Source organism: Natrix helvetica, assembly GCF_964273705.1.
Source record: "Natrix helvetica genome assembly, chromosome: 3".
NCBI lineage: Eukaryota > Metazoa > Chordata > Lepidosauria > Squamata > Natricidae > Natrix > Natrix helvetica.
The window spans coordinates 156,055,982-156,122,309 of NC_138549.1; the positions used below are offsets into that span (position 1 = coordinate 156,055,982).

Sequence of the window (66,328 nt, forward strand, 5' to 3'; positions counted from 1 at the left end):
AGAATATTTCATCATAGAATAACAGAGTTGGAAGGGACCTTGGAGGTCTTCTAGTCCAACCCCCTGCTTAGGCAGGAAATCCTACACCAGAAGTAGGTTGCTCCTGGTTCAGCCCAGATTGGGCGAACCAGTAATGGCGGTGGCGGGAAGCTTCCACCTGCTCTACACCACTTCAGACAAATGGCTATCCAACATCTTCTTAAAGACTTCCAGTGTTGGAGCATTCATAACTTTTGGAGGCAAGCTGTTCCACTGATTAATTGTTCTAACTGCCAGGAAATTTCTCCTTAGTTCTAAGTTGCTTCTCCCCTTGATTATTTTCCACCCATTGCTTCTTGTTCTACTCTCAGGTGCCTTGGAGAATAGAAAATTTACATCCACCCCCTCTTCTCCTGCTTTTTCTGGATGAGCCAAGTGTTTGCAAAGCCTGGAGTTTGAGCAAGCTGAGGCTCTGAGTTTACATTCACATGCAAAGTTCAGCCCTTGTTACACATGTCTAAATGTTTCTGCACTGCTTGGGTTCTCCATGCAGAGTGTGTGTGTGTGTGTGTGTGAGAGAGAGAGAGAGAGAGAGAGAGAGAGAGAGTGAGTTTTTGGCTTAGGCAATTTAGCTACCAGTCCTTATGAATCAGACTCAACCGATTAGATAACACCCTTAGCCTTTATCCTTGAAATTTGCTTGTCCCCATTGTCATTTCTTCTATTGCAGCTGTTTGAAGACATTGTGGCTATTTAACTTCCATCCAAGGTGCTTAAGCCTAATAGTTTTTAGGCACTTTGCAACTGTCCTTAGATAGTGCTGAAAAAAAGAGAGAAATGCTACATCGGCACCAGTCCATCTAAGGATAATATAAACCTGCCTCACTCATGCACTGGAAGATGGAAAAAAGGTCAATGCTCTAGAGATATAGCAGAGGAAAATGAGACATGTTGCCAGGGTGTTTCTAACCACTTTTAGTTTCAAGATGAGAAAGGCCTGTAAGTAAAAATGCTGCCAGGTTTTAGCCATGATGGTTACAGCGTTAGAACAGAAAAACATTATTTATGCATTTTTAAAAAATAGAACAGAGTAATTCATTTTAGATGGGAACAAAAATAAAGTACTTCACTCTTTATTTTGTGCAACTAAATAACCAACATCCAGTTCGGTCTGGTGGTTAAGGCACCAGGCTAGAAGGAAGGAGGCTATGAGTTCTTGAAGTGATTGGACATCCATTTGTCTGAAATGGTACAGAGTTTCCTGCTTAAGTGGGGGGTTGTTGTTGTTTAGTTGCAAAGTCGTGTCCGACACATCACAACCCCAACGTTCCTCCAGGCCTTCCTGTCCTCTACCATCCTCTGGAGTCCATTTAAGCTCACACCTACTGCTTCGGCGACTCCATCCAACCACCTCATTCTCTGTTGTCCCATTCTTCTTTTGCCCTCAGTTGTACCCAGCATTAGGTTCTTCTCCAGTGAGTTCTTCCTTCTCATTAGGTGGCCAAAGTATTTGAGTTTCCTCTTCAGGATCTGGCCTTCTAAAGAGCACTCAGGGTTGATTTTCTCTAGGACTGAATGGTTTGATCGCCTTGCAGTCCAAGGGACTTGCAGGAGTCTTCTCCAGCACCATAGTTCAAGGGCCTCAATTCTTTGGTGCTCAGCCTTTCTTATGGTCCAACTTTCAGAGCCATACATTCCAACTGGGAAGACCATAGCCTTGACTATATGCACTTTGGTTGTCAGGGTGATGTCTCGGCTTTTTAGTATGCTATCTGGGGTTGGATTAGAAGACCTCAAAGATCCCTTCCAACTCTGTTATTCTATTATTAGGTATTATTTCATACCTATGACTTGGGCCAATCACTCTCTCTCAACCCAATCCACCTCATAGAATTATTGCTGTGGAGAAATAGGAGGCAGGAGTAATTATGTTTACTGCCTTGAGCTACTGTATATATTTAAAAAGTGGGATAAAAATTAATTATAATACCATTGAGTTTTGAAGCTGCTAAGTTGCAACTGTGCAACTGAATAGATACAATAAGATACAATAAAAAAATTTTATTGTATCTTGTTATATTTTGTATGAACTGTACACCGCCCCGAGTCCCTTTCGGGAGAGGGGGCGGTCTAGAAGCATTAAATTAAATTAAATTAAATTAAATAGATGGTGTTTACTCAGAAATACAGCTGTGATATGCCATCATTAGCTTGTCATTTTTTATCTTTATTTCAGGAGAAAATACAGAAATATGGATCAGTTTTGCTTTAGTGATGAGAACAAATAAGATTAGAAAAACACCCAGAACTAAACTATTTGCATTCCCCCCCTCCCCATGAAGATTTCTTTCAATATACTAGCAATTGGTTATGTACTATGTAATTAACTCAACTAGTCATAAGATAAAGACACTCATACTGGCTATAAAAAAATAACATATTTATTATGGCAATTCTTTATCATAAACTGGAAATGATGTGTATGTCAGTATCTACATTCTTTTCAATTTATAATGATCATTTATCTCATTGAAGCATGAAGTTTAATCATACTTCATTCTTATTTAATGAGTAACTCTATATTTCTGAAAGGTTCAGGAGTGAAGTCCGTGGCCCTCAAACCTACAATTATGCACACAGATTATTGTCCTGGCTCTTGAGGAAGCCAAATTATATTCATATTAATTTATATTCATCTTGCTATTTGAAATGCTTGAAATTCCACAACAATGATTCAGAACCATCCTGGTAAAAGTGGATATAAATCTTATGAACAGACACATTCAGACCACCAAAGGCTAATCCAGTCCAGCATTATATTTCTTCTTTTCTACTAAACAGATTTGAAGAACACTGTAAATAAAACTCTCCCGTGAGTGTTTTAGGTACTGAAAATCCTAAACCAGTGGTACAGCTAGTATGCCTACTTGTTATTTATTTCCTCATTCCCCCTATCACTTTGTCTAATCTCCTTTTATTGCTAACTAATTCTATACTTTAACAGCATCAAGAATATGGATAAAATGAAAAGGTTGTCTGCATTTCTAATCTGTTTATGTAAACAGAAAAGAAGCTAAGATCATTTTTCAAAAACAGGGGCTTTTTCCTTGAAACATAATAAACAATTCATTTCTTCCTTCCTTTTCAGTCAATTGGCTTGGATTAAAGGAATAAAACCCCATGGGCTCTGATTATTCTTGTGATCTAAAATAGACTGCAAAAATAATTCATATCACAGCTGAGGTGAGGATAATATGAGGAAAAAAACTAGACACACCAGTTTCTTTCCTTCACCTCTGGACACTTATTCAGTATGGGAAGGGAATTTATCCGTGCATGCCATCATTGGATTTCTGGATTTCGTATCAATCGCATAAGATATGTGTGTGTGTGTGTGTGTGTGTGTGTGTGTGTGTGTGTGTGTGTACATAGTATGTATGTATGTATGTATATATATTTTAGCAGCACAAATACAACATATATATATATATATATATATATATATATATATATATATATATATATATATATATATATATATATATATATATATATATATATATATATATGTTGTATTTGTGCTGCTAAAATATATATACATACATACATACATACATACATACATACATACATACATACATACATATATATATATATATGTGCTGGTTTTGTTGTATTTGGGTCTTTTCCCATGTAAGATTGAGATTGTCTTTGCAACGTTTCGGCAAGATCTCACTTGTCATCTTCAAGCTTGGGCTTTTAAGTGAAACGTTGCAAAGACAATCTCAATCTTACACGGGAAAAGACCCGAATACAACAAAACCAGCATACCTACACCCGTGAAAATCTACGAAAACAAATATATATATATATATATATATATATATATATATATATATATATATATATATATATATATATATATATATATATATATATATATACATACACACATACATACATACATACATACACACACACACACACACACACACACACACACATATGTTAAAATAGTAGCGGTGTGCCAGTTTCTCAGGACACCTAAAATTATCTTAGAAAAGAATTAAATTCAGAGATAACTTGACACTATTTTAATACGTATATTATATATAGTATAATATAGTATGTTACTAGAATAAAAGACTAGAGTTGTCCAGAATCAAGACTTCGATTTAATATTTTAGTAATATAAATTTTAATTTTATAAAATGATTTTTTATAAATCTTTATAAAAATATCTTTGAACGGCTGCTTATGGAGAAATGGGCAAAATAATACTTCAGGACATGGGTGAAATCAACTTACCTTTGCTACCAGTTCGGTAGCAATGTGAGTATGCATGTGCCACCTCTGCACATACACCACTTCTGCACATGCACCACCTCCGTGCATGAGCAGGACCTTCTGTACATGTGCAGCGCATCAAAAACAGACGTGATAATGTCCGGGTGGGTGGGTGGGTGGAGCCTGCTACCGAACGTGCCTGCAAAGGTAAGCGAACAGCGAGGGCGAGAATCCGCTGTGCCAAGCGATTTAGATTAGCTAGAAAGCAAGAAATCCTGCTTTCTAGCTAATATAAATCATGTGTCACAGCTGAAATGCCTGAAATAGTAGCATTTTTTTTTGTACTACCTGTTCAGGGGAACCGATAGCATTTTTACTACCAGTTTGGGCAAACCGGTCCAAACCAGTAACATTTCACCCCTGCTTCAGGAGTCGCAGACTAAATCTCAGGGGCATCGCAGGCTGTCTGTCCATCTGTGATGTCACATACAGCTAAACATGGAATAATTGTTATATATTATAGTAAGATAGACTTTGGTTGAGGAATTGGATAAAACTAGTGTTTTACCAAGGAAGTGGTGGGTCCTTCTTCTCTTTACTTTACTTTACTTTTATTTAGACTTTTATACCGCCCCCTCTCCCCAAAGGGACTCGGGGCGGTGTACAGTCAGATAAAACACATCAATAGATAGAAAATACAAACATAAATACAAACATAAAAGAGGAGGCAATAAGAAACTGTACAAAAAGCAAAGCAGTTAAAAACAATATTTAAATAACCCTAAAAATACCCAATTAAAATATCTGCCAGGAGGTAGAATAAACTATGAATGGGCCAGGCCGGCTAAACGGAACAGGTGAGTCTTCAGTTTTTGTCGGAAGGAGCGGAAGTCGGTGGTGGTTCTGATATCGGGGGGGAGGTCATTCCAGAGGGTTGGGCCCTCACAGAGAAGGCTCTACTCCTAGGCGCCGCCCGTTGGCATTGCTTAGTGGACGGCACTCGGAGGAGTCCTTCCCTGTAAGAGCGAATCGGTCGCAGGGAAGTGTGTGGTAGGATGCGATCCCGCAAGTACCTAGGTCCTGAGCCATGGAGCGCTTTAAAGATGGTAATTAACACCTTGAAACGCACCCGAAAGACCACAGGCAGCCAGTGCAGCTCGCGCAGGAGCGGTGTTATGTGGGAGTACCTAGTACTCCCCATAATAGCCCGCGCGGCTGCGTTCTGGACTAGCTGCAGTCTTCGAGCGCGTCCCAAGGGAAGCCCCATGTAGAGGGCATTGCAGTAGTCCAGCCGAGACGTCACCAGTGCATGAGTGACCGTGCGTAGGGCATCCCAGTCCAGTAGGGGGCGCAATTGGCACACCAGGCGAACCTGGTGGAACGCCCCCCTTGCCACGGCTGCCACATGGTCATCCATTGACAGCCGGGCATCTAGGAGGACGCCCAAATTGCACGCCCGTTCCACAGGGGGCAATTGCTCGCCCCCTATGGTCAGTGATGGAATCAACTGACTGAACCGGGGTGCCGGTAGCCACAGCCACTCAGTCTTGGAGGGGTTGAGCCTGAGTCTGTTGTCCCGCATCCAGACCCCGACGGCTTCCAAACACCGGGTCATCACCTCGACAGCCTCGTTGGGGTGGTCTGGGGTGGAAATGTACAGCTGCGTAACATCAGCGTACAGATGATACTCCACCCCAAAACCACGGATGATCTCCCCCAGCGGGTTCACATATGCGTTGAACAGAAGGGGCGAGAGGACCGACCCCTGAGGCACCCCACAAGTGAGTGGCCTTAGGGTCGACCTCTGCCCCCCTGCCAATACACATTGCATCCGGTCGGAGAGGTAGGAGCCGAACCATCGCAGAACGGTGCCTCCAACTCCCATCCCCCCCAGCCGGCGCAATAGGATACCATGCTCGATGGTATCAAAAGCCGCCGAGAGATCTAATAGGACCAGGATAGAGGAACAACCCCTATCTCTGGCCCTCCAGAGATCATCGACCAACGCGACCAAGGCCGTCTCCGTGCTATGTCCAGGCCGAAAGCCGGACTGGCGTGGGTCTAGATATTCGGATTCCTCAAGGTGTCGTGGAAACTGCTGTGCCACCACATTCTCTACAACCTTCGCTAAAAAGGGAAGGTTGGAGACTGGACGATAATTAGCTAGCTCCGACGGGTCAAGGGAAGGCTTCTTGAGTAAGGGCCTCACCACCGCCTCTTTCAAGGCGGCAGGTAAGGACCCCTCGCTCAAAGAGGCGTTCACCAAGCCCAGTAGCCAGCCTCGTGTCACTTCCCAGGATGCCAGTACCAACCAGGAGGGACACGGGTCCATTAAACATGTGGTCGGTCGCAGCCGTCCACGCAACCTATCCAAATCCTCGGGGGCAACAGAATCAAACTCCTCCCAGAATGGTCTCACAAGACTCACTGTTGACGGCTCCTCTGGTCCACTGAAGGGGGCCCATCCGCTCCGGATCTGAGCGATTTTGTCCTGCAGATATTCCCCAAACTCCTCTGCTCTGCCCTGTAAAGGGGCTTCCCGCGTCCTCTGTGATAAGAGAGAGCGGGTCACCCGAAACAGGGCGGCAGGGCGGTTATCGGCGGACGCAATAAGAGTGGCACAATGTCTGCGTTTGGCCACTCTTAATGCCACAAGGTAAGTCCGTGAATAGGCTCTTACCTGTGTTTGGTCAGATTCGGAGCATTCTGAATGTCTTCAGAATGGAGAGCCAACTGTCAAGGATTTGCCAAGCAGAAAATTGGTATTCTTTTGACTATAATTGTTTTTACGTTCTTTTATATAAAATATTCCAAATTTAAAGCAAATTTAAAGCAAAACCACATAATGGCATTCCATTAGCTCTTCCCAATATCATCCAGTAACATTACATCTTTATAAAATGTTCTGTATAAAAATTGGTTATATTTAATAACAGAGTTTCTAAACCTCCTTCCGTAGTCACCATTTGCAATTTATATCAAATTTCCTCTTATCAAACCAATATATATATATATATGCATTATTATCATTATCAATTATTTAACTGTATCCATTATCACTTCATTTTATACATAATGCTCAAAATTTAACTAAATTTGACAATTTTTTATTATAAGCTTTCATTACATCAACCTGTGTCTTTCCAGTAATAGTGCAGTCTTATGTCTCTTGCCATTTGTGGCATTAGTATTCTGGTTATTTCCTTAGTAAGTTTTGTATGGACTTCTATTCGCAACTTATTGCATATTGCATAACTTGTATAAGCTTGAAACCCTCCATTTGCTTATCTATGGTTACCACTAGTGCTTCTTACAAATTTTTTCTCCTTAGTTACATCAATTCTTCTCTCTTTTCTTCTTCTATACTTTGAGATCTGGGGTAGAGCTCCAGTCCATCTATCTCCCCTTTCTATATTCCACTCTTTCCATTTCCAACCACGCTCAGTTCACTGTTAGTATCAACAATTTTCTTGTCTCTTTATTTTTTCCTTCAGTTTTTAGAACTCTGACCTCCACTTTCTTCATTTGGTGAACATCCTCAATTTTTCCATCAAATTTTGCTGTTCTAGGATCTATGTTCTCCAATCTCTTCTCAATTCTCTCTGTTACTTCTAATAATTTTTGAATTTCAAACATAATATTTTGCAACGTTAAAGTTTCTTTTTCATGTTGTACCATTCTTCCAACTTGTAAACACTGCCACTCTGGCATTCAAAACTTTTTATCAAATTTAAAGCAAGTTCATTTATAATCTTTCAAGACAAGGCTTTGTTTTCACTCCACTCCAGCTGCCAATGAAGCTCCCGAAAAGCACCTGTATAAACAACCCATGCTCTTCTCACTATCACTCTTTGTAAACAAGCTGAGGAACCTTGCAATGCAATGCAAAGTCAAATTATCAAAGAGAAAAAAGAATAGACAATATTTCCAAGCTTTCCAAGCCTCCAGCCTCCAAGTGGCAGTGTTACTTCTTTTCCCTCTGTTATTACAGCCCTCTTTGTATTCCTTTTATATCTTCTTTATATTCCAGGCTTAAAGAAAACAAAATTCTTAAATGGAGCAAAAAAAACCCATTCAATCCAGCATTATAAAAATAAGGAAAAATATTTTAATCCATAGGTATACAAAAAAGAATATAAAAAGTAGTAGAAGAAAAACTAATCCATTCAATTAAAAGAAAAGGAAACATTTGCAAAAGTTCCATCCATAAAAGAATTTTTTTAAAAAAAGATAACACACTGTCTAATGTAGATTAATTTCGGCGCTTGTTCTCTTCTGTTTTCAAATTTAATTTAGCTTTAATTTTTTTGGGGGTAGTCTCTTTTATAATAATAATATTTCCTCACCAGATGGACACACTTTCTCTTTCTGTTTTCCTCCCATTCCAGAGCTGTCCCAACTTCAGCAGCTTCAATGGCTGCGCTTCTGTCGCCGGCAAAAACAGATTCTCCTGGATCAATCAGGGACTTTGCCGTGTCCCTGAGATCAGCAGGACATACTCTTCCCTACCACTGTCTATTCAGGATGGTTTAGGTCCAAAAGGACCGTCCAGCGGCAAAAGTATCATCAGCTCCTCTCCCCTCTGGTTTAAAGTCTTGACTGAGACGAGAATAAGAGCCAGCAAACTTCAGTTAATCTACACTCTGCAAAGGGAGCTGCCTGTACCAGGAAGAAAACAGCTTAGTGACAAATTGTTTTCATAAACTTGCTGTTTCTCTTACATTTTTAGGATATTAAGGCTGAGAAGTTTAATTCAACAGAGGCTGAGAATCATCTAGAGAATGGTGATTGTTAAAGGCACCCTTTGTGGACTATACTCCTGCTATGTTAATTCTCCAGATTAATACAGTATTGAAACAGCGTCTGAAAAAGATAAGGTTGTTTGAAATATAAACAGGAGCTGTGAGAGACGGGGTACAATGAGTAAAACTTTGAGAGTACAATTGGTTCCATTTGGAGCTGTTTTGGAGTTGTCTTAATGTAAATAAGGGTGGCCCACGCTAACACATTAAAAGGGGCTATTTTAAAACGCTCAACCTGAAATATTTAGAGGCAACACCCAGTCATTTTTGAAATAAATATAATGGAAAATCCTCTCCAACCCACACCCAGCAGCATCTAAATAGTGGGCTGGAATTCTTCTGGGGAAATTCTAAATGAATCCAGGGTAGTATCAGTATTTGCTCTTCCATGACCAAAGGAAATATAAACATTAAAGCATTAAGGAAATTGCTGTTGGAACTGGAACAACTGTTAGGGTATATATATTCATGGGACACAAAAGAAAATTTGGAACACTTCCCTCAGCAAAGAATATAATTTAGTTGCCATTCAAGGGAGATAAAGGCTCTGAGTTTACACAACAAAACACCATTTTTCTTCAAACAAGTTTAATACATGGTCAGTAATGCCAAATACAATTAACTTTTACGGTATTTGCCTTTGCTTTTCCAGAAATTATTGTGGCATTTGTATATATCCCTCATAGGGAAACCACAGTAGCAATTTTAGTCAATGCTGTGAAGTAGAATAGAATAGAATAGAATAGAATAGAATAGAATAGAATAGAATAGAATAGAATAGAATAGAATAGAATAGAATAGAATAGCAGAGTTGGAAGGGACCTTGGAGGTCTTCTAGTCTAACCCCCTGCCTAGGCAGGACTCTCTACACCAGGGGTGTCCAAACTTGGGAACTTTAAGACTTGTGGACTTCAACTCCCAGAATTCCCCAGCCAGCCATGCTGGCTGGGGAATTCTGGGAGTTGAAGTCCACAAGTCTTAATGTTCCCAAGTTTGGACACCCCTGCTCTACACCATTTCAGATAAATGGTTATCCAACATTTTCCTAAAGACTTCCAGTGTTGGAGCATTCATAACTTTTGGAGGCAAGCTGTTCCACTGATTAATTGTTCTAACTGCCAGGAAATTTCTCCTTAGTTCTAAGTTGCTTCTCCCCTTGATTATTTTCCACCCATTGCTTCTTGTTCTACTCTCAGGTGCCTTGGAGAATAGAAAATTTACATCCACCCCCTCTTCTCCTGCTTTTTCTGGATGAGCCAAGTGTTTGCAAGGCCTGGAGTTTGAGCAAGCTGAGGCTCTGAGTTTACATTCACATGCAAAGTTCAGCCCTTGTTACACATGTCTAAATGTTTCTGCACTGCTTGGGTTCTCCATGCAGAGTGTGTGTGTGTGTGTGTGTGTGTGTGTGTGTGTGTGTGTGAGAGAGAGAGAGAGAGAGAGAGAGAGAGTTTTTGGCTTAGGCAATTTAGCTACCAGTCCTTATGAATCAGACTCAACCGATTAGATAACACCCTTAGCCTTTATCCTTGAAATTTGCTTGTCCCCATTGTCATTTCTTCTATTGCAGCTGTTTGAAGACATTGTGGCTATTTAACTTCCATCCAAGGTGCTTAAGCCTAATAGTTTTTAGGCACTTTGCAACTGTCCTTAGATAGTGCTGAAAAAAAGAGAGAAATGCTACATCGGCACTAGTCCATCTAAGGATAATATAAACCTGCCTCACTCATGCACTGGAAGATGGAAAAAAGGTCAATGCTCTAGAGATATAGCAGAGGAAAATGAGACATGTTGCCAGGGTGTTTCTAACCACTTTTAGTTTCAAGATGAGAAAGGCCTGTAAGTAAAAATGCTGCCAGGTTTTAGCCATGATGGTTACAGCGTTAGAACAGAAAAACATTATTTATGCATTTTTAAAAAATAAAACAGAGTAATTCATTTTAGATGGGAACAAAAATAAAGTACTTCACTCTTTACTTTGTGCAACTAAATAACCAACATCCAGTTCGGTCTGGTGGTTAAGGCACCAGGCTAGAAGGAAGGAGGCTATGAGTTCTAGAAGTGATTGGACATCCATTTGTCTGAAATGGTACAGAGTTTCCTGCTTAAGTGGGGGGTTGTTGTTGTTGTTTAGTTGCAAAGTCGTGTCCGACACATCACAACCCCAACGTTCCTCCAGGCCTTCCTGTCCTCTACCATCCTCTGGAGTCCATTTAAGCTCACACCTACTGCTTCGGCGACTCCATCCAACCACCTCATTCTCTGTTGTCCCATTCTTCTTTTGCCCTCAGTTGTACCCAGCATTAGGCTCTTCTCCAGTGAGTTCTTCCTTCTCATTAGGTGGCCAAAGTATTTGAGTTTCCTCTTCAGGATCTGGCCTTCTAAAGAGCACTCAGGGTTGATCTCCTCTAGGACTGAATGGTTTGATCGCCTTGCAGTCCAAGGGACTTGCAGGAGTCTTCTCCAGCACCATAGTTCAAGGGCCTCAATTCTTTGGTGCTCAGCCTTTCTTATGGTCCAACTTTCAGAGCCATACATTCCAACTGGGAAGACCATAGCCTTGACTATATGCACTTTGGTTGTCAGGGTGATGTCTCGGCTTTTTAGTATGCTATCTGGGGTTGGATTAGAAGACCTCAAAGATCCCTTCCAACTCTGTTATTCTATTATTAGGTATTATTTCATACCTATGACTTGGGCCAATCACTCTCTCTCAACCCAATCCACCTCATAGAATTATTGCTGTGGAGAAATAGGAGGCAGGAGTAATTATGTTTACTGCCTTGAGCTACTGTATATATTTAAAAAGTGGGATAAAAATTAATTATAATACCATTGAGTTTTGAAGCTGCTAAGTTGCAACTGTGCAACTGAATAGATGGTGTTTACTCAGAAATACAGCTGTGATATGCCATCATTAGCTTGTCATTTTTTATCTTTATTTCAGGAGAAAATACAGAAATATGGATCAGTTTTGCTTTAGTGATGAGAACAAATAAGATTAGAAAAACACCCAGAACTAAACGATTTGCATTCCCCCCCTCCCCATGAAGATTTCTTTCAATATACTAGCAATTGGTTATGTACTATGTAATTAACTCAACTAGTCATAAGATAAAGACACTCATACTGGCTATAAAAAAATAACATATTTATTATGGCAATTCTTTATCATAAACTGGAAATGATGTGTATGTCAGTATCTACATTCTTTTCAATTTATAATGATCATTTATCTCATTGAAGCATGAAGTTTAATCATACTTCATTCTTATTTAATGAGTAACTCTATATTTCTGAAAGGTTCAGGAGTGAAGTCCGTGGCCCTCAAACCTACAATTATGCACACAGATTATTGTCCTGGCTCTTGAGGAAGCCAAATTATATTCATATTAATTTATATTCATCTTGCTATTTGAAATGCTTGAAATTCCACAACAATGATTCAGAACCATCCTGGTAAAAGTGGATATAAATCTTATGAACAGACACATTCAGACCACCAAAGGCTAATCCAGTCCAGCATTATATTTCTTCTTTTCTACTAAACAGATTTGAAGAACACTGTAAATAAAACTCTCCCGTGAGTGTTTTAGGTACTGAAAATCCTAAACCAGTGGTACAGCTAGTATGCCTACTTGTTATTTATTTCCTCATTCCCCCTATCACTTTGTCTAATCTCCTTTTATTGCTAACTAATTCTATACTTTAACAGCATCAAGAATATGGATAAAATGAAAAGGTTGTCTGCATTTCTAATCTGTTTATGTAAACAGAAAAGAAGCTAAGATCATTTTTCAAAAACAGGGGCTTTTTCCTTGAAACATAATAAACAATTCATTTCTTCCTTCCTTTTCAGTCATTGGCTTGGATTAAAGGAATAAAACCCCATGGGCTCTGATTATTCTTGTGATCTAAAATAGACTGCAAAAATAATTCATATCACAGCTGAGGTGAGGATAATATGAGGAAAAAAACTAGACACACCAGTTTCTTTCCTTCACCTCTGGACACTTATTCAGTATGGGAAGGGAATTTATCCGTGCATGCCATCATTGGATTTCTGGATTTCGTATCAATCGCATAAGATATGTGTGTGTGTGTGTGTGTGTGTGTGTGTGTACATAGTATGTATGTATGTATGTATATATATTTTAGCAGCACAAATACAACATACATATATATATATATATATATATATATATATATATATATATATATATGTTGTATTTGTGCTGCTAAAATATATATACATACATACATACATACATACATACATACATACATACATACATACATACATACATATATATATATATATATATATATGCTGGTTTTGTTGTATTTGGGTCTTTTCCCGTGTAAGATTGAGATTGTCTTTGCAACGTTTCAGTGTTGGAGCATTCACAACTTCTGGAGGCACTGATTAATTATTCTAACTGTCAGTTCTAAGTTGCTTCTCTCCTTGATTAGTTTCTATCTCAGGTGCTTTGGAGTATAGTTTGACTCCCTCTTCTTTGTGGCAAGATATTGGAGATATTGAAACACTGCTTGAGTTCAAAATACCATAAGCGAGTTTCTAAAACAGATTAAATTATAATTCTGTTTATGATTTGTTGAATAGCACAGCATTTAAATTTATACACCACCCCATAGTACCTTACCTCTAGAGTCTAGGAGGTTTACAATATAGAAGCATTATTTGCATAGTTTCCCCAACAACCTGGGTCCTCATTTTGCCGACCTTAGAAAGATGGAAGGCTGAGTCGACTTTGAGCCCTGTCAGGATCAAACTCCTGACTATGGTCAGAGTTTGCCTGCAATACTGCACTTTAACCATTGCACCATTAGGGCATAATGCATAATAAATCATAATGAATGAATCAATCTAGTAGAATAACACATCAAACTAAATAAATACAATTATGGCTTAGTGGAGTGTTTCTCAAACTTCCAGCTATTATGAACCATTAAATAAATATTTATAAAACATAGGTAAAGGTAAAGGTTCCCCTCGCACATATGTGCTAGTTGTTCACAACTCTAGGGGGCGGTGCTCATCTCCGTTTCAAAGCTGAAGAGCTAGCACTGTCCGAAGACGTCTCCGCGGTCATGTGGCTGGCATGACTAAATGTCGAAGGTGCATGGAACACTGTTACCATCCCACCAAAGGTAGTTCCTATTTTTTCTATTCCGAACCACTGAACTGCTAACCTTCTGATGGACAAGCTCAGGGTCTTAGCCACTGGCACCCCTAATTAAACAATACAACTTTTCCACATTCTTTTAAGAGCATGGGAATTTCCCCTTTGGTGAATAGGATACTGGAATGATCATTGCATTTGTGAAAGCCTTCACTTCTTGATTTTAAAAGGCCCTTTTAACACCTTCCCAAAAAAGTATTCAAAATTGTTTATTTATCACTTCAATTATTTTACATACCCTGTACCATAATATTTCTCAGCACAACCTCACAAGTGAGGGATTGTCCTTCAGCAGAAGCTTCTTGAATGCCAAGAGTTGAGGGTGAATGAATCTCCAGGTTAATGAAACCCCGTGATTATTCGCCATCCCATTTCCTATTTGAATTTTTTTTCCTGGATTATTAATGTGAGATCACGGTTCCAATTAGCACTTAGATTATGCACACTTGCAATCAGCATTTGCACCTGAGATCAGTTCTCCCATATCAGCTTTCTGAATTTTAGTGCTCACGTTGCTATTTGTTCTATCCCTTGTACATGTCAATGGACCAGTTTTCAGCCACAATTTCATTGCTGTGAACCAGCTGATTGTTGGGTTACCTAGGAAAGCAGGAACTGTGGCAACACAAGTCTTACCAGCTGAGTATAATGGATACAGAAAGGCAGGGCTGAGACAATAAATATGCAGAGACTTAGAGCAGATCATCTGTTGAACTTATGGACCTCTGTTTTTTTAATGTCTAGACCTCAACCTTGGCAATTTTAAGATGATGGACTTCAACGCAGAATTCCCCAGAAAGCATGCTGGCTGAGGAGTTGAAGTCCACACATCTCAAAGATATCAAAGTTGAGAAACACTAAATCAATTTTAAAAAGTGGAACAGGTAGACAGGAGGCAGATTTAAACAATTACCTCTTTCACATGGCATACAATATGTATCTCAGCTCATTCTTCTCATGCTATTTTTCCTCAGGAACTCTTCATTTTTTTCTCTGTGGTTTTAAGATGATTTTGGGGGGGGGGGGACAGTTTCTATATGCCACAAAGTTTCTTTGCAAAAAGGGAAAATCGAGTTGAGAAGCTTTCTATTTGCACTGTTAAATTGACTAAAGAACTATGAAATTAAGAAATAGGATTCTCTGGCAAAATTGAGTCATGAGGCTGATATAAAACAAGGGAGGGGAGGATTTTCAATCTGTGTTTTTCCCAAGGGAATAGCAAGAAATATAATTAAACATACTCTTCAATAAACGCACAGGAGTGATCATTCAAAATTGTACTTGTTTGCAGAAATAACATTAAAGAAACCCAATTAACAAATCTGTTTTCATTTGGCTTATACAATACAGAGAACGTTAACCAAACTACAAGTCCTGGGTTCTCACAATTTAGCAGGTTCAAAAGTGGTTAAGGTAAAGGTAAACGTTTCCCTTGCACATGTGCGCTAGTCGTTCCTGATCTAGGGGGTGATACTCACCTACATTTCAAAGCTGAAGAGCCAGTGCTGTCTGAAGACATCTCCGTGGTCATGTGGCCGGCATGACTAAATGCAGAAGGCACACGAAACGCTGTTATCTTCCCACCAAAGGTGGTTCCTATTTTTCTACTTTACCTGTTTTCGAACTGCTAGGTTGGCAGAAGCTGGGACAAATAATGGGCACTCATTACGTTAGGTGGCTCTAGGGATTCAAACTGCCCAACTTTCTGATCGACAAGGTCAGCATCTTAGCCACTGAGCCACCCTGTCCTCCAAAAGCGGTTGCCTGATTATAATTCATCGTATCATGCAAACAAATGATATACATTTTCTCTTCTTCTATGCAGGTGCATCAGAGAAAAGAAACTAAAGCTATTTCCTCATTTTATGTTTCCTCAGTACCGGAGCATTTACAAATATCAACTTTGGTTTGATTGGACTTTCTTTAGCTAATAATAGAGGCAGGTTGGATTTCAACATGTTAATGGCAATTGCACCCACGTCATCTGATAGATTATGACTCATGCACACACCCAAAGATTGAACTATAACTAGGACTATTATTTTTATGAGGCAGTACTGTTTAATAAAATAATTGATCCAGTGCTTCATCTACCCATTATATGTTTTACATCAAGTTAAACATTATATTTAAATGCCCACTGTCTTAGAACATAGACCTCCCACTTATAAATATATTCATTTATAAAATCGTTTATACTCTGTTCTAGAAAAAAAAACCTCCATTGTTACAAAATACAGAGAGACAGAATAACAGAGGTATTATTTATTTTATTTTTATTTTATTATTTATTTATTTATTTATTTTATTAAATTTATAGACCGCCCCCTCTCCCCGAAGGGACTCGGGGAGGTGTACAGACACCACATTAAAACCTAATATAAAATAGATACACTTAAAAACCAATTAAACTATAAGGCTGTACAGGGTAATAAAAGTTAAAAATTAGCTTAAAACAACCCCAAAAATTTAAAAGTACAGAATTGAGGGACTAGATCGGGATTAGGCCAGGCCCGCTAAACTAAACAGGTGGGTCTTGAGCATCTTACGGAAGGAGCGGAGATCAGTGATTGTTCTGATGTCACGGGGGAGGTCATTCCAGAGGGTCGGGCCCATCACAGAGAAGGCCCTACTCCTGGGCGTCGCCCACTGGCACTGCCTCGTGGACGGCACCCGGAGGAGCCCCTCCCTGTGAGAGCGGATCGGTCGAAGGGATCTATGGGGCAGGATACGATCCCGCAAGTACCTTGGTCCTGTGCCATGGAGCGCTTTAAAGATGATAACCAATACCTTGAAACGCACCCGAAAACCCACAGGTAGCCAGTGTAGCCCGCGCAGGAGAGGTGTTACGTGGGAGTACCACGTGGGAGTTGGAAGGGACCTTGGAGGTCTTCTAGTAACCCTGCACCATTTCAGACAAATAGTTGTCCAATCTCTTCTTAAAAGCCTCCAGTATTGGAGCACCTACAACTCATTCTGCTGATCATTTTGATTGTCAGGGAATTTATTCTTAGGTCTAGGTTGGTTGTGTCTTTGATTACTTTCAATCCATTGCTTCTTGTTCTGCCTTCAGATGCTTTGGAGAATAGGCTGACCCCCTCTTCTTTGTGGCAGCCCCTTAGATTTTGGAACAGTGCTATCATGTCACCCCAATCACAGACAATCCAAATAAATACCAAACTATAAACAGCAAGAAGTATTAAAACAAGTCAATAAAACTGATCCACCAGGGGAGAAGAAGCAAATTCTCTTAGTTTCAGCTATGCTTCAGCCCTCATATACTCTCAAAACATGCACTTGTTCTGGAGCCCACACTAGCATTATTTTGTTAATGAAATAAAATGGAAATTTAAGTTAAATTTAAGTCACAATTACCAAGTCCCTTAATGGCACAATTAAAATTAGAAAGTTCCCCGGTTTCATGAAAATTTAATGTTGTTCTCCATTTGAAGAGCTTTCCAAGGATATCAGTTGTTTTATTAAAATATATATATTCAATAATCGCTACATGTACCAAAACTAACTTTTATAACCAAGGTTCACTTCCACAGACAGTACACAATGTCTAAACATCTGTGGCTTTGAAAAAAAAACCATGTAAAAAAATTCCTCTGACTTTAAAACTGGAAATACTACATAGGGCTAGACTGGATGGAAGGAGCTGATCTTTTAAAAATTATGATCTGAAGAGGATTGGATTTTTGGCAGAATTAAAAAAAACATTATAATCTAAAAGTCTACCCAGGTTTTTAGTCTGCAGCAATATAAGGTAGAGTTGTTCTCATAGCATTGGACTCTAGCAGTAATAAGTAAAAAAATGTATGAAAGAAACAAGCTTTAAAGACAGTGTAAGGAGTAAAGTTGTTTTAAGTACAACAAAGCCAACTTTCAAATGTTGTAGCTTATCCAGAGCACCTCCAGAATTGGTACATTAGCTCCGTTGAAATGGCATAGGGCAGGGGTGTCCAAACCTGGGAACTTTAAGACTTGTGGACTTCAACTCCCAGAATTCCCCAGCCAGCTGGCTGGGGAATTCTGGGAGTTGAAGTCCACAAGTCTTAAAGTTCCCAAGTTTGGACACCCCTGGCATAGGGTTTCCTGCCTGAGCAGGGAGTTGGACAAGAAGACCTCCAAAGGTCCAACTTTGTTATTTTGTTATTACTATTACTATTTTGTTATTTGTATTAGATTTAGTCGGGGGGGGGGGAATCAAAGTGTGAAGTGCCATATGTTAGCATTTCAAGATTTCACCCAAGATTTTCTTGACAGCTACACAAATATTTTTTAAGTTACTATTCAGATTTACATGGGAATATTTCGTCCAGACTCAATAAGGATGACGTGTGGGTAAGCAGATCTAAGAGAATGCTGTAAAAAAGAATTAACATGTGTTTGATATTTAGTATTTAGCTCTATGTATGTCTAATCAAAAGCAGGTTCTCTAAGCAACTGGCAAAGGACTATAATCTCCTTTCACGAATGCTTGTTTATGAAAAACAGTGTTGGAAGAAATGTCCTTCTGGGTTAAGTTCCAAGTGGGGAAAAAGACACTGGAAACATGGAGGCTGCTTGGAAAGATGGTTCAATAGTGGACAGGATCACATGGCTTGAGTTCCTGAACAGAAAAGGGAGATCACATGCTTCAAGCTGTTGGGTGATGAAGAAGAAAGGCCGAGATGCTGAAAGTCCCTGGTTTTATGCCCTCTCTGGCCTTTGATCTTGAGCTTGTATTCCAGTGGTGCGTTCCAGATCCCGTTCCAACCAGTATGGTTGGAATGGGCCCAGCAGCGTCCACACAGATGCGCACAGTGCATGCATGCATCTTACTGTCCAGCGATGCTTCGGCGAGCCTCCGTAATGCTCCAGCTGTCGCACAGGTGCTGTATGTGACGTGCGCATGCGTGGACGCGCCAAAGACTTTAAAGACAGGTAAGGAGCGCGGGTGGGCCCTCCGGAGCACCATACTAGAACGGCACCCAGTGCTCCGGGCAGGCTCTGGTATGCCTGTACCAGGGCGTACCACCTGCAACCCACCACTGTTGTATTCTGATTGGTTGGCAGACTCCCATGGGACCATGCAGGAGCAATTCTGTAGGCTGTGTTTTGAGTCCAAGTTTGGTTGAGCATTGCTTCTTCCCAGGTGCCCCGTGGTGAGATGGGTAAAGGGCTAATACTATCATGCCTTAACCCCATCACCCTGGAGCTGAACAGGGGAGATCTTTATAGACTGGCTCAGGCCATTTAATGGCCCATTGACAAAGTTAGGGGCAGCTGAGTTTCTGCCTCTCTTGAGTTTCTACTTCTCTTTGTAGGGAAAATATTCTTCCTTTTTAATGTTTCCTAAAATATTTCATTTCTCTAGGAGAGACATAGGTTTTAACTTCCAACAACAGGAAAAAAAAGCTTCCTTTTTTTACAAAAAAATCTGAGCACCTTTTTAATACTTCAAACTGATTTAAAGGCTGACCATGTTAAGTTTTGGCATTAGGATTAAAAGAAAGAAACCTCCCCATCTGAGTCTGAACAGCTCCATGAAAACATTCCTTTCTTTGGGGACAGTGCAAAAAAAAATCTGGGTTAAGTCTGACTCATGGATTTCCCCCCCCCCCACGCCCCCCAAGTTTGGGACTGTAATCACTATCTAAGCCTGTGATTTTTCTAGGATCAGAAGTCTTGTCCGTTTCACTTCTATATGAAACTAAAAGGTTTGTTGTTTTCCTCTGCCTTTCCCTCATTGTTGTGATGTAATCGAATGGTGTGATAAATACTTTTTCACCAGTTTGGATCCACCCATTCCACATAATGACTGTACCTTGCTGACTTCAAGAAAGCTTCTGGACACACCCTTCTTATCAGAAACTCCAACCATTTCAGGAATGTTAAGAGGAGAATTCAGCTTCCTTCGTAGAAACCTAATAAACACGTAGTAATAAAACTACACATGTAGGGTTGGTTTAATCACTCAGAGTTTGACAACTTAGTTTAGCTTGTCCAGTTTAGAAGCTGGACAAAACCTTCCCAGAAACTTGTGAAATTCTTCACATTGCAGTGTAATTTTGTAGTAGAAATAGGGGGGGATCTGAAACTGTGTCTTTTCTTATACATTCTGGAAGTCTGAAAATGAATGAAATTAAAAATGTAGTCCTTTTTTTGTTAAGTAACCAACATTTAGACAGCAGGGGATTTCCACAAAGCAAGAATCCTGAAATGGATAATCACAAAGCAATTGAACTGAAATATTTTGAACTCTACATCTCCTGTACATACATAATCCTAAATGCAAATAATTATTTATTATGAAATGCATTTCCTAAATGCATTTAAATGCAGGTATACTCAAAAATAGATCGTTTTGAATTCTATAAAGTAACTTAGTCCAAAGTCTGAATGCAAAGAATCATAGTTCTTTGTTTAAGGCATAATTTCTAATGTTACCCAACAATGTTGAGTAAATCTTTTATTCCATCCCTCCAGAAATTAATCTGTTTACTTCACAAAATACAAGTGACAATGGTACACACATTTGGCCATGTGAAAAAGAATGTTAACTATACAATTCATTGCACCTACTCAAACATTTATTCCTTTTATATGTCATGTTGCAATCTCCATTAGCCATGGTCCATCAACTGATAGTTTCATGACTATAGACCTCCACTCATCATTATGGTTTTGGTCAATTAAGGCTTTCATATAATGCTTTATAACAAGACAGTATACCGACTTGCCATTTACTCATAGTCATGCCACTTGCAATATCCTTTGCTAACAGGAAGCTATAGTAACAGTACTAGTCAGTCTGGGAACATGTCAATAGTATACAAGTTGAACAGCCAAAGTTCAGTTTTACCCCAAACACATTCACTCTATTCTATGCAAAAGTACTTCTAACCTAGAGATTATTTTGCAAGCCAACATAAATTTACCACATTCATTTCGTCTTGTTTTTAAGAAAGTGGTCTTCACTCCCCAAAATTATGCTGAAGTAAATCTGTTAGCCATTAAGTCTACATTCTCTTTTAGAGGGGTAATTCTTGTCTCCGCAGATGTGGCTATACTCACTCACCATGTTAAACCATCAACCAGGGTTAATAAACGATAATGACCAAACTAAAAGAAAGCAAAGACCATAATCTGACATATTTGCTTGGCCTTAGCTGCATGATACCTTATGATATTTTTTTTTAATTGTACCTTTTTAATAGCATAAATTGTGGAACATTATTTTTAATTATTATTTATTACATTTGGCAATACCATAAAATTAAATACCATATTGAATTATACTTCAGCGGATCTACAGAAATAAATAAATTTTAAGTTAGCTGTGACCAATTTAAATCCCACAGTTCAAAGGAAACTCAAATGTAAATCCCAGATTTCAAATAAATGAATGTAGCAAAATGGCACCAAATGTTTGAAAAAAAGTTGTTCTGGATGGCCTGGGGAGGTGAAGAAGTATTAAATAAGGTATTAAGTAGGAAGACCTGATGGCCGTATCAGTAGTAAAGGTTGCTAGCAAAGGAGATCACTCAGACAATGTGACAAGAAGCCTTATTGGACAACTCTTCTGTGATTCTGGGTAAGATTGTCAGATCCATCAGCAAATCAGATTATGGATCTGTGGCAACAAAAACACACAACCAATTAGCTGTTTGGCAATTCAAACTACTGGGCAGAAATTACCATTGCTCAGCTGATAAGGATTTAACATTTCTGCAAGAACACTCCCCTATGTTACTTGCATGTCTGTCTGACTTGGTTTCTTTTCTCCTACTTGAGTGTCTGGTCTTGGGTTGCCAGCCCTTAACGTTTTGAAAAGTGTGGGCACTTGGAAGGTGGGGCTTGGTGTCAGTGAAGAAGTGGTCCATTGGCTAGAGAGCCACTCTAAATCTTACAGCTATGATATTATAGCCTAACATTCTGGGAATGACAATGATGTTTTGCGCATTCAATGGTTTAACCTAGAGGGACTGCAATGTATACCATTTATTCCAAATTTCCATTGCTCCGGACCTCTGGTTGTTCTGAAGAATGGGTTATAGCCCTGTTCAAGACTGGTGATCATTACTGACTGTGGATTTTGATGGACTGTAATAAAGGGATGGTGTGAGCTGGAGTGTACTTGTTTCTTCTCTCCCTGGGAAGGGGCAGAAGGATAATAGGGACTTCCCACTTTCCCAAACTAGTCTGACTAGTTTGATTGGGCTTTTAGCTATCCCAGTGAAACAGAGAATTGCATGAATCACAAGGTGGAAGGCCAGCAAATTTTACAATGTCAGTTATGGTAAATACCCTTCTTGTTCCACACAATAAGGCATTTATATTAGCCTGAATCAAAGCTTTCCCTAAAATGTGATCATGGGAAAGAGTCATTTTTGTATTTGTTTGGATAATGAGATAAAATTCATTAAGGATGCTCTTTGGTTTAGATTCAACATCTTAAGTTTATTATGCCACCTTTCAGGAAAAAAAGTGAAAGCAAATCCAACCAGCTATTCTAGAACAGCTATTGAAATTAATTTATTAAAAAACCTAGGAATGTTGCAATATCTCAAATAGTATCTATTACTCTTAAAACTTCTGAGTATGTTTTATAGCCAATGATATCCAGATTCAATTTTACTTGTTCCTTGATAAAGCTTGTTTGTCTGTCATTTATTCTATCAAACTCAGTGTATTACTTTAGCATGGTAATCCTGAATACAAAGTAGCCTGATCTATTTATAGTTATGATTGTTTATTATTTTTAATTATATGTGCCTTTGTGTGTGTGTGCGCGTGCGCATGGGGGAGGTGTATAAATAAACAAGGAGTTTCTAAGCTAAAAGGCTCATAAGATATATTAGCTTCTATACACTTGATGTAACAGACTGGAATTTATTCATACTACAGTGACTTCATAAGAGTCCATGAAAGGAGGTTCTTCATTTTCATTTAATAAAGCTTTAATCTGGTATAATGCATTGCAGTAGAATGTAAGCTAAATACTGGACCCTGTAATTGATTCATTGAACCCTGTAATTGATTCATACCTATCACTTAGTTAAATGAATATATTTTACCCAGAAAAATGCTTTAAAAAAAAATAAAATGTACCATTGCATAATCATCAAGCACAGCTAGACACAGGGTTCCAAATCAAAAGGAATATTAATGAAATAAGATAAAAAAATGTTTATTATTAAAAATTAAATGATTAAAAAATTAAGATATAAAAGATATTTCTAGATTAGTGGGCATTTAAAATTTTCCTGGTCCTGATCATTTTTAGATACAACTGAAAAATTTTAAACCATACAATAGAATAAAAATCTATATAACCTAATTATTACATTATCTTGGTGTTAGCTATTTTAGTTCAAAGCCATTCTGGAATTAATGAATTTTAGGACTTTAATATCATTTTCATTTTAATCTCTTCATTTGTATGCCTTCTGCAATGCCCTGCTTAATTCACACACTTTGAAATCTCAAAAGCTTATATGCTTGCCAGCTATGATGCCTAGCATGCAAGATATTCAGAGATCTTCTTACAACTCTGTTTGTAAGAAAATGTTTTACTGTGTGCAAACAGCCAGTAATTTGTCCCTGTAATTCATAATGTATCCAGTGACGATTTTCCACAATCCTACTATAAATAAATAATCTCTAAATCTTCTATACGATCCCCCAGAATTTCTGTTCCTTTGCATCTAAACAATGCACAACTTATCTTCGTTTCACAGCACAATATCTAAATGACTTTTTGCGTTGATTTGGATCCTTTTTTCAAGCAAAAGCCACATTATGATTGTGTAAATCTTTCACACCCTTGGCGAAGCTTCTTCTCCGGTAACATTGTACTGCAAACTAGGGCATACAAAACCTTTGCCAGACCAATTTTCGAATACAGCTCATCTGCCTGGAATCCACACTGTATATCGGACATTAATACGATTCAGCAGGTCGAGAGGTATTTCATGAGAAGAGTCCTCCACTCCTCTGCTCACAACATAATCCCTTATGCTTGCAATTTTGGGCTTGGATAACCTAGAACTAAGCCACTACAGTCTGACCTAAGTAAGGTACGCAAAATTGTCTGCTACAACGTCCTACCTGTCAGTGACTTCTTCAACTTCAACCTCAATACATGGGCAAACAATTGATACAAACTCAAGGTGAACTATTCCAAACTCGATTGCAGAAAATACGACTTCAGCAACTGAGTGGTCAATGCCTGGAATGCTCTGATTCCATTGTTACATCCTCAAAACTCCACAGCTTCAACCTTAAACTGTCTACCGTGGACCTCACCCCATTCCTAAGAGGTCCATCAAGGGGGGCGTGCATAAGCACACCAGCGTGTCTACCGTCCCTGTCCTACTGTCAACATTTATTTGTACTCATTTCCTTTGTTCATGTACATGTTTATACTTATACCTGTTATCTTGTACATGTTCAACAAATTAAATAAATAAATAAATAAATAAAAATGAGGTCAAGCATGATGATAAATAGGGCCAATTGTGTTTATTCAACCCACCCCGTCCACACAACTATTGCACAGCTGAACACAACAGGGGTTCCAGATCCAGGAGTTTGCCTCCTAATGTCCAACCTGTCTGCCTTCTCTCCCTGAGCAGGATCGGGCTATTGGCCTCCTTAGGATCAAGGCTTCTGGGCTGACATTCCTTCAACTAAGAAGTTCCTAGGGAGTTGTTGGAGAATAAAACTAACGAGAAAAATCGTGTATTCCTTGCTGACCTTCAGAAGAAAAAGAAAAGGAAGGGCGTACAAAAAGAGGAATTATACAGAAAAGGCTCCTTGTTCAGAAACTTGCGCTTCCACTTGCAACCCCCACCTGCGGACAGAATTTCCCGATCTCTTTCCCCCAATTAATAGTTTCTGGCGTAAACCAAACGCGCATGCGCCCTCTTCTAATCCCTCTTTGGAATCCAGGCCAGCAGGTATTTCACCTTTCTGCCGGGCGCAAGCGCATTAGCCAGCCCCCGTGGCCCTGCTTTAGCAGGTGTATCGCCTCTTTTTCCTTTCTCCCGCAGAAGCAAGCGCGCAGGCGCGGTAAGGGCTCGCAGGTGCGGCGGCTCCCACCCCCCACCCCGTCCCGCCGATGGGCTGCGCGCGCGCATGCGTGCCTTTGCTCACTGTCTTACTTCCCCCATCCCACCCCATCCCGATTCCCCCTCCCTGGAGGTACAGGTGCCAACGCTAGGCAGCCTGGCCCGGCAGACAGACGCACGCACGCACGTCCGCACGCACGCACACCCCCTCTGCTTTAGCTCCCGGGCAGGCGAGCTCGCGTCGGCTATTCCGCAGAGCCAGGCGGGAGGCGGTGGCATTAGTGGAAGGCGGCTGAGCTCCGAGCCGCTCTCCCTCCCCTCCCCTCCCTCGCTTCGCCCAGCCGAGCCGACCTTCGAGTTCCCGCGCGGCATGAACCGGGGCCCACGAGGTGGAGGAGGCGGTAGTAGCGGGGGAAGCCGCGGCCTCGCCACTATGGAAGTGAAGAGCAAGGTGGGTGACGGAGTGGGAGCAGGAATGGGCTTCCTCGTATGGGGGTTCAGCGGCTGGGATTGGGGGGGGGGAGAATTCATTCCCACCCCCTAAAATTGTTTTTTTAATTGTAGTTAAAGGAAGGAAGAGAACATTGGAAAGGGAGGCGGCTGTCATGTTTCGGGGATCTAGGAAAGGTTTCCTTTAATTAAGGATTGGCTTTTATTACCTCTTTGTAGCGGGGGTGGGGGAGAAGGCAGAAGGGTGTTCCTGATCATGTAGAGAGGGCATTTCTATTGAGGGTTTAATAATCCCCCCGCCTACTTGCCCTCCCATTGTACCTGCTATAAGGTGTAAGGAAATACTTTCGATCCGAGGTGGTGAGCACAGTTCACCGCCAGCCTCGAATTACGACCTCTTTTTTTTAAAAAAAAAAATCAGATTAGGATTAGGATGTGATTATATCCTAAGAAGAAACAACGTTCTGTGTGTGTTACCTGCGTGATTTGATGATGCATTGCCCACCCGAAACAAACTTATGTTTCCATAACTAAAACCTACCCCCTTCTTATGCCATGTTAGCAGACCTTCATATAGGGTTAAGTGTTTGTTGGAAGGTGAGTAGGGACTAGGTAGGGTTTGGATCAGCAGGATCCAGTTCATTAAAAAAATGTACTTTAAATGATTAATTCCAACAATTGAATGTGGGAATTCATTAGAAGCTGACTTAATTCTTCTGAGTTAAGTATTAACCATTTTGTTTTGTACAGGAAAATGCTAGAATTGCCCCTTGTCTTTATAATGTGTGTGTGTGTGTGTGTGTGTGTGTGTACAGTAAGAAGTTTTAAAGGGAGTATGGATGATTATAGAACTAAGAGATGTTGGCCAATATTCATGATTGGTATAAACTAATAAGGTGTGGTTATGTGTAGGCATTACCTCTTTACCACAGTTTGCGTTCCCCTCTACGCACAGCATATTTGTTCCATGCTGTAATAACTAGTTTTGCCCAGAGAGAAGAATCTCAGAAATTGTATTAGAATTCTGTCCTTTTGCTATTTGCGGGGAGTGGGGGAAGTATTCTTATTTTTAATCAAGTATCTGTCTTACCTGAGGAAGCAATGATTAGTCACCCTTATCCATTCCCAGGCGTAGCTGTTAATCCACAGATTCTGCAGTGTGCCATGCAACCTTAGATGACATTTAAAAGATGTGATGTACTGCATTATTCAGAAGTTGTCCTGATTTTTTTTCTTGAGTTTAAATGTTTTTAATCTGGTTGCAGATCAGATCACATTTTAAAAACTTGTAGAATTTCTTATCAGAAAAGGGTATAAGGGATGCCATTTTGAGCCTTGTGTTTCCTTTAGCCATGTTAATTGAACTACAGACTTGACGTTAATGAGCAGGGACCTTAAGCATTTTTGAAATTGTGCACACCTAAGGTGCTTGAGTTCTGATATTAAAAGTAAACAAAATTGATGTAATAGTACAATTTTACAGTGGATTGTTTTTGAAAAAAGCATAGACTAATTTCCATTTTAGGGCATTTTTTGAATACTCCGAGGCCCTGTCATTTACTAACTATAAGCTAATTGTATCTATACAAAATAGCTACCCTGAGGTGATTTCTAAACTTCTATGTTCTTGAACACACCCAAGTACATTATACTTTTCTATAGATTAAGCTGCCTTGTATTATTTGTGTAGTCATGCCACAAATTGAAGTGGTGCGCTGTGATACACATGACATTTTGTGTAACAGGATGTGTCATACTATAGTCAGACTAGGAGAGAACATTTTATCATTCATTTACTTTTGTGTTAGCTATTAGTGGATCAGGTGAAGTGTTTTGGCATTGCTCTTAAGCACCGAGAGGAATAAACTATATTTTGACAGTAATTGCTGTGAGTTATAGTTTAAATCCCTTTATTGAAGGTAACTAAAATTTTAGATAAGCAACAAACATGATCCTTAAAACACATTTTACCTGGCATCCAGGATTTTAGATTTAATGTGAAATACAATCCACAATATTCTTGTTCTCTTCCCTATTTATATAGTTAGGTTTACCACTCCTTTAAAATATTAATCCATTACTAGCCTAGCTTCTCTGTATTGTATTTCCTATATTCTTTTTAACTTTCTTTTTACTAAGACAATTAATTTGCTTGCACTGATCATCATAACCCAATAATATGTAGATTTTATAGAATGGCTGCATTTCTAAACTGCTAGTTCCAAAGCTTTCTGAAAATGAAGGAATAACTGCAATTCTAAGTTGTATCTGAGTAACAATATTTCATGTGTATTACCACTTTTCATGTTTCTTTTGAACATGTACTGTTGCATAAAGAAAATATGGCATGAAATCAAACTTTCCTAAAGCTCTAATGTTTATTTCTTTAATTATGAATAACAAAAGCTAATGAGTATTAAATAATATTTATTTATCTTTTCCTAATAAATATACAACTGTTAATGACCTGTAGTGAATCTTTATGAAAATAGATAGGAAAATATTTATAGAATGATGTAAAAGGACCATAAACAGAGAACTAAACGGGGGGGGGGGGGGTGTTGCACATGCATACATTGAATTTTGTACAGTACATGAAGAATCCATGAAGAATTGGAAAAATTTGACTGGCACTAGTCAGGGAGAATATGTTCCATTCATGTTATATTCTTGTGTAGCAAGTACAATTATTTCATAACTGCATTTTCAACACTACTTGCATTTTGAGAAGATATCTAGCACTATAAATATTTTTATATTTACAAAGTTAAATTAGGAAATTGAACAATCCTGAAGGTGTGGGACAGACTTAAAACAACTTTTTATCCTGAACAAGAGTGGAGCCTAGAGATATCATATTTTCCCTTTCATCTTTCATCTGATCTTTTAACTATGGCATGATGATGTGGTCAGGAAAAGATTTTTTTTACATCTCTGTTACCCTTTTAAGTATACATCTGTTAATGATCTGTAACAAAGCTTAATAAAAAAAGATGGGAACATTGTTATAGAATAAAGTAAAAAAAAAACTTAAAACAGAAAAAGTATGTGTTTAATTATTTTATAAATATAAGAAATACACAAAAATATAAGACAGTATTGAAAGTGACAGCATGCAAGAAGAAAATGGATAAGCTAAAGGAGCAATCTTCCAAAGTATTCTAACAAAGATGGAAGAGTAATAATAAATGCAGACTCAGTTTTCTTTATTAAAAAAAATCAGATTTCCTGGCCTATGGAAAAAGTATCAAATCTCAAACAAATAAGTGAACAATGGAAAGCCAATATGTGTCAATGGTTATGGTGTCTGATCTAGTTTTTAATTCTTTATGAGCCATGGAAGCTCCTTGGATGACTTTGCACCAATCACTTTCTCTTAATCCACTTTTTATATCATACAAGTTTATTGCTGTTATAGGACAAAAATAGGTCTTTTCTGGTACTTTGATATAAGCACATACTGAATAAAAATACTAGTACTGAACAAGACTGGCTCAGATTGGATCATGGAAAAGTGAGGGAACGAAGCATAAATGTTGCAGAGTAAATATCTGGAAACAACCTATAATTCTACCAATATGATAGAAGTTACTCATGCAGGTTTTTAAAAAATGTAGATACACAAGTATGACAACACAACACATCTGTTTTGCTTGATTATTGTATAATATAAAGTTAATGGACTGTATAGGATTTTATTGATTGATTTAGAAAATATATATGCTCACAGCAACTCTAGACAGCTTTCAACAATAAAGATGTTTACAAAGATACAAGATAGTTTGAAATTAAGGCCATTTATTTAAATGTTTTACAAGCCAACATGGAGTATTGAGGTTGATCTCTTGCAAACTAATCACCCTCATAGGATTGTTGTGGTGAAAATAGAAGGCAAGAGGTATTCTGGGTTAAACAAAGCTGAGATATAAATCTAATAAGACACCACAGGGATGATTGTTTTTTATTTCTTTGATCAGTTCATCCATATGTGATAACTGTTTTCACAACTAGTTCTAACTTCATCATTGTATTGGAAGGAAGAGCCATTCACAGTTGCTAATGCCTTGATCATCTGAATTGCAATGTGGTCTACACCAAAAGCAGTTAGAAGCTGCAATTGACCCAATATGTCGTGATGCAGACATTTGTGGGTGCCCCTCAGTATGCCTGTATTGTACCATTGCTCTGCAAGCTACCCTGGTCCCCCCTCCCCCACCCAATAGGCTTCAAGGAGACAATTACTACCTATAAAGACCTTCATGGGGCAGGGTTATTTATGGGACCTCTTTCTCTGGCCTTCTCTGTCTATCTCATTAACTCTGGCAAGGTAGGCGGGCTCCAGGTCCCATCTATTAAGCAATACCATCTGGCAGGACCAGGAAGCTTGCTTCTCTGTCATTGTGGCTGGAACACTCTGCCCCTTAATAGTCACTTGCCCATAATCTTCCTGGCATTTTGTATATCTTTGTAAACCTGGATGTTCTCTTAGGTCCGGGTTTCTGGAAATCGATTGAGCCTATCTGTGTAATTTTGTTTAGTATAGCTGTTATGGGTAATCCTCAATTTACAACTACAATTCAGCCCCAAATTTCCATTGCCAAGCAAGTCAATTAAGTGAATTCTGTGCCATTTTATGACCTTTCTTGCTGCAATTGTTAAGTGAATCACTGCAATTAAGTTAGTAATGCGATTGATAAGTGAATCTAACTTCCTTATTTGCTTATCAAAAGTGATTACATGACCTCAGGACATTGCAGCCATCATAAATATACACACCAGTTGCCAAGTGTTCAAATTTTGATCACATGACCATGGGGATGCTGCAAGAGTCATGTGAAAAATTATCATAAGTCACTTTATTCGGTGCTGTTGTAACTTTAGTCACTAAATGAATGATTTGTCATTTGAGGACTACCTGTGCCATCATGTTGTTGAGCTCCATCATCGTTGATTGACAGAGTCTTTATTAAAAGCTCAACCAGAGCATAAAGGAGAGAAAGAAGCAGATATGACACTGATTCTACTTCATCGGTCAGAGAGTCAAAAACACTTATAATGAAGTGCTTTTGAACTCCCATCTAACTTCATCAAATCTAGCAAGAAGGAAGGAATTCTGTGAGTTGGAGAAGAAAAGAACTATGGAAAATATGTCCGTTTTAACCAAGGGAGGGCTGCAGTGGTTCCCAATGTGGGGGCCATGTCCCACAGGGGTCAATTTGATTTTTAATGGGGGCAATTTGAACCTTGCTTAAACCAAGTTAAGGGCCTTTTAGGCTTCCTCCACGTGAGTAGAGTTCACTTGTTCAGTAAAGTAAGAATTATAGGGGGAGGGGGAATCAGGATTTTGAAAATGCTTAGGTGGGGCATGGCCAAATAAAGGTTGGGAACCACTGCATTAGAGATTAAATCTCTCTCTTTAATCAGCATTAAAAATCTACTGTTTCAGACAAAGCAAAGTCCTCTTGAAGCATATAGGCGGCAAAATCATAGATCCCCATTAATGCTTGTGGTCTTTGACTATGTAAAATGGCCTTGTAAAATCGAGGTGGTCAGGAATGTTTTGAAGATTAAGGCAAAATCTCCGGCAGCAAGTCTGCATGTAAGCCTCTATAAAATTTAAGCCAAATTTGGGCCTCAGCGAAGTTGGAAATGTATCAGGTTTCTTAAAAATTTAGGCCAAGCAAGTTGAAATGTTATTTGAAATTCACATACACTTGAACCTCAGTTTAAAAACTGATCAAACATGCATATATAAAGATTTCCAACTGCTATAAATATTAATTCCTGTTACTTTACCTTATTATAATTTCTGTTAGATTTCGGTAGGTGGGAGCGTTTGGTTTGTATTTTGCTTGTTTTTCTGCATTTTGAAAACTTTGGTTTTAAAGGTTTAAGCATGTTGTCTTGGCATGTTTTTAAACCTTGTTTGGCTAGACAGAGAAGAAGTTGAAAAAATACCCTGGAAGAAGGTAATGACCAATTGCTTTAATGATGCTGTCAGTAAATCTGGAAAAGCATCTTTATCTTTAGGCTTTTTCTATTGATTGATTGATTGAACTTAAATGTAGAAAATACCATTTGAATCTTTTCTCTGCTGCTATTTCTGTCAAAGGCATTGTGAGATATACAGAGTGAAACATGGAATATCCACAGGTGCAACTATTGGAAAAGGAAACCTATATTTATAATTTCCTCTTCTACTTTCACGCCTGATATACAGGCTTAAATAATTGTGTAGGATTGTAGGTGACATGCATGAACCAAAAAAAATCCAACATCCTGTCCATTCAGGTGTAAAATGCTCTTACCACATTCCTTATTAAATAATAGCCTCCAAAGGTAGGAAGATAATGATTTAGAAGGATGTAGAGAAGTACTTTGGTATTTCCTTTCCAAATAAATTTCAGACTATGAAGTGAGTGAGCAAGAACATGGGGGGGGGGGGGCATTTTGTAACAGAAGAGGATGTAGAGTTCAATTACAGGGGAACCTGTAAAGGGGAACCGCTTAGGAGATTTACTGTGTAATCCTGTGCATACTTACTGAATAGCCAGATTGTGTTGGATAGAGAACTCATTTGTGGGTTCGTATTATTGGAAAGAGAAAAATACAAATGTATAGATGCATTTGTTTGCTGTGCCGTAATTACTGCTTTTCAAGTTACTGAATATCATGTGTCAAATCTTGTATGAATGTCAAGAGATCTTGGGGCTAGTGAGAAAGGGGAAGACCAGTGGCTTGACATTTATTTACTTAAGAAAATTTATATGACTGCCTAACTCATTCTCAGTGTCTTGGCAGCTTACAAAAATAAAAACCCAATATAAAAACAATATAAAGCAATAACCCTACTTCACCCCTTGTCTTCACCGCCTTGTGAAAGAGTGTCAAAATAGGGACCAAACACCACCTTCGTAGGGATGATGTTTCACAAGGAGGGAGCCACCATAGAAAAGGCCCTTCTTCTTGGTCCTGTTGGATTTACTTCCTCCCTGTGGAATATAATGTGGGGACAGTTGCCCTGTTTTGCCATGTTTAATTGGCAGTTCCACCATCTTATTTCAATGGGATTTTGGCCATAGTGTGTTTGTATATTACTTTTCCTTTAATGTGTGGTTCTGTTTTAAAGGGGTATGGGAACTTTGTTTTATTTTGTGCTTTATTTTCATTATTGTACACTGCCCAGAGTCATATAGTTAGGCCAGATTTTTTAAAATGTTAAATAAATTATATGCAGTTGCAATTTATTTTTTAGCTTCTCAGATTTTAGCTCAATCATTTGAAAAGTAAATACCTATAAATTGAAACTCACAAATCTCCCTGGAATGGAAAATTATTCAGCCCATACTTCTGATCTTGTAGGGTGATCTTGCATGAACAGTCATGGTAAGTGAAATCCTTGATGCTCTCTGAGCTTGGTTGTTTGCTTGCAGATGTTTCATGACAATGATATTTAGTGAAATAATGAAACATCTGCAAGCAAACAACCACACTTGACATCAAGGACTCCACAGTTCAACCCTTAGCTACATATATTCTATTCAGTGATGTGCGGTGAGAATTATGGCTGGTGAGGCTGGTGACGTCATCAGCGTGAGCCACGGTCCCCTTCATATTGACTCACGAAGGCGGGGAATGGGACCACATGTTCAGGAGGGAGGCTGAGGCTAGAGGAGCCTCCTGCACACGTCCCATTCCCGGACCACATGTGCAGAAGGCTCCTCAGCGCCTTTTCCCTTTTCCCTTTTTTTTAATTTTCATGATGAGAGCGGTGAGGCTCTGCCTCCCCTGACCGCACATCCCTGATTCTATTGGATCATGATAAGTGAGAATTCGCTATATACCATATGTGAAGTACTTTGGGATGTAGAGACCACCGAAGGATAAAAGAGGGAACATCAGTGAATGAGAATGGTACTGTAATGCAAAGCTAGATAGACATTCCATAAATGATTGGGAACAAGGACTTTCATTTTCTTATCTTGGGTGCAATCCCCACCATGTATTTGACAATTATAAAGTATTCTGATACATTTTCTATTGTCTGAGTGTTACTAATGTTTTCTGGTTCTTATAGTTTGGTGCAGAGTTCCGACGTTTTTCTTTGGAAAGATCAAAGCCTGGGAGATTTGAGGAATTCTATGGATTACTTCAGCATGTTCACAAAATACCCAATGTTGAGGTCTTAGTTGGATATACAGACATTCACGGAGATCTCCTACCAATTAATAATGATGACAACTACCACAAAGCGGTCTCTACTGCTAATCCTTTGCTTCGGATTTTTATTCAGAGAAAAGGTAAGCATTTCATTAGTATTGCAGTCTTCAATGGGTTTATGTCAAATGCGTGCTATTTTTTTATTTGTTTTTGCTGGAATTACACGTAGTAGTGCTGGCTTGAGAACTCCTGAATCATTTGAAATCCTGAATTACTTCTGTGCTTTCTTCTTGTTGCATGATCTAAAATTGTATAAAGTGCAATGGGTTCTATCTTGTTTTATTTTGTTTCGGTACACAAGATTAAATGGAATGGCGCTTTCCCTCCTCCCACAATTTTCACAGCACATGATTTGTCAACAGAAACACCTTTAATTTAATCCTTGGATCACTGCCTTATAACTTAAATATCATTCTTACTTCCCGTGCAGCATTTGAATTTTTTTTTGCTGAACTTTAGCATGTAAGTAATTGCAATAGCAATAGCACTTAGACTTACATACCGCTTCATAGTGCTTTTACAGCCTTCTCTAAGCAGTTTACAGAGTCAGCATTTTACCCCCAACAATCTAAAAACACTAATGCAATTACGTGGAAAAAAATGTAATTCGATTATCTTAGATGGCATATTAATAAATAGAGCCTTACTCTAAGTTTTAAAATTACTCATGGCTATCTAATTGTTTGTTTGTTTTTAAAAGCTCCATTGAGAAGCATCTTTTTTTTTATTAGGTTTTTATCCTGCCAGTATCACTTTTTCACAAGTAACTCAATGGGGTGAATGTACACAAGTAGTTCTACCTCCCCCTCTTTCCCCCCACAATTACCACCCTGGAGGTTGTAATTGTGGGTTGGGCTGAGAGGGAGGGACTAGCCCAAAGTCACGCAGCCGGCTTTCATGCCAGAGATAACATCTCTGCCCTTCTTCAGAACCAGTCAGCTGTGGTTGGAGCAAGAAGGAGCCTCTTGGCTACATATTCCTCCCTTTGTGTTTTCATTACTTTTACTGTTTCCCAAATGGGAGAAGCTGCAGTTTTTAAGTGCTGTTTACCAATCAAGTGCACTGCTTCCTCGGGCAAAGAAAAAACAAAAACCTGGCTGACTTTTTGTGTGAAATCAGACTTGCTCTTCTTTAGATAAAACATATTTTATTAGCCTAAAACAATTCTTTGAATTAGATTGCAATTCTTATTAATTGTTTTACTCGGGAAGAACGGAATGAGTCGCATGAAAGAGGAGAAGGAAATAAAGTTAGCTGATTAAGCCTGACGCTCAGAGGTGGTATTCAGCAGGTTCTGACCAGTTCCAGAGAACCGGTAGCAGAAATTTTGAGTAGTTCAGAGAACTGGTAAATACCACCTCTGACTGGCCCCGCCCTTATCTATTCTCTGCCTCCCGAGTCCCAGCTGATTGGGAGGCAATGGGGATTTTGCAGTGTCCTTCCCCTGCCACACCCACCAAGCCACGCCCACAGAACCGGTAGTTAAAAATTTGTAATCCCACCACTGCTGTTGCTTATATAAGCGATCAGCTGAAGGAGAACATCCTACAGGAAGTGAATCTCAGATTAGCAGGATAGCACAATTTGAGCTTGCATTACATGTGGAAGTACAGGTAGTCCTTGATTTACAACCACAACTCATCCCAACATTTCTGTTGCTAAGCGAGGCAGTTAAATGAGTTTTTCCCCATTTTAGGACCTTCCTTGCCACAGTTAAGTGAATCTAGTCCCCCTATTGATTTTGACACCAGAACACTGCAACATGGGAGGCCACAATGGTTGTAAGAGTGAAAAATGGTCATAAGTCACTTTTTAAAGTGCCACCATAACTTTGAACAGTCACTAAATGAATGGTTGTAAATCAAGGGCTGTCTGTAATAAACACTGAAGTAAATTATCTCAGGATAGATATGTGCATTCCAGGCTAAGCAATGAGAACTGCAGTTGCTCTGTATGAAATGATGGACAGATATAAACGATCTGGAACAAAGAGAGGAAACTCAAGAAAGAAGGAAGAAAGAACCAATTTCTATGACTCCATTGTACTTTTTTACATGGAGGACTAGAGAGATAAAAATCAGCAATAGAAGCTTTAAATGCATTTTGGGAACTGGGCAATGGTTCTTGGCAAATGTGCTGAGGAATGGGGGATTTTCTGATTCTGGACACATCGACAGAAAAAGCCTTGTTACCAGTGACCACTGCTTTGACTCCCTCCCCCCAGGATGGAAAAATGGGGGATGGATGGATGAATGGATGATAGATAGATGATAGATAGATAAATGATAGATAGATGATAGATAGATAGATAGATAGATAGATAGATAGATGATAGATAGATAGATAGATAGATAGATAGATAGATGATAGATAGATAGATGATAGATAGATAGATAGATAGATAGATAGATAGATAGATAGATAGATAGATAGATAGATAGATAGATGATGATAGATAGATGATAGATAGATGATAGATAGATAGATAGATGATAGATAGATAGATAGATAGATAGATAGATAGATAGATAGATGATAGATAGATGATAGATAGATAGATAGATAGATAGATAGATAGATAGATAGATAGATAGATAGATAGATAGATAGATAGATAGATGATAGATAGATGATAGATAGATGATAGATAGATAGATAGATGATAGATAGATAGATGATAGATAGATAGATAGATAGATAGATAGATAGATAGATAGATGATAGATAGATGATAGATAGATGATAGATAGATAGATAGATGATAGATAGATAGATAGATAGATAGATAGATAGATAGATGATAGATAGATAGATAGATAGATAGATAGATGATAGATAGATAGATGATAGATAGATAGATAGATAGATAGATAGATAGATAGATGATAGATAGATGATAGATAGATAGATAGATAGATAGATAGATAGATAGATAGATAGATAGATAGATAGATAGATAGATGATAGATGATAGATAGATGATAGATAGATGATAGATAGATTGATTGATTGATTGATTGATTGATTTGACAGGGCTTGAAATATATTTCTTTGATATAGCTAATAAAAATGAAAAATCCATTGGTATTTCAACTTTTCTGTGAGTCAGGTTTGACTGATGTTCTCTTGTTCAAAGTACCCTTGAGAGCAAACTTATTTGGCTACTGTGAAATGTGTATTAAACATAATGATGGGGACGCTGAATAGTGAATGGTAGCTGAACATTAGTAAACAATGGAATACACATTCCAGTGGCCAATTTCATGTATAGCCAGTGTATCAGGTCATTGTATTGTACTCTGGAAGCTAAATAGCTTGGATATGCCAAGATAGTGTCTATTTCTGTGTTTTACAGTCGCACAAAGAATCCATTCTGCTTCTGAGTGAAAGCAGAGAGGCCTGTCGGTTGCCCCAGTCATTCTCTTTCAGTGGCAAGTCATAATTATTGAACCCAGAGCCAAATAATCCAATTGTTTACACAGCCATATATTTAAGGCCACAGTCCTAACACAAGTAACTCCCATTGTATTGTATGCATACAAGTAAAGATGTTTGCAGTTCTGCTCTCTCCTGTTTTCTGATATCAAAGGTTTGCTCCTGGTATTTTTGTTGTGTTTTTTTAGTTTCCCCAGCATTTCTGTCCTATTTATTTCCCCAGTGTCAATTTGATAAGATTTAAGCTGAATCTCTTGAAGTAAGAGACTGATTCATAAGTCAAATTTAGCAACTGTGGCTAAAGTCTTTTAATAGTCATATGATTAGAGAAAATAATCCACTTTGTAAGGTTGGGATTATTTCTTACAATTAAACTCTGTGTACTGAAGAAGAAGGGAGGAAGGAGAGGAGGAAAGAAGAAGGTAGAGAAGATAGAAGGAGTAAGGTTGTTGCAAAATAAAATGGGGTGGCAAGAAAGTGACCCAAACTGTATTCTATATATTTGTAAGAAAATAATGATAAATGATTAATGATAATGATATAATTAATGGTAATTATAAGAGTGTATATTTGTGAATGAACTTGAAAGAGAAAATAAAAAACTTTTTAAAAAACATTAAAAATAAACAATGCACGACATTTGCCCAATAAGTTAAGGTTAAGCTTACCACCACCACTAAGGTTAAGAGGACTCCTGGAAACAACCCCAAACCAGGTTGAAGATCCATCCAGGCAGGGTAAGCAACTTAGTTAAGGAGGCTGTGGAAATAAAGCCACTGTGTGTCTCTGTATATGTGTGTGTACGATTGTATAGCAGCCGAGGTTGTCCAGCCTCCAGGATGTGATTCTTTTCAGACCCAAAATTTAGGAGCAGACAAGGTGTTGGCTGCCTCTATAAAAAAGATGTGGAGACTCTAGAAAAAGTGCAAAGAAGAGCAACCAAGAGGATTAGGTTTAGGTTTAGGTTTATTTGGATTTATATGCCGCCCTTCTCCAAAGGACTCAGGGCGGCGTACAACATTAAAAACACACATCACAAAAGTTAAAAAAAGATTAAACCCAATTCCAAAAAGACCAAACCGATTTTTTTTAAAAAAAGAAACAGGACATTTAAAATAAATTAACATTAACATTAACAGGCCAGGCCGGCTTGCTGGAAAAGCCAACTTTTTAGGGTGCGTCGGAAGGACCGGAGGTCAGGGATTATGCGGAGCTCCGGGAGCAGCTCATTCCAGAGGGAAGGCGCTCCCACAGAGAAGGCTCTCCCCCTGGGGGTCACCAGCTGACACTGCTTGGCCGACGGCACCCTGAGGAGGCCAACTCTGTGGGGTCGTACTGGATGGTGGGAGGCTACTGGTGGCAGTAGGTGGTCTCGCAGGTACTTTGGAACTGGTACCTGCGAGACCAACTAGGGGACTGGAAGCTCAAACATATGAAGAACAGTTGCAGGAACTGGGTATGTCTAGTTGAATGAAAAGAAGGACTTAAGGGTGATATGATAGCAGTCTTCCAATATCAATATCTACATTGCGATTCATAACAGTTATAAAAGTTATATAGAGTAGCAACGAAATTTTTTTAAGGTTGGGGGTCACCAGAACATGAGGAACTGTATTAAAGGGTCGCGGCATTAGGAAGGTTGAGGATCATATGTAGCAACCCTCTGGGTTTTAGCTCCTAACCTGTGGCTAGACTCATTATAATGTTAATTCTTTACCTCTCCCTAGCCTGCATTTTATCTGTGGGAAAGGTTTTGAAATAATTGTGTCCTCTTCTGTTCATTAACTGCTTGGTAATTCAATAATTTTATACAAATTCTAAAAATAGAGATTGGATGTAGTAAAGACCTCCTTTACAATTATGCTGTATAGAAATGTTTTCAATACACAAGTCTTGGTACACTGAAATTTATGATACAGAATTACTTTGAAATTAGGTTTAGACTAGCATTGTGTAGATTTGTGTGTATCGTTATATTATATGCAATGACTCAGCAGTTAGACATGCTGAGCTTGTCAGCTGGAAAGCTGCTTGGGTTTGAATCCCAGAAGCCATGTGAGAAAGCTAGCATTTCGAAAGCATGCAAATGTGAGTAGGTAATTAGGTACCACTTCGGTGGGAAGTTATCAATGTTCTGTGCATCTCAGCCAGTGGTGGGTTGCAGGCGGTATTCCCCGGTACGGGCGTACCGGAGCCTGCCCAGACCCACCTGCCGACCTGGGTTCCATACCTGTCTTTAAACCCTTTGGCACTTCCGCGCATGCACATGGAGCATACACCGCCTGCGCAACGCTCCACCGAGCAGCTGGAGTGTCACAGAAGCTTGTGGATGCGTCGCTGGATGGTAAGACGCATGTGCACAGCCGCGCACGTTCATGTGGAGGACACCGGGCCCCGTTGCAACCGTACCGGTTGCAACGGGATCCGGAACCCACCACTGATCTCAGCATATAGTCATGCTGGCCACATGGCCATAGATGTGTCTTTGACAATGCTGGGTCGCTCGGCTAACAAACAGAGATGAGCAACACCCCTTAGAGTAGGACACAACTAGACAGCGAAAACCTTTACCTTTACTTTCATGTTTTAATTGCAGTTCTTTAACCCAACTTGATGGGTTGCTTTTTGCTTTTATGTATCTGAATTCAGTCGCATAGTTTTCTGCACATTACATTTAGCTATGCTAAATGAGATTTGTTCAAAATTACGATCTCAGGAATCTTAGAAGATAACCAGGTCCTGTTCTGACCCATTCTGGAGTGCAGGACATACAATAATAGATTTGTGGTAAGGAAAAATAGATTTTCATTGAATGAAAAAAAAATCTAAAATAGAAGCAGTCCATAGTGGAACCAATTGCCCAGAGATGACAATCTCCCCCTTTAGGGATCGGATCAATCAGAGGCTAGAGGGCAATCTGTCTAGGATGGTTTAATTTGGATTTCAGCCCTAAGCAGGGGATTGGCCTAGGTCAGCGATGGCGAACCGTTTTTGGCTCGCGTGCCATAAGTAGGGGGAGCGCAGGGTGGTGGTGTGCGGGCGTGCAGCACCCATAATGCAATGCGCGACCCTCAGTGCGCATGCGCGCACTACAGGCGCGACCCCTCCATTTTTACATGCTTTTTTCACCCTCCCCAGGCTATAGATGCTTTATAGGAGCCTGGGGAGGGCAAAAACAGCCTCCCCCGCCCCCCCCGGACGCCCTCCGGAGGCATCAGGGAAGCCTCCGGACGGTCCCTGAAGCCTTCGAAGCGCTCAAAACAATCCTCCGAGCAAACCGGAAGTGACTAGGCCCTAGGTGGCTTCTTTCAACTATGGTTAAAGAATAGGTTTTTTTAAACAAAATATCCAGAGAGATTGGTCATAGTACAGTGAAAGAAGACATGCTTGCTGAAATGTTAAGAGTGAAAAAAAGTAGTTCAACTTGTACAATAGCCATTAAGAGAAGTAATCTGATAGTTTAGACTTTGTACTGAAAGCAGCGTTTTGCAATGATACTCCTCCGCATTTGCAACTTTTCTACTCCTTTGCAAAAGGCTGGGTTTTCTTATCAGGCTTAATTTTTGCTAAGGAATTTAGAATATGTGTCTCTTGATAAGGAGTACATCCAAAGTTATGCAAGAAATCTGGGTATGAATGTATATCCCGACCCCCACCACGTACATGCACTGCATCTCTGGAACCTGTAACTTCCTGGGAAATAGCGTGGAAAGGGCAGGAAATAGTAAACTCTGATAGCAGATATCAGCTCATTAGAAAAATGACCTCATTAAATGCAGATAAAGAAACTCTGTCTAGTTTTACTTACCAATTAAGCAAAGAATGTAATTTCTCAATTACGTGTTCATCCAAGAGATATAAATAGATGTATGTGCACTTTAAAAAAACTCTCACACAATCTTTGCTTTCAAACCTTGCATATATTAGCATAAGGTGATACACTTTAATAGCACTTTTCTTTTAATGTTTGCAAGTGTTTGCATTTACTGTTATGCTTGCAAAAAATGTGGAAAGGGTGGGGGGCTTTGCACGTCCTTACTTATTTGCATAACTACTGGCAGAATATTTATGAATTCCTGCCTGTAGTAGAAGCTTTGTAGAAATAGAATTTCATGATTGGATACAAAACATTGACTAGTATTTGGTGCATATTAAAGAATAGCAAGACTGGCTCCACAGCGAATTCATTTATGAGTGGATGCGTTAATAAGCCGATTACTGCTTGGTTAGCCAACTCAAGTATTAATACTGAACATGAACTCTAGATGTGTCCTCTAAAGAGAAACATGAGAAAGTGTTCTTACAATACAATAGCAGAGTTGGAAGAGACCTTGGAGGTCTTCTAGTCCAACCCCCTGCTTAGGCAGGAAACCCTATGCCAGTGATGGCAAACCTTTTTTGGCTCACGTGCCACAAGTGGAGGGAGCGCAGGGGGGTAGAGTGCGGGCGTGCCGCCCCCATAATGCAACGCACAACCCCCCCAGTGCGCATGCGTGCACAATGCGCGAACCCCCCATTTTTACATGCTTTTTTCACCCTCCCCAGGCTCCAAGGGCTTTATAGGAGCCTGGGGAGGGTGAAAAGAGCCTCCCCTGCCCCCCCCCCCGGAGGCTTCGGAGCGCTTAAAACCAGCCTCCAAGCAAACCGGAAGCAAACATTCCGAAGCCTCCGGAGGGCCTCCGGGGGGGCGGGAGAGGCTCCTTTTGCCCTCCCTGGGCTCCTATAAAGCCTCTGGAGCCTGGGGAAGGCGAAAAATAGCTTTTAAAAAGGTGAACTCAGCTGGCCAGCTGACAGGGCAGCGCCTCGCGTGTCCTGACAAATGGCTCCGCGTGCCACTTGTGGCACGCGTGCCATAGGTTCGCCATCACTGCCCTATACTGTTTCAGACAAATTCTTAGTTTGTTAATGGATTTGTTTTCTGGTGTTGTAAAAATGGAAACGTAGCAAGACCAGTGGTGAAATCTTTTTTTTTCCTCCACCAGTTGTGTGGGCATGGCTTGTGGAGGGGGGGAGGTCATGTGACTGGGTGGGCGTGGCCAACTTTTTTCCACTTTTTAAAGCATTTTTTTCCTGCTAGTTCAGGTGAACTGGCAGGAAAAAAATGCTTTAAAAAGTGGGAGGGAGAAAGCTTTCAAGGATCGTGCAGCTCACAGCTGAGCCGCACAATCCTCGGAAGGTTTTTTTTTTTTTTACTACCGGTTCGCAGAACAAAGGACAATCGTCCCTATCGGTTTGGCCGAACCAGTCCAAACCAGGAGAATTTCACCCCCGAGAAAGACTATTGAATGTGCAAAAATGGAAGGACACTCAATTCCTGCCATGGAAGAATGGTTGCAGAATTTGATGGAGTTGGCTGCAATGGCAAAAGTGACTACCTTGCTTAAAGAAAAGGACATAAGTACTTTTGTTTCCACATGGAAACCACTTCTGAACTTCGGGCTTGATGTGGAAAAGAGTGAAAGTTTGATTTTGGATTTTACAGATTAGATTGATAGATCTCTATAGAAATGTCTTGTTCATATTATTATGGACAATCAAAAGGCTGTGTGATCTGTTGTTAATGCCTTATTCTCCTGTAACAGAGACAGTCGGAAGTCAATGTTTCTTTTTCTTTCCTCACTTTTCTTCCCCCTTTCCCCTTCCCCCTCATCGTCCTCTTATTTACTTTTGTATTTTGTATTTTACAATGCTTTATGAATTAATAAAATGTGATGTGATTATGGGAGATATGGGTAACAACAACAACAACAACAATAATGGAAACGCTTGACGTCTACATAGAGCAGGGGTGTCCAAACTTGAGAACTTTAAGACTTGTGGACTTCAACTCCCAGAATTCCCCAGCTTCAATTCTGGGAATTGAAGTCCACAAGTCTTAAAGTTCTCAAGTTTGGACACCCCTGACATAGAGTAATGGCAAACTAGGCCGCAGATGATTTATTAGCCCTATTTGCTCAAATGCGGATTGCATGGGCGGAAGCTAATGCTAAAACAACCTTATAAGGTTTACTGTGACTTTCAAAATATTCAGACGAAATAACCATTTTTATCACTTTTCAAACAAAAAAGTTCCACAAGCAAGGGTGGAAGGGGGGGGTTTTACTTTATGCACAATGTATAATGGTACTATTCTTATTGGCAATTCATGCTTTCAGAGGAGTTGACAGGCGGTCAAGTACAAACAATACAGCATAAATTTATATTTTGCTGTAGATGTCTGATAATGGCTTTGGGGTGATTTAAATCAGTGTGGTTGGTGGATGCAAACCTTAAGTGATATCTGTGTTGCATATTCAGCATGCAGATTTTGGTTCACCTCAGTGAGTATGTTTCTTAAAAGCAGTTCATCTTTTATGTCCTGTAGGCAATTACTTGTGATAACTGCTTTTACTTCTGGTTTCTTACTGCTGCAAATTTAAACTGATTAGTTGTTGTCAGAACAATGGTTCCTCTGTACGGAAGAATACTCCTTAAAATAAATTATTCAAGGGTTATCACAAGGCTATACAGTCATGCATGCCACCCTGCTGAGTTTTTAATTATACCATATATATATATATATAGATAGATAGAGGGAGGGAGGGAGGGAGGGAGGGAGGGAGGGAGGGAGGGAGAGAGAGAGAGAGAGAGAGAGAGAGAGAGAGAGAGAGAGAGAGAGAGAGAGAGAGAGAGAGAGAGAGAGAGAGAGAGAGAGAGAGAGAGAGAGAGAGAATTGCATGCTCGGCTGTATTTTGTCACTGAGACCCAGAAATATAGTTATTTCATGATAAGCTAAAAAGCTTTCAATAATAGTGTATGACCAAGTTTGTTCTTGGTTAAGCAGCCTCATCTATCACTTAGCATATTGTCTCAATCCATTGAATTATGCTTAAACATCAATTAGTCCTCCAGAAAAATGATATAGGGTCAACCCCAGAGCAGAATTTTCCTTTCTGCTACTTTATTTTCCCTACTCTTTGAGAGACATATCACGAAAGAGGAATTGATAAGAAAACTAAGACTTGCCATCTGTAATTTTTGAGATGCTTAGAATATTACATGATCTGAAGAGGAAACCAGTTTTTGGGGTTATATGAACATTATTTTTTTTAAATAAAAAGTGTGTGTGAGAGTTGGTTTGCTCTGTCTCCGGACTACTGTGTGTTGCTGTTGTGCCATAAAACAGATACAGATAGCCCTCATTTAGTGAGGTCGTGGAGACCACTTATAATTATAATAGTGATTTAAAAGTAACTTTGTGACTAACTATAGTGATAAATGCCTTTCATACCTGTCAAAATAGAATTTTTATGTGTGTGTGTGTGTGTGTGTATGTATATATGTATATAAGTATATAAGTATATATATGTGTGTTTACACACACGCTATATATATTATGTTGCATTTGTGCTGATAGATAAATAAAGGGAGACTATTATAGATGTATTTCAAGCTATTTAGCTATCATCAGCTAGCCATACCCTTACGGGGAATTGAACCTGGGAATTGAACTCAATTCCCAGTAAGGGTATGGCTAGTTGATGAGAGCTAAATAGCTTGAAATACATCTATACTAGTCTCCCTTTATTTATCAGCACAAATGCAACACAAATGTAACAAAGGCAACATAAAAAAAATAGTATATCACAGAAGTGAGTACAGCCCCTCACATTTTGTAAATATTTAAGTACCGATACATCTTGTCATGTGAAGAAATGACACTTTGTGTTTGTGTGTGTGTGTGTGTAACAAGATATTTCTTATGTATTTTTTCATTATTTTTATATTAAAAGCTGAATAAGATTAACAAAACTCAAGAACTTTTTTAATTTAAATGTAGATAACTGTTGCTTTTGAAAAACCTGATATCTTATAAAATGAACTTTCAACTTGGATTGAAGCTGAACACTGAGAAAATTACACTTAACTTTAACCTCAGTTAAAAATTTGCTCACCTACTGCTATGTTGGAATAGCTTTCAAAACAGTTTGCATTTCATTTAGTAAATTTTAGCATTCTTTCCTCAAAATGGTACAGGTGAAACTCGAAAAATTAGAATATCATGCAAAAGTTCATTTATTTAAGTAATGCAACTTAAAATGCAACTAATATATGAGATAGACTCATTACATGCAAAGCAAGATAGTTCAAGCTATGATTTGTCAAGTCCAGGGTCAATGTAGCCGTCTACCAGGATATTTTGGAGCACTTCATGCTTCCTTCTGTAGATGAGCTTTATGGGGATGCTGACTTCATTTTCCAGCAGGACTTGGCACCTGCCCACACTGCCAAAAGCACCAAAACCTGGTTCAATGACTGTGGGATTACTGTGCTTGATTGGCCTGACCTGAACCCCATAGAGAATCTATGGGGCATTGCCAAGAGAAAGATGAGAGACATGAGATCGAACAATGCAGAAGAGCTGAAGGCTGCTATTGAAGCATCCTGGTCTTCCATAACACCTCAGCAGTGCCACAGGCTGATAGCTTCCATGCCACGCCGCATTGAGGCAGTAATTGCTGCAAAAGGGGCCCAAACCAAGTACTGAGTACATATGCATGCTTATACTTTTCAGAGGTCCGATATTGTTCTATGTATAATCCTTGTTTTATTGATTGCATGTAATATTCTAATTTTCTGAGATGGTGGATTTGGGGTTTTCATGAGCTATACGCCATAATCATCACAATTATGACAAATCACGGCTTGAACTATCTTGCTTTGCATGTAATGAGTCTTATCTCATATATTAGTTTCACCTTTTAAGTTGCATTACTGAAATAAATGAACTTTTGCACGATATTCTAATTTTTCAAGTTTCACCTGTATATATAATGTTCTCTGGATCAAATACCAAAGTGATCAAAAACTAAATGTTAGCTTTAGTGGATGTCCAGAAATATTTTAAATTGTACTGGGAGAATGGTAGCAGTATAAACATTGTAATTGAGATAACCTGTGACCCCAATTTTTAGGAGTTTAGCCATCTTAATCTATGTAATAAAAACAGGTTTTCATTCCACTGTGAAAAATGCAAAAGAAAGGTACTTTACTATAGTTTTAGTCCCCAAATTTGTAAAATAATTGATTTCTAAAATGGCTCCCATTAACAGGTAGAGGCCCTCCCTCCAAATTAAAAAAAGACACAAAAAATAGTGAAAAAGAAAGGAAAGAAATTATGTATGCCAGAGCAGATAAGTCATAAAGCAAGCATTTTTACCTGGTGATGATGATGATGATGATGATTCTTTTGCTGATATTCTTTCTTGAATAATGTTTGGTGGAGCTTGATCTCTTTGATCGAAAGCACCAGAATCGGCTGGTGTTTTGTTCTCTAATTTCAGAACAATATTTGGAAGCTGAATATTCTGTGTGGAATAAGCGATGTAGTTATTAAGCAAAACTTCATATGACAGCACCTCTTAGCGATGGCAATTTCAGTCATTAGGCAAGAATCTCCTGCTTCTCCTGCTCTGATGTGCTTGCTTTCACTTCAACTCCCCCACCCGCGTATCTTTACTCCCCCCCCCCAATCTTCTTGTTTGGACACCCTGTACTCCACCACATGCCCCTTCTTTCCCCACTATCACGCTTCACTGCCCACAGCTGACTTTGCTATCTTCTTCCTCCTGCTGTTGGCCCAAGATCTAAGCACTGGGTGAGGGTGCAGACCTGGGAAGCTCACGGTGAGAGCAAGAAGGCAGTGAACCTCGTCTGATGAACAGGTTTGCCAGGCCTGGCTGGGGAAGGGGCAAGGAAACAGTGAGGTTTAGTCCTCTCCATTCGCTTATTTTATGTCAGACTCAAGCAACCTGATCCACACATGTAGAATTCAAACCAACTGCTTTATTATATTCTGTCTATAATACAAGAATGTCCCCAGACTTCTTGGCTTCCTTTGGAAACAGAAAAGGTTCCATGGAACTTGGGGTCGTGGTGTCATCTCTAGACCTCTTGCAGCTATCCCATGATTCAAGGCTAATTTACCACCTGTCCTACCTGGGTTATTCCCAACATTTTGATAGATACTTACCCCTGACAAAGTACCTCAATGATATGTTCTCTTTTTAATCTATCTCTCCATCCATTTCCCCATCTTTGCTAAGCATTCTGTCAAACTACAGAAATTTCACTACTTATTCTACTTGTTAGGTATTTCTCACTTTTAGTTATTCATGGTATTTTTCCTTGATCCTTGAACGTTAATGTTCAGTTCTACAATTCCTGTTGCATTGTACAATGTCTGAGATTTGCTGCAAATCATTTGGTTTCTCAACCAATAACATGGGATCATATGTATATAAACGTAAACATATATTCGCAACCCCAACTAATTCACCTCCAATGTCACCATAAGTATTTCTAATATCAACCAGTCAAGAAACATCACACATCTTTATCTTATTCCCTGCTTCCTAAAGTTAAACTATTCCCCAAGTATTCCATTTGTTGTGGTCCCATTATGAAAAGTTCTTGAGGTGTTCAGCAACCAACCTTTAACTCCATATTTATGCAAAGTATTCAGCTTATCAAAAGCATTACTCAAAGCTACAAATGACAGTAACTTTAATTACATTTACACACTCCTTTATATTTTTAATTAATGCTTAGGTTTTTCAACAGAATTAGAAAGTACACATTTTGAATTTATTTATTTATTTTTATTTATTTCTTAGATTTTTAGACCGCCCCTCTCCCAGAAAGGGACTCGGGGCGGTGTACAGTCAATACAAATAAAATCGGTCATAATAATAAAATACATTTAAGATACATTTGGAGGGGGAGATAGGCTGTACTAAGAAATAAATATATTCTAATCCTAAAAACATCACAATTAAAACCCCAAACCCAATTAAAATAAAATAAATCCCCGGGAGGTAAAACTAAGAAAGTGCCAGGCCAGCTGATTGAAATAGGTGAGTCTTTAACTTTTGCCGGAAGGAACAGAGGTCGGTGGTAGTTCGAATGTCTGGGGGGAGGTCATTCCAGAGGGTTGGGCCCATCACAGAGAAGGATCTACTCCTAGGCGTCGCCCGCTGGCATTGCCTAGCAGACGGCACCAGGAGGAGCCCCTCCCTGTGTGAGCGGATAGGTCGCAGGGACGTGTGTGGTAGGATGCGATCCTGCAGATAACTAGGTCCTATGCCATGGAGCGCTTTAAAGATGGTGATCAATACCTTGAAACGCACCCGAAAGGCCACAGGTAGCCAGTGCAGCTCGCGCAGGAGAGGTGTTACGTGGGAGTAACGTGTACTTCCCATAATAACCCGTGCGGCTGCGTTCTGAACTAGCTGCAGTCTCCGGATGCGTCCCAAGGGAAGCCCCATGTAGAGGGCATTGCAGTAGTCCAGGCGAGACGTCACCAGCGCATGAGTGACCGTGCGCAGGGCACTCCGGTCCAGTAGGGGGCGCAATTGGCGCACCAGGCGGACCTGGTGGAATGCCCCCCTTGCCACGGCTGCCACATGGTCCTCCATTGACAGCCGGGCATCGAGGAGGACGCCCAAGTTGCGTGCCCGCTCCACAGGGGACAGTTGTTCGCCCCCTATGGCCAGCGATGGAGTCAGCTGGCTGAACCGAGGCGCCGGTACCCACAGCCACTCGGTCTTGGAGGGGTTGAGTTTGAGTCTGTTGTCCCCCATCCAGACCCCGACGGCTTCCAAACACCGGGACATCACTTCGACAGCCTCGTTGGGGTGGTTTGGGGTTGAAATGTACAGCTGAGTATCATCAGCGTAAAGATGGTACTCAACCCCAAAACCACGGATGATCTCACCCAGCGGCTTCACATATGCGTTGAACAGGAGAGGCGAGAGGACCGACCCCTGTGGCACCCCACAAGTGAGTGGCCTCAGGGACGACCTCTGCCCCCCTGTCAACACACATTGCTTCCGGTCGGAAAGGTAGGAGCCGAACCACCGCAAAACGGTGCCTCTGACTCCCATCCCCTCCAACCGGCGCAATAGGATACCATGGTCGATGGTATCAAAAGCCGCCGAGAGGTCTAATAGGACCAGGATAGAGGAACAGCCCCTATCTCTGGCCCTCCAGAGATCATCGACCAACGCGACCAAGGCTGTCTCAGTGCTGTGCCCGGGTCGGAAGCCAGACTGGCGTGGGTCTAGATAGTCGGATTCGTCTAGGTGTCGTGGAAATTGCTACGCCACCACATTCTCAACAACCTTCGCCAAGAAGGGGAGGTTGGAGACTGGACGATAATTAGCTAGCTCCATTGGGTCGAGCGAAGGTCTCTTGAGCAAGGGTCTCACCACCGCCTCTTTCAAGGCGGTTGGTAAGTATCCCTCACCCAATGAGGCGTTCACCAGGCCCAGGAGCCAGCCTCGTGTCACCTCCCAGGCTGCCAGTACCAGCCAGGAGGGGCACGGGTCCGTTACACATGTGGTGGGTCGCAGCCGTCCACGCAACCTGTCCAAATCCTCGGGGGCAACAGAGTCAAACTCCTCCCAGAATGGTCTCTCAAGACTCGCTGTTGGCGGCTCGTCTGGTCCACTGACGGAGGTCCACCCGCTCCGGATCTGATCGATTTTGTCCTGAAGATATTCCCCAAACTCCTCTGCTCTACCCTGTAAGGGTGTCTCCCGCGCCCCCTGCGATAAAAGGGAGCGGGTCACCCTAAACAGGGCGGCAGGGCGGTTATCCGCGGACGCAATAAGAGCAGCACAATGTCTACGTTTGGCCGCTCTTATTGCCACAAGGTAAGTCCACAAATAGGCTCTTACCTGTGTTCGGTCAGATTCGGAGCGTGAGGACCTCCACCTGCTCTCTAGACGTCTCCTGTGGCGCTTCATCACCCTAAGCTCCTCAGTAAACCAAGGAGCCCGGGTGGGTCGATGCCGCAGGAGAGGTCGCAAAGGTGCAACCCGGTCCAAGGCCCCAGTCGTCGCCCTATTCCAGGCAGTCACTAGGTCCTCGGAGCGGGAGCGGGACAAGGCTACAGGTATTGGCCCAAGCTCCGTCTGGAATCTATCAGATTCCATCAGGTGCCTGGGGCGGTACCAGTTTATAGAGTCTGGTTCTGCCTCCTCGCGGTGGGGGATAGCGCCAGGGAAGTCCAGCCGGAGGGATGAGTGGTCTGACCATGACAGGGGCGTGATGACTAAATCCCCTATTCCCAGATCACTCGTCCACTGTTCAGATACAAAAATGAGGTCCAGTGTGTGGCCCCCTTCGTGAGTGGGGCCCTGCACTAATTGGGTCAGGTCCATGGCCGTCATGGAAGCCATGAACTCCCGAGCCACCTCGAAAGCCGCTCCCGTTGATGGCAAGTTGAAGTCCCCCATGACCAAAAGTCTGGGAGTCTCAACTGCCGTCGCTGAGATTAGCTCGAGGAGCTCGGGCAGGGCTGCTGATGCATAGCGAGGAGCCAAGTATACAATCAGCAAGCCCCACTGCCTCCCTGAGCCCCAGTTCACACCAAGGGACTCACACCCGGGTATCTGAGGGACAGTGAACTCCCTCGGCTCTAAACATTCCCGCATAACCACCGCCACCCCACCACCCTTACCCAGGGCCCGAGGCTGATGGAATGCACGGAAACCCGGTGGGCACATTTCCACTAGGGGTAAACCACCCTCGTGGCCCAACCAGGTCTCCGTTATCCCTGCAAGGTCTAGCTCCCCCTCTGAGATCAACTCATTAATGAGGGGGGCCTTGTTGGTAACAGACCTTGCATTGCAAAGCATCAGCTGCAGGCCCTGGCTCTGTAGCACCTGTCCACCTAGACTGCAGGGGTTGGTACAAGCGACCGGGCGTAACCAGCAGCCGCGGTCTCCCAACCGACCTTGGGATCTTATCCTGTCCTCGCATCCCCTCCTCCCCGCGACCGTTGTAATAGGACAACCCTCTGCTTTAGTGACCTTTATATTCCCCCCCTCCACCGCACCCCCGTCCTTCCTGGAATCACCTGTCTGTCCGGCGCTGGCTCTCCTCCCGGTCTGATTAGCCCTCCCCCCCACCCTGGAACCCCCTAAAAAAGATAAAAAACATTTTACTAAAAATCCCCTTAGCTTCCGGTTCCTGCACCTCTCGGGGTCCACGAACCCGTCCTCGAGGCAGGCCCTTGAAAGAGCCAAGGGCCAAGCCTGCAAGAGAGGGGCCTCCCGCAGGCGGAGCAGGTCTGACCTCAGGTAAATTGATATAAAAATCCAGTGGGGTTAAGGTGCTGCAGATGGTAACAAAGTCAGTAGGGGGGGGGGATAAGAGGCAGAATCCTGTTCGTATTTGGATGAGGATAGAGGGGGGGGCAGATAGAAGTCCAAATGTCCAGATGGTGCAGGCATAATAGAGGTGGCAAAGATGATAAGCGATGATAAACGATGATAAAAGATGACAAAAGATGACAAAAGTGGGTGAAAGCCCTATATGGTCCCGAGTGGGCATAAGATGGTCCCCGGTGAGCATGAGCTCATGGACAGAAGTCTAGGGTCCTCAGTGGGTGGGGGGGCGTTCTTAGCCTAGGCCTGCTTGATCCAGGCACCACTCCGGCCTCTCCATGGCCCTAGGCCCGATCTTCCGGTAGCTTCTGCTGTTCTAGACCACCCCCGGTCATCGTCCTGTAACTCCAGACTCTGTCCTGGCTCCCTCCCAAAAAGCCCAAAAACCTCATATTCCAGGTTCTCACCCAGCGTTCCAATATCCTGATGTTAAGCCTTCGGCGTCTTCTTATTAGTGCTGGCTGGTCTGCAGGCGGGGGGAGCCACCAGGGGGCGCTCGGAGATAGCAGATCTTCAGCAAGGCCCCCTGGCAGCGGCGTCTCCTCTCCCGTTCTTCTCATTGCCGCCGCTGCCATCTCTGCCGTTTACTCAGCTGCTCAGCTCCATTCTGCTCAGCCAGTCCCAGCCCTGCCAGTCACTCTCACGGACGTCTCCTTACTCCCTCCGCCATCGCCTGCGCCAAACACATGCACGCCGTCGCCGTTCCTCTTCCTGCCTCTTCCTGCCTTCAGCCCCGGCCCCCACATCCATTTTCCAGCCTCTCACCTCTCTCCGGTCTCCCCGGCCTCCCCGACCACCCTGACGGACCGAAATAGGGCCGAAGCAGGCCAGGGTGGTTCAGCAGTCCGACTCTCGGCCCTCGGATGGAACGTGGGCCGGCAGCAACCCCTTCCCCCCCATTGGGGCTCCGCTGCAGTTCCTGGAGCTCAAGAGGCGACCGCCATCGCCGGAAGTATAAAGAAAAGTGATAAGAAAATGAACACGAATTATAGAAAAAGAAATGGAAATTGTGGGTGGGGTAGGAACAATTCCAAAGAAAAGGTGTTTGATCTTCCTGATAGCGGTTACAGATTTATACTTTATCCACTTTCTCTAAGATTACATCATAATTTCCTTCTTTCTATAAGCTACCCATTCTAAATTTGAAACCCATAAATCACAAGTTCATTTTTCAGCACAAACTCCCTAAAAGTTTTCTAGTCACTAATAAATGATATTTATACATACATTTCTAAAATAAACCTGTCTAACACAAAACCATACTGCACACTCCCAATTTTTCATTTGTCTTCCATTTATTTAAGGAATTTCTAAAGCTGCTGCTCTCACAATTTGTGACTCTGGATGGTGGACAATGATAAAAATTAAAAAAAATAAGAACAGGAAAAAATGTAATACTATGCAAGATCCAAATAAGCAAACCAAAATAACCTCTCGTGCTATTTCAGTCCAAATTCTATCAAACTACTTTCCCAGAGAGACTTAACTAATCTAACCAGAGTCTAGTTTTTCCCCTTTGTTATAGGATTAGAGTAAGATGTGTGGACTTCAACTCCCAGAATTCCTCAGGTGGGGAATTTTGTGTGTTAAAGTCCACATATCTTAAAACTGCCCAGTTTGAAAATATTGTTACAGGAAGACAATAATGTCATTCTTCCAGTCTTAAGGAATAGATAGAATCTTCAAACTTAACGTTAAGCAAGTCCCACAAAACCTTAAATTTAAAGCATTAGCTCCAATTGTCCTCTTCAACGTAACACTGTTATACCTATAAACCAGAGGTGGGTTGCTACCGGTTCGGGTGAATCGGTAGTGGTTGGTTGGCCTGGGTCACAGAACCAGCAGCGGCCCAGGCTGGCCACGCCTCCGAACCGGTTCCCCAGTCGCTGCTGGCACTGCCAACATGTGCAGAACATTTTACAGGCAACCCCCCCCCCCTGGTTTTCCTAGAGTTTTGAGTTTTCAAAAATAAGTGAGATCTTATTGGAATTTATCACTGTTCCTCATTAATATCGAGTTTTGCTTAGAGTTCTTACCATCATAGAACATTCCTATGACGGCTTTTGTAAGTTGTGCAGATATTTTTTGTCAAATTATGTAGTCCTTAACAAAACATAGAGTTATTTACTATCTGTTTCCCGGCGGAGAAACAATTTACATACTGTTTTTCTGTGGCAAGTTGTGAAAGGCCATAAACGATAATGTGTAACTTGATTGAAAATGAGCTCAACTATGTTTATGTCAGAATAAAGCAACTTTTAAGAGGCTTGCAACATCTTCTAGACATCCGTAGATAATTTTCCTGGAAGTATGAATACCCTTATCAAAATAGATTTCAAGATTCTGGTGGTTTTAGCATATTTCAGATGACTCTGTTATGCTGTACCATTGTGTACCAGTTACCTCAGCTCTGATTTTCAAACCGTATTGCTCTGAAAGGAGACACTTTTTTGTCAAATGTGGGGAAAAAACTGGATCCCTTGCAACATTTACAAGTTAAATATGACTATGTTTGTCAGTTCAAATCTCACTGGCTCAAGATTGACTCATCCTTCCATCCTTCCGAGGTGGGTAAAATGAGGAGCCAGATTGTTGGGGGCAATATGCTGACTCTGTAAACCGCTTAGAGAGGGCTGTAAAAGCACTATGAAGCGGTATATAAGTCTAAGTGCTATTGCTATAGAAATGCAAGTATTTCATCAAAACTTATTTTCTTCTCTTTGAAATGAAGCATTTTGCAGTAGCTGAAGAGCATTTTTCTACTTGCTATGCAGGTTGCCGGGATTATTAGTTTATGGTTCAGCCACTTGTTGAAAGTATCTTCCAGTGTTTAAATATGTTACTTATTTAATCTGTTGCCAGTCGTTTTGCTTACTCTGGAAGAGGGCAGGTTTGTGGAATGGTATTTGTTTTCAGGGGATTAAAACCACGTCATTTAGCTGTTATCCAGATACTTGGCAGCAATGGGTTCCCCTGGCACTTTGCCCATCCTCATGCTTTTCCCTCTCATATGCTGAAACTTGAGAGGTAAAAACAAAAATGGAGCATAGAAGTACATTTGGAATAAAGACTGCTCAAGTACACCTCTTACCTCAAATGATTGACTCTTCTTTTAAATGTTTTGAGTTTCTGCTTTTCTAGCAGTCATATCTGTGCTACAATCCCAGAACAAAAAGATCCAAAATCTATAATGGTCCTAATATCATCTTTAAGTGAAATGATTTTTTTTAGAAATTCATAAGAGCATGGAATAACAGAGCTGGAAGAGACCCTGGAGGTCTTCTATTCCCACCCCTTCTTTGAACCCTTTACCATTCTAGACAAATGGTTGCCCAGGCTTTTCTTAAAAACCTCCAGTGATGAAGCACCCACAACTTCTGGAGGGCTCTGAAGCCGTTCCACTGATAATTGTCCTCACTGTCAGGAAGTTTTTCCTTAGTTCTAGGTTGGATCTGTCTTTAATGATCTTCCAGCTGCTACTTCTTGTGCAGCCCTCAGTCAGTTTGGAGAGTAAGTTGACTCCCTCTTCTCTGTGACAGCCCCTCAAGTACTGGAAGACTTTCTATCATATCACTCCTCGTCCTTCTCTGCAATAAACTAGACATATCTAGTTCCCGTAACAATCATTGCACAGTTTAACCTCCAGACCCCTTATCATCTTTGTTGTCTTCTCTGCACTTTGTCTAGGATCTCAGCATCTTTTTTGTATTATGGTAACCAGAACTAGGGTTCTGAATAGAGCTAGGATTCGAATCCCTAGCAGCTACCAGAGCTAGGGTTCGAATCCCTAGTGCCACATAACGGAGTGAGCTCCCATTTCTTGTCCCTGTTTCTGCCAACCTAGCAGTTTGAAAGCATGTAAAAAATGCAAGTAGAAAAATAGGGACCCCCTTTTGGTGGGAAGGTAACAACGTTCCGTGTGCCTTCGGCATTTAGTCATGCCAGCCACATGACCACGGAGACGTCTTTGGACAGTGCTGGCTCTTCAGCTTTGAAATGGAGAGGAGCACTGCCCCCTAGAGTCAGGAACGACTAGCACATATCTGCGAGGGGAATCTTTACCTTAACCACAACTAGATGCAGTGGTCCAAATGAAGTTTTACCAGTGTAGTTTAAAGCAATACTGTCACTTCACATGATCTTGATACTACCCTTCTGTTAATGCAAACTAAGACTGCATTGGCTTTTTTGGCAGCTGAGCACACTTCTGGCTTAAGTATAAGTGACTGTCCACTAGGACAACTAAATGTCTCCCATTGTCACCACTGTTGAACCAGGTACCACTATTTTACATTCGTGCATTTGTTTTTTCTAGCTTCTTTTACTTTTCTAATCACTGAATTGTCTTTTAATGAGTGATGCTTTAGATGCTGTTTGGAATATGTCTTGCCTTTTAATAATTACTAATACATTATTTTCTCCTTCTCCTATAGAAGATGCAGACTACAGTGCCTTTGGGACAGATACCATGACAAGAAAGAAAAACGTCTTATCCAATGTGCTCCGTCCCGACAACCATAGGAAAAAGCCACACATTGTTATTAGCTTGCCACAAGACTTCAGGCCAGTGTCTTCCATTATCGATGTGGACATACTTCCAGAAACTCATCGCAGAGTGCGCCTTTATAAATACGGAACTGAGAAGCCTCTAGGATTTTACATACGCGATGGCTCCAGTGTCAGAGTAACCCCGCACGGGCTAGAAAAAGTTCCTGGTATATTCATATCCAGGCTGGTTCCTGGAGGCCTGGCTCAAAGCACAGGTTTACTGGCTGTTAATGATGAAGTCCTAGAAGTGAACGGTATAGAAGTTTCAGGAAAAAGCCTCGATCAAGTTACAGATATGATGATTGCAAACAGTCGCAATCTGATCATTACAGTGAGACCAGCAAACCAGAGGAACAATGTTGTTAGGAACAGCCGGACTTCTGGTAGCTCAGGACAGTCTACTGATAACAGCCTTCCAAGTTACACTCCACATATTGTGCCACGCTACCAACCCGAGGAAGAAGACAGTGATGAAGATGATATCATCATTGAAGATAATGGGGAGCCACAGCAAATTCCAAAAGCTGCCCCATCCAGTGAAAGTCTGGATTCACTGACACAAACTGAGACCCGCCATGAATCCATGCAGAACGGCTTCATTTCTTCCAGGGAAGTCAACCTGTACTGTTCCACAAGCAGCATTAATGTGGAATTTAAAATTCAGGATTCTGACCAAAAGACCTTAGAAGAAGAAGGGACAATCATCACGTTGTGAAAGTGTTTTCTTTGCTTTTTTCAAATTACGGGGCCAAAAACTATATCTACTTGGCGGCACCTATACAGTACATACCTCTCAATTATTATATTTCAGTGGCTTTTTATATTAACAGAATGGAGTTGTGATTCACTTCATTTGTTCCATTTTGAAATCTCGCTGAGTTATTATTATTTTTGAAACATGGGCTGGCTCTCATCTTACATTTTCAAGACGGAACAATGATGCTACTGCTCAAAATGGTGTATTATAATGTCCTGTTTTCCATTCATAAGGGCCAGTTTTTGGTTCTTATCATGGGTTTATCTGCATATTTTTATCTCATTGCACACCTCTTGAAGTCAAATAAGATCCAGCCCCGAGAATGCCTTATTTTAACCTAAAAATATTAATAAAACAAAGTAATTAAACATGAGATACCACCATTTTAACCAATGTCCCAATATGTATTAATTAAAAAATTACGGAATGATTTATAATAGATCACGTTTCAATTTTCATAAATCTTAATGCAACTGTTCACACAACTATACTTTGGATTTTACTAATGGAATGGTTAGTTGGGAGGTATAACTATTGTTTTTAATTTATGAATCTTTGACTGTATTGTGATTCATTCCTGGCGCTGGAGGAATAAATTTCCAGTGGATAAGGCAACTTATTGAAAGCCAGTTGAATTGTTCTTCTAGGTCAGGGGTGTCAAACTCATGGCGTCACAGTGGCATGACATGACGTATCGGGACTTTTCCCCCTTCACTAAGCCAGGCGTGGGCGTGGCCAGCCTGTGACACATCCAGTCCGCGGGCTGGGAGTTTGACAGCCCTGCTCTAGGTCTATCACTTATAGTTATCTACGCATTCGGTGAAAAATGATGTGATCAAAAATGTTGCAATGCATCCTAAGCCCATTAAAAGCAGTGGGATTTTCTGTTGTTGCAGAATGTGGTGTCAGGACCTGGTGTCCTTGAGCAGCTGCAAGAGCCTTGACAAACCCACTCTTTTTATCTTGCTCCCCACCCCTACCTGTTTTTTTAAAACATTCAGAACTAGAATTAACCTAACTTAACTCAGCTTTTGTCATTCAATGGAATTAAGAGAATTTTGAGAATGCTCATTGTTGCTTGAAGCACTACTAATACACCCAGGTGAGCAAGCAACTTCCTTTACCTAAGAGCAGGTCCATTAAAGAACCCTTTGCCCAGAAGGCTACCAAGCCAAGAAGTTGACTCTGGAGGTTTTATTATATCTATAATGTGAATTTTTTTTGTGGTGTTTTTAATTCCAAGTGCAAGTTAAGGATAAATTTGGCAATCAGGTATCTTATATATAGATTTGTTTTTAACCATTAGAAGTATCTTCTACAGTGAAGAGATCTTTGAAGAAGGCAAATTGTATAATAAAAGTGGGAAATATCATTTGAACTTCTTTCCCTTTGACAAAAGGCTTTTTTTAATATAAAGCTCTAAGCAAAGGAATTTTTTATATTTAACCTTTAGGAATATGTTTATACCTTTTTTCTTTATATAGTTGTAATTGAGGTACAATCCAGAATTGCAGGAAAAAAATTATTCCACAATAAAAATTACTGTGTGTATGTTCGGTACTACTGTGAATTAGCTTGATGAATTATATTGTAGATGTTAAACTTTTAACTGTCATGGAAGCATGGAATCCAAAACTTTAGTGGAAGAACTGGATGTTAATTTATTGTGGAAATATATTGGTTACCGTGTTGCTTAACTCCTTGATTCTGATTTTTTTTTTTTGACATTTCTGTAAACATTCTGATTACGTTTTATCATTTTGCACCTATTGTATTTACAATTACAGCATTAAGGAAATGTTTATTATATACTGTGTTTTAATTTCCATTCCTTAAGATTGTAGCCTCAATCAGGTAGCTTGTATTATGAGAGGAATGTGTATGTTATAAATATATATTGTATATAAATATGCACACTCGTGTGTGTGTTTGTGTGTGTGTACCTGTAAAAACATCCTTCGTTTTTGAGGCAGCATCATGTCCAAGAAAACCAGAGCTCTTTTTGAGTTTGGCAAAATCTTTGAACTCTTAATATAGAGCGTCTCCAACCTTGGCAACTTTAAGACTTGTGGACTTCAACTCCCAGAGTTCCTCAGCCAGCTTTGCTTGTGGACTTCCAACTCCCAGAATTCCTCAGCCAACAAAGCTGGCTGAGGAACTCTGGGAGTTGAAGTCCACAAATCTTAAAGTTGCCAAGGTTGGAGACCCCTGATGTAGAGGGAGAGAGGCTAGTGCTTACTGCTACTAAATTGACAGGCTGCATCACATATTACAATGTAATGCAGTTGCCAGGATGACAGAACTATAGAGAGTTTTATGACTACCGCGTTCTTACTGAATCTTCAAAAATCAAGCTGTTTAAACATAATATAGTACGTATTAGCTTGAGATGTATAACTATATAGAGAGATTTTAGTCCTAGTACTGAGAGCTTCAATATACAATAATTGATATAGACTTCTACATACTACCTCTAAACATTTTACCAGTTGGCATCTTGGAGAGAAGCCAGAAGAGGGAAGCCTCTGACTGGAGCTGTGTTTTTCAAGCTCAGCAATTTTTAAGATAGGTGGACTTAAAACCCTCTGGGGAATTCTGGGAGTTGAAGTCCACATGTCTTAAAGATGCCGCCCATTGGACTAGAGAGAAATATCTAGGGGGGTTGACCTGTGGGCAACTTTTAATACCCTCCCACCCCAAAAGGATAAGATATTTTGTCTGCAAGGCACCCTGGGTTTCTCCCAGATACTTTATATATGCATCACACTCTGCTTTTTATTAGAACTTCTCTATTATATGTAAGAGTGAATAATTGCATTGTTTCATCAGAGAATCAAAATTCTTTAGATCTTTTAATCCTTTAGAACAGACGAAAATTTTAAGCCTTCCCTTGTAGAATCAGATTAGCCTCTTAAGTGCACCTTATCTGAACTAAAGCAAAACGTGGCTACAATGATACACTTTGTGGGGGCTGCTTTTTCAGCTCCAGATGAAGTCAAGCTAAACTGTGAAATCTTTGTTCTTCCATAAGTGTGTTGTGTAGGATTTTGTCATGTATTGTTCTGACTTACATATTTTCTAATTAAAAACTTTATGCAACATAATTTTTACATGAACATGTATAAAAATCTCAAATGTCAGTATTTTTCTTACCACTTTAATGTATGATGTACGACTAAATGAACTTTGATTTTACAAAAATCAATTGGCACTAATCATATATGCTAGTCATATTTTTTAGAAACTTGGTAATAAAAATTATGACTATTGCTAATTTGAAGCTTGAAAGAATGGTTTGTTATGTTGGCTGTAGATTTGAAACACCCCTTGCTGATCCTCCAAGGTACATTTATTTGACAAGATCCTTGCTTTTTAAAGGGGGGGGGGATCTCTTGGAGCAAGCCCTGAAATCCCACAAGGCTAGAGATGGTTGTGCAGTGACAGAGAAGATACCTCCACATCAATCAAACCTGTAGTTTTTATCAATAGAAGAGATGATTTGTAGCTCAAGGTTGAACTGTGGAGTCCTTAGTGCTCTTTGAGCTTGATTGTTTTCTTGCAGATGTTTCATTACCAAACTAGGTAATATCATCAGTACTAAAAGGGAATGAAGTTTGCTCTCAGTTTATATACTAGTGGCTTGCCCTATCATTATTTCTGGGAGTGGTCTTGTTAGTTCCTTGAGTGGGCTGTTGCTTACTTGTTGTTTCCATGTGTTGGGGTGTATGGGAGGTGTTGGGGTGAGGGAGAGACAAAGCGTCTGGAATGAGGGAGAATTAAATATATTGTTGTTTTTCCATAGTACCTGGATGAAATAGTTGCTTCCTGTCTTTCACTTTCATCATACAGGTAATGAAGCATCTACAACAGGGGTATCCAAACTTGGCAACTTTAAGACTTGTGGACTTCAACTCCCAGAATTCCCCAGCCAGCAGAAGTCCACAAGTCTTAAAGTTGCCAAGTTTGGACACCCCTGATCTACAAGAAATCAGGCTCACAGAGCACCAATGACCCATAAGATTAAGCTCCCTGAACACTTACTTTCCTTTGAAAGTCTTTTTCAGCTTTTCTGCCATATTTAGTAGGTCCGCTGAAGCATTTCGGATTCATTCTCCAGCACAATCCCAGTAAAACATTTAACTGCTTTCCAGTTTTGCAAGTTCAAGACTAATGCACATTCCCAAACATCATTTGGAGGCTGGGTATTCCAAAGCACCATATAGCTCTAACCTCAGCAATTCCATTATTTAAATAATGAAATATCTTAGCTTAAAAAAACAAGATCATTATTTTGATCTGTGCAGTGAAAATTGCCACTTTTATAACAGAAAAGATTGTGTGGAAAGTCCACAGCCGTGATCCACAAATCCAATTAGTCCACAGAATCTTGCGATTTAAATTTCACTCTTGAATATGGGTAAAAACTGGTGGATTCATTCATGAAAAGGTAGCTGAGGTTCTGTTCTAAAACTGGGAGTGCAAAAGTAGATGAGAGCAAAGAAAGCTAAGATCAAATGAGTTTTGGGAGACAAGATGCTTTAAGCTGCTTCAGCAGGATGAAAGTTTGGTAGTTTTATTAACAATATTTTTCCCCCTGCTACTGCCAAGTATGTTTGTTGACTTGACACTGTCCAGTACAGGTCATGGTTCCTGACACTATAAAGTAGTGTTTCTCAACCTTGGCGACTTTAAGTCCTGTGGACTTCAACTCCCAGAATTCCTGGCTGGGGGATTCTGGGAGTTGAAGTCCACAGGACTTAAAATCGCCAAGGTTGAGAAACACTGCTATAAAGAAATAGACCACATGCCACTGCCAAAATATTGAGCTATGACGTTCTTCTGGAGAACAGAAATACTATCAATAAAAATAAGGCATTTTGTTTTTCAGCATGCCAACATCCCCATTCTTTTTGTTTTCAATGAGAAATATATTTTATTTAAAACAAAAATACAGATAAGCATTGGCAGCCTGACTAATGTCAGTGTAGGTCAGTGAGAGCGAACCAATGACATACATGTTGAAAATGACATGCCACCCTGTTTTGTGTAACAGGGTTCATCTAACACCCCAAAACAACTATTCTCGAAAGTATGTCTTGTTCTTGCACAATTTGTGGAGGCTGCGTGAGAATGGGGTGCCCTTCCGTTAGGCCTCCGGATTCTTTGAACTCTGTGCAAGAGGGCTGCATTCTCATGCAGCCGCCAGAGCCTTCGAAAATTGCATGAGAACGGGGCCTGCAGTTCGTAAGGATTTCAGAGTCTGCATAAGAGCCACTTCAACAATGAAGGCCTTGAGTGATCCACAGCAGCCTCGGAGAGGCCACGGGGGCCTGTGAGCAAAAAGAGAAGGTAAGTGTCATCCAGCAGTTCCTGGGGAGCGCTGGGCCATGGAGGGGGAGGGCAATCTTGCCATTGGGAATATGCAGTGGTGCTAGGACTCAGGTTGGCTAAGGCCCAACCTACTTCAGGTTCCGCCTCGATGTTGCCACTAAGTGCCACTGTTCAGGATGGGCTAGAAAGGAGAGAGAAATGAATGTTTCTCTTTTGTAGGGGTGTGTGGGTGTGTGTTTGATAGGACAGCAGAATCAAGTTAGGCATTTTCAGAATTTTTGACAGGCCCAGTAATTCGCCATTACTGGTGTACTTTGTGGCATAAAGAACAGACCTTTGGAAAGCTCAACAAGAGAAAACTGCAAGACAAATCTCTCTCAGGACTCTGCATGGTATATAACCATGATGGCGAACAGAGCTCTCTCTGCGGGTACATGAGCCATCGCCCCAACTCAGCCCCACCGTGCATGCGCGCGCACCTCCTGCCAGCCAGTTGATTTTGGGGTCTCAGCCCAAACATGCATGGAGGCTTTTTGCTCCCAGGAGGCTGCAGGGAGGCCTACTAGGCTCCAAATGGGGCACGGGGGGGGGGGTGTCATGCACGCATGTGAGGGAAGGTGGTGGGAGCACGGTGGGTGGCGTGTGCATGCGCGAGGGGGGGTCATGCACGCATTGCATTCCATCACAAAAAGGTCAGCCATCATTGGTATATAAGATAACATGGAGGGGCATGAAGATACCACAAGAGAGAAAATGTAGGTTGTGGGGTATGATACATTTCAGATGATCAAGAAGCACAAAACATTCCAAATTAAATTCATTTGTAATTCCATTCAGTTATAAACGGAATACATTCAAATGTGAACTTTTTTTCCTCTAACGCTGCTTTTTTTTGGGGGGGGGGAGGGGGTTATTACTCGATTACTTAAAACCTTTTGTGGGTTGATCCATGCCTTTGATCTTTGAATAAGAAAGTTGCTGTGCACAGCACTGAGGCATGAAGGAGAAAATCTTACTCCAGACTGCCTAGTGTAACTGGGTCAAAACAATTGTTCAACTAAAGCTACACCAACACTGTTACCTTGGATGCCTAAAACCATATAGAAACTGCTTTGTGTTTATGTGTTCTGTGATTAAGGTCTAGAACAGGTTCTGTTGGACAAATACTTGTAGGTATCTCTTGTGTAACCATGGGTGTGTACCTTGCTCTCAACGCTTATTTTTTATAGGTTGGCTTTACCTGCACTGCACCATGCCTTAATTCTTGAGCTGTCTTTTTGTACCCGAGCTATTTTTTGCAATCTGAACTCTCCTGTTCTTTGTATTTACACTGAAAATTCTTCAGGCGTTGAAAAGGGAGGGTAAAAGGTGGAGATGAGCAAGAAGAGGAGGAAATTGTCAAACTGAAAACCCCACAGTGTGAAATAGGAGCAGGAGTTACAGCGATGCAGAATAAAAATGCAAGCAGAAATCACATTCCTTTCCAATTTTACACCAGTTTCAAATTTCCAGTACATGCAGTACATGAATAACATATATATTTTCCTGCAGAGTAATAGGATTTTTTTCAAGGACTCTTACAGTAAGAAAGATCTAACCATATATGCCATCATGATAGATTTGAATTCAAAAAACATACTAAAAAATAACAAGAATGGCTTAAGAGTGGGAGGGAGGAAAGAAAGAAAGAGAGGGGGGCTACCAAAAAGCCCTTTTCAATCATCTTTTTATCTATTATTTTGTTTGTTTTGCCTTTTGTTTTAAAAAATGTTTTTTTCTTTTATAATCCTTTGAATATATATTGTGTGTATATGTACTCTTTTCCTTTTTCTCTGTTTTTGCTTCATTTGATATAATACAGTAATATGTTTAAAAATAAACTTCAATAAAGTGCATCATTATATTTATAATTTTATTAAGGATTTTAATTACAATAGGAATATCTAATGCAAACTGGAAGAAGAGTAGAAAAAGATGCAAAGGAGACTTTCGTTACAACAAATGTAAACAATTTTTGTAACTCTTCAGCCCTTCTTAATTTACAACCAATGATCCCTTCTTTTATTTCTAGACAAATCCATAAAAGAGCAACTTTTCTGTCCTAATGTCACAGGAAGTCCCTTGAGGATAATCAGAAATAATAACATACTTTAACCTCGATCAAATAAACAATGTTTTTCCCTTTCTTATAATATATTGTTTTCAACAAAGAAATATTTCAGATTTATTGAACCCCGTTGCATTTATATAGAAACTGTTATGTTATTGGAGGTGCAATGAAATCAATGCTTCATTTAAATATACATTTCTGCAGTGTCTAATACAGTATTCGTTAATCCAGTTTTGAGATTCAATATCAGCTGTTCATGTTCCTTTGTAGTTTTATTCTTGTAATATAAAAACTCACATTTGACTAAAAGAAAAATACTTACTGGAAAGATAAACATATGGGGTCAATTATGCAGTGAACTATGGAATTGATGTTACCTGTTACAAACCAATAACATCTCAATGTGCATTATGATTATAATTAATAATGACTTCCATTCATTGAAATGTTTATTATATGTTTTATGCATCTATCTGTCTCTGAATGAGTGCCTTGTATGTTTTTGCTTCTTTTTTTAGCCCTTCCCCCCCTTTTTTTATACATTTCTTTTTTTTTCTTTTTGTATTCAGTGAATGCAAAAAAGATGTGTAGGAAAAAAGGGAGAGAATAACAATATTATTCTGCTGTCCTGTCCAGCTGGTGATGGCTTTGAAGGGCTTTGAAATGAGAGTTTACCTTATTTTATTCTCTGTGACAGATTAAATAGATATTTCATTTAGCATAACAAATGATATGCCTACTGGTAGGGTAAAGAAGGAATTTATTTGCAAGGGATTAATGAAAATTGATTGTAAGAACCATTAGAAGTGGCACTCGAAATTGTCTAAACAGGCTTCATTTTAGTAGTCTGGGTATCTTCTTACATCATCATTCCTTAAACCTAGAAACATCCCAAGTTATGTGTGTGGGAAGGATAATGGGAAAGAAGTTGTAATGATGATGACAGAAAATATTGTTTGGTCTCAGAAATTAAGTAGGTGTAGACCTGGCTGATACTGGATGGAAGACTATGATGAAATAACACTAATGACAGGGTGTCATCGGTGGAAATGCAATCATTAGAAATTAGACACAACTCAGTGGCGCCTAACTAAGGACCGTGACAAAGTAAAGGTTGTAACACAAGACATTGTGCTTATTCTATATGTGTACATGTAGAATTATATGTGTAAAAGAAGCACATACCTAGCAGGAAATGGTTTGAAAATGTAATGTTTAAGAGAAACTTGTCCTTCAGTGTTAACTATCTCAGCTGGAAGGAAGAAACATGACATTCTCAATCTGAGGCTGGAAATAGAAACCAAACAGAACAGAATAAGAGAGTTGGAAGGGAATTTGGAGGTCATCTAGTCAATCCCCTGCGTGAGGAGGAGACCTCATACCATTTCAGACACATAGCTGTTCAGCCTCTTCTTGAAAGCCTCCAGGCATCCACAACATCTGAAGGCAAGCCATTCCACTGGTTGATTGTTCTCACCGTTAGGAAATTTCTCCTTAATTCTAGGTTGCTTCTCTCCTTGATTGGTTTCCATCCAAATATAGATAGCAGCTACATCATCCCCTGCATTAAAACTTATTTCTAGCCAACCCATGTGGACTTGGGACTGGTGAACAGTGTTGGCCTACCACTTATGTGGTTTCCATATTCCATATAGAGAAGCTACAAAACACACACACACACACACACACACACACACACAAAGCCATTTTAAGGTGGCATCTTAAGCAGACAATTGTGAATGACCAACAACTAACAGTTAATTTTGTATTCCTTCAGTGAAAAAGGAAAAAAATGATTGAGACCTTTTTTCTTCTTCTTTTAGAAAAACTTTTTATTTGAATTGCATTTAAATAATCGCTACCTGCAGTGAGGGTTTAATAATACAGCACTTAATTGTTTATAAAGTATTAAACAGCCTGCACTAGATAAATCTG

At 40.3% G+C, this 66,328-nt stretch overlaps 1 protein-coding gene across 1 annotated transcript; it reads left to right on the forward strand.

Annotated features, from left to right (window-relative positions):
- The first annotated feature begins 25,438 nt into the window (after nucleotides 1-25,438).
- Nucleotides 25,439-60,226, forward strand: PARD6B (par-6 family cell polarity regulator beta). Its single transcript, XM_081947044.1, has 3 exons — nucleotides 25,439-25,780; nucleotides 33,857-34,079; nucleotides 56,081-60,226. The coding sequence occupies exons 1-3, from the start codon at nucleotides 25,700-25,702 to the stop codon at nucleotides 56,908-56,910; spliced, it is 1,134 nt and encodes a 377-aa protein (XP_081803170.1). The 5' UTR covers nucleotides 25,439-25,699; the 3' UTR covers nucleotides 56,911-60,226.
- Nucleotides 60,227-66,328: the final 6,102 nt, after the last annotated feature.

Excerpts from the sequence above, each read along its gene's own strand:
- PARD6B (XM_081947044.1), top strand. The coding sequence starts at position 25,700 with ATGAACCGGGGCCCACGAGGTGGAGGAGGCGGTAGTAGCGGGGGAAGC. Across the intron at positions 25,781-33,856 it reads CTATGGAAGTGAAGAGCAAG|TTTGGTGCAGAGTTCCGACG; the intron begins GTGGGTGACGGA and ends TGGTTCTTATAG. Across the intron at positions 34,080-56,080 it reads GATTTTTATTCAGAGAAAAG|AAGATGCAGACTACAGTGCC; the intron begins GTAAGCATTTCA and ends CTTCTCCTATAG.